The following is a 70,548-nucleotide window of genomic DNA, read 5'->3' on the forward strand; positions in this document are numbered from 1 at the left end:
ACTAAAAACAGGAATGTAGGGGAGAGATCACTCGTGGATGTTGGCATCCTGCAATCTGCAGGGAGAGATTAATAGAGCATCACCTCCTGCTGTAAGCCCTTAGAAAATGTTTTCAAGGGCTAGTTCGCGTGCTCTCACTATGTGCAGTTTGGGGAGCCTAAGTTAAAAACAGTCCAGTGACCTGGCTCTGTTTTGCATAATGGCCTCTGCCTTCTGAGTTCTCTGCTGAGATCCCCCCGACTCCCTTCCGCAACGTCATCGCAAGATGGCCTACGGTAGGTGTTCGTCTTGGGACGCGCTTTGCCATCAGGAGCAACGAGTCCCTCCATCCGGGAATATGTGGTTTCTAACCCGTCGCCAGCAAATCCACCGACGCGTGGTTCAGCCGGGGAGCACTTACGACCGGCAGTACCGAGATTCAGCCCAAACTGGCCGCTGCCGGTCACACGGGGCTGTCAGCCGTGTCCGCAGGCAGCCCCGCGTGGCATCCATTCTCCGTGGCTGTAAATAATTCTTGAGACCCAGCCCACCGGTGGGACTTCCTACCATATGGAGTTTTGTGTGTGTGTGTGATGATACTTCGTAAACACCAGGTGACGGTGCATCGTCTGGGGCCCTGCCGGGCTTCCTCTCTAAGCATGACTGTCTGTAGAGGGCCCGTGACTCAGCCGATTGCTCTGAAAGGCTCCTTTCGTTCCTAAATACTTGGTAGCAAAGGTAGCTTTGAGATACACAAAAGTGGGACTTCCGCGTGCTCGCCAAGAAGAGGCCTGGAAGTATCTCTAATTACAAAAGGCAAACGAGGCGTCGATTTGTGGGATAAGACAAGGATGCTAACACCTTCGGGGCGGGGGGGGGGGCGGTTTACAAAGAAATTACGCGAATGGCATATCCTTAGGTCTCGCGGCACAGCCTCTTCTTATGTGTAGACAACCTCTGCAGCTCCTTTTGCATTGGTCGTGGTAAGGCGGTTTGAACATCCCTCCACATTCAGGTGCGCCCTAACCACACGGTCTCGCAGGACCGCTTGAGCCCGTCCCGACCACGCTCAGAGTCCCCGCATTCAGCGAGACCTGGTCTTCGCTATGTGCCACTTTAGCACCTGAAAATAATCTCTTTATTGTTCCAAGAAGAAGAGCGCTCACTCATCTCACGAGTGCAAAGCACACGCCGGGCCACCTTCCGTGGCTGCAGCGAGAAGGACGCGGTTTTTAAATCTTCCTTGAGGAGCTCACAGGCTAACGAGGAAGGGAACCGAGACGCTGTGATCTGTTGTGACTCGTGGCGCACAGAGCGGGGCACACGGCAGGCACTTGAAACTGCCCATTGGTTCATTTTCAGATGCCCAACCAAGCCAATGACCACGCAGAACCTAAACTGCCTGCTTTCTTCTGCTCTGTGTATCTACTTCTCACTATTTCTTAAAAATGGGGTTGAGGACAGGGAGGCCCTGATGCCGTAATAACTTAAGCCAAAGCCTCCTCTGTGGTTTTAGTTCCTATTTTCATTTTATTTTATTGTATGCTATTCTATTCATTTTAAGTTTATTTATTTTGGGGAGAGAGAGAGAGTAGGGGACGAGCAGGGTGAGAGGAGACAGAGAATCCCAAGCAGACTTTAAGAGCAGGCTGACAGCACAGAGCCCGACGCGGGGCTCAAACTCACGAACCTTGAGATCACGACCTGAACCATGAGATCACGACCTGAGCCCAAACCAAGAGTTGGACGCTCAACTGACTGAGCCACCCAGGCACCCCCCCACCCCCCGCTTATTTTATTTTTTTACTGTTTACTTATTTTTGAGAGAGAGCACGAGGGAGGGAGGGGCAGAGACGGGGGGCGACAGAGGGTTCGAAGCCGGCTCTGCGTTGACAGCATGGAGCCCAACGCGGGGCTCGAAGTCATGAACTGCGAGATCATGACCTGAGCCAAAGTCGGACATTTAACCGACCGAGCCACCTGGGCGCCCCTTCGGTTGCTAATTTTAAATGTCTGAGTTCTCTTCTAGACACAGCAAGAGATTTTTCTGTTTTTAAAGAGCTTTAAACATGTCCTCAGCGCTGACTAGGTGCCAGGCACTGTGCTGACCCTTTGACCATCAATAGAATCCCTTTTACCGGACAGGAAGGGACTACTACCCACCAAGCGCCCTTCCCCAAAACTATGTGCAAAGCAACTGTCTGGGCATACGGGATGCAAAGCCATGGACGCTGAACTCAACATGGCCCACACCGCACAATTACTACTTGGTACCAGGGCAAAGCCGTGGCGTATTTAAAGTTTGTTTATTTATGTTTGACAGAGAGAGCAAGAGAGAACGAGCAGGGGAGGGGCAGAGAGAGAGAGGGGGACATGGGATCCGAAGCAGGCTCCGTGCCATCTGCGCAGAGCCTGAGGCGGGGCTTGAACTCACAGACCGCACGCATGACCCGAGGGGTCGTGACCTGAGCTGAGATCAAGCGTTGGACGCTGAACCCACTGAGCCCCCCGGGCGCCCCATAAAGCTGCGGCGTATTGAGAGACTTTTGCCCTGACTACATTGTTTCTTCTTCTCCTGGGAAAGTCCAGCGCGGAGGAGACCCCAAGCGTGGAAATGTTCTTCCTGAATCCGGTGCCGCTGAACACCCTCCTGTCTGGATAAGTAGGCATACGAGCCAAGCTACCATCACCTAATGCCAAAACAGTTTAAACTTCGCTTTCGTTTCTTCACACACATGTTCAGACTTTTTGACACAAGGAAATGTAACAGCTATTAAAGCACAACTGCAAATATGCTGTGACTCAAGTGAGGATCCCTTGAAGTTAAGGGAGTCGCTGATTTCCTCACGAGCTGTCTGAAGTGCATATTACAGAGACTGAAAGAGAACTCAAATGGTACAAGCCAAATCCAAATGTCGGGAGCAGGCCGAAATCTCATTCTTAGTTGAGAGATAGTTTGCATGATTCGTTCCTTGTATATTAGAAGATGATTCTCAACTCTGACAACGTTTTCTGGGCGTCGATATTTTCAGTGAGGTGGATGGGTATTTGGGGACCCGAGAGTTACTTAGCCCACAGCTCATGGGCTAGAAGGGATGTGCTCCTGCCAGAGATATCAGCTGGCTGGGGTCGCCAACCTGATCGCTATCAGATGGCTCTGGGAGGTCTGGGAGAGAGATGCGAAGGGGGCGACTGTGGCCCAGCACACCCACAGCTGCGTCCTAGATTTGGCCCACAGGCCTGAGATCGGGCGGAGTGCTCCCGTGCCCGCCTGGCACAAAGGCATGAGGAACTTTGGGAAGATCTTCATTTCCGTGGGCGCCTGGCTGGCTCAGTCAGTGGAGCGTGCGACTCCTGATCTTGGGCCCCCCATGGGGCGTGGAGAGCACTTGAATAAATAAAAATCAAGATAAAAAAATTTTTTTAAATCACATTTGTAGGACTGCTCCCGTAGAGCCCAGGCCCAGGACTGACTCGAGGCACCAAGAGTCAGTGTCGTGCTTCTCGGCGCCTTGTCGGGGGTGGCAGTCGAGTTGAGCTGTTGAGAATTGGGCAGCGAGCAAGGAAGGGAAACCCAACCCCCACCACGCAAGTAGCTCAAGGCCAGCCCAATGGGTCCCCTCTCCCCACCTTCTACTGCCCGTTGCCCTGGTGGCACTTTTGACACCTCCCACACATCTGTGCACTACCGAGCATCCTCTTATCATCACTTGTTGTGAGAATATGCTGGAGTGGAGGTGAAGGGGAGGGCAGAGTCTTTGTGTTGGTCCCCGTCCCCTTGGGGCAGAGGCTTTGGCTGCCCTGGGCAGTGACAGGCCACTGGATCAGGGAACTCTCGCTCTTTTATAGGAAGCAGTGCCAGCTTGGCTCTGGCTAGGTCTTTAGTGACAGAGGCTCAGTTAGGGCATCTCCAGGTGGCGACGGAATTCTCTTTGGGGATCTGAGACACAAAAGCCTTTGTTATCGGTCGGTATGATGGCAGGTGGGATAAAGGGCTGTGATCACAGATTCTCGTTGGGAGGCAATTTGATTGTATTTATTTTTAAATGTTTGTTTTTGAGACAGCACGAGCCGGGGAGGGGCACAGAGAGAGGGGGACGGAGGATCCGAAGCCGGCTTCTGCGCTGACAGCGGAGAGCCCGAAGTGGGGCTCGAACCCACGAACCGTGAGGTCATGGCCTGAGCGGAATCCCTGGAGGGGATTTTAAAAGTAGCTTTGCACAGTCCTCCTCCAAGCCCCCATAAACATGGTGAAACACGTTAACCCCTTCTAGCCCTTTTGCCTGCTTTGACCTGTTACGGAGGAAGACACTTGATGAGCCCCAAAGATAGGCACCGCCATTAACCTCCTCTCTCAGATGTGGACACTACAGTTGAGAGTTCATAAGTCACTTGTCCCAGGTGAAGAAGCTAATCAGTGGCGAGGTGGAAAGACGCCCCTTCTGCACACAGTGAGCAAAAAAACGCATGCTTTTTTTACTTTCACCTTGCCAAAGCAAAAAGGCTGTGCCCATGTGCCTGTCCGGAGCTGGGGGCCCTTAAGGCCAGGCTGGGAGCCGGCTGCGTGGGCACGGAGGCTCAGCCTGGGCGGTGCGGACACGCGCCTTGCAATTCCCTCCCAGGCGCCCCCTGGGCGCAAGCCTCCTGCAGTGTCGCCCCGGAACTGAGTGTGGGCCCTGCAGTTCACACTTGATCCCGCGCTTGGCAGACCCAACGTGGGTGTGGCCCAAGGTGAGCTGGAAACACCAGGCAGAGTAGCTGGGAGTAAGGTATTTTCCCAACAGCCCCGGTCACCTGGGGCAGCCGCTGTCAGGCGGCCAGGTGCGCCCTGTAAATCTCCCACAGACTCTGCCCCACCGCAGCGGGCTCGGGACTGTGCCCAAGTCATGCTCCAGGGGAGATCGGGGCTGCGGTCACGTTTGGTGCGGCCTACTAGATTCCAAACGCTTGGAAACGAGTCACTTCAGCCCTATGCCTCAGTTTCCTTGTATGTAAGAGGAAGGATAATAGCATCAACCTCAGAGGATTGTGGAGGGGATTTCTAGAGGTGGTTTATATCCAGCGCCTTGTATTTAACAGGTGCTAAATAAACGGTGCCTTTCTTGCTTTTCCGGAGCACTCTGAACACTATGTCTTGCAAAGTTAAGTCATTTCCTAAGTGACTGCAAAGTCCAAGGTGAGGTGGGGAAGCTGGGGGCCCGGGTGGGGGGGGACTTTGATCTGGCTGGAAGCAGATGTTAAAGGGGACAACTCGTGGGCACAGATGTAAGTCTGGGAGAATTACAAACACAAGGGACCGGTGGATGCTCTGGGCAAACAGGGCTAAGCCAGCGGATGGCTTTTTCAGGCGGAGAGACTGGCGGAGAGGAGCCAGATTGGGGGCAGTGGGAGGAAGGGCCGGGTCTCGCTGGGGCCTTTGAGGACAGTCAGGCTTCCAAGTGCAGAGCACCAAGTGTTTGCTCCAGGCTTGGATCCTCCACCCTGGAGAGGGCAAGGGACAAGTTCCTCCCACCTGCCTCTTGGGGAGGGGGGTTTGGCGGGTCGCGCACAGCACTGAGGCAGGAGAAAGTGAGAAGGGCGGAAAAGACTCTGCTAGGCAGCCACACCCCCCCGCCCCCCCGCAGTCGTGGACCAGCTGGGTAGAGCAGAGCATTAGGCGCAGGACCAGGGTCACGCCTGGTGGGGGGCTCGGCCAACCCCTGGATCCTTCGCCTCCTGCCTCCGAGGCATGTAGGGCAGAAGAGGTCCCACCCAGAAATGGTCACGGGGGGGGGGGGGGGCGAGACAGGAGCTATCTGTATCTAGTGTTCTCCACCTGTGCGGTTTCCAAGCAGTCAGCTTCTGAGCCCGCCCTGGAGAGCAAGTCAGGACCGCCTGCGCAGCTCTTGGACCCCCCGGGGCTGGGGTCAGCCCTGGCTTCTCAGCAGGAACTTGGGTCGCCTTATTTTTACGATCCCGAAACACTTAAAGCCCCAGTTTTTGGAGCAGCCGCCCAGAAGCAACGGGACTCTTCTGTTTCCCGGAGAGGGGGCACGGCAGCCCCTCTAGGTCAAAGTCCAGGGAAGGCCAGGAAGCCGCGGGGTGAGCCCATCCTGCTGCAGAGCTGGCGTCCCTGGCCATAGGGATCGCGGGGCTCAGGGACCCGGGGAGGGGGGCGGGCACTGCCCCGCCAAGCCCCCCCCCCCCCCGCCCACGCAACCTCTGGCTGGACAGGGGAGGTGATAGCAGAAGATCCAGTCCATTTAGAGGACAGATGGGTTCAAAGGAAATTTTTAGACGGGGGGGGGGGGGGGGGGCGGTAAGAGGAAGAGGCAGGAGCCCATCCATTTGCCCAGCAAACATATGGTTAGTCGCCGTCCACAGCGAGAGACCAGGCTCCGTGCAGGATGCACGAGAAGCAGCCCTCCTTCCACAGTGGGGGGAACGGAGAGGCCAGGATTGGCCCACCGGCAACTTGTAGGAGCCTCGCGGAGACTGGAAGCCAGCTTCTAATTCCGATCTGAATGATGTGTGACACTGTCCCTTCTCTCCGCGGTAGACATCACACACCCAGCCATACCCGCGTCTTCCCACCCTCCCAGTGGAGAGCTAGATGAAAAGGGCGGCGGCCGCTTGGCTTGTCCGGGCAGCAGTAAATCTTCCGAGCTGCCCGGCCTTGGTGGCCAGCCGCTCCTCCGGGTCTGGCCTAGGACGACAGCGGGCTCCCGGGCGGCGGAGGCGCAGGCGGGCTCTGCGAGCCGGGGAGAGCGCGGCGGCCGGGGGCCGGGGGGGGGGGGGGGGCGGGAAACGCTGGTGAAGGCCACTCGAGAGGGGTCCTGGGCTCGCTGTGGGCTTCCTAGCGTGGCTTTGGGTCCCTCGGCAAGGACTGCTCCAGTCCCCAAGTCATGGAGACAGCCCGGGAAGGACCTGGGGGGGAGGGGGGGAGGGGGGGAGTCAGTCGAGTCCGGCCCCGGGAGGCGGGTCAGACTCGGCGCTGGCTTTTCTTCGGGCTCCTCCGCCAAGGGTTCCCCGAGGACCCGGGCTTGCCACCCGCGTGCGCGTCAGCGCCGGGTGGCCCCGTCGCGCCTGTTGGCAAGCCGCCTGCTGCGGCCGTCGAGCTCACGCTGGAATTGCTCTGTGCCTGGAACTAGAATCCTAAACTTTCACCCCGGATTCCCGGAGCCGCGGTGAGATATAAAAGAAGGGTAATCAAGTGTTAGCTGTAGGCAACAAGGCATTCCCTGTCTCGAAAGAACCCATCATGCTCAGGATTTATTATTATTATTATTATTATTTGCACCGACGTATATGCCAAGAACTCACGTGCTCCTCGTTGCGCCCAGCATTTCAGAGATGTCCGTGTGGTCTGCTGCTCAGAGACAGACCCCACCCTGGTGTGGGAGTCACAGCAAACTCCCAGCCCCTGTCCACTTGCTAACCCCAGGCAGGTGAAACCCCTCGCTCCTGCACCCCATGGTGGACAGGCTCCTGTGGCCCCCAGCGCTGGCCCAGCCCAGGCAGTGCTGCTGGGGCGCCCCTACGTGCAGGAATCCGGGAAGGAACCCCTAAAGAAGCTGCCAACTGGCGGGGCCTGCTCTCCGCGGGGTGGGGAGGTAGGGAGAAGAAGGGATCCCCTGGGAGCCACCGAGCACCAGGCGAGACTGAGGGAGGATTCCAGGCGACTGGAGTGCCAACCACCGCGGGGGGCCCGGAAGTGGAGGCCTGGCCGTAAGGAGAAAGGGGGTTCTTCTTCTTCCCTCGTTTTAGGATCAGCCTGAGGATCTGTCCCGCACTGAAGAGACCCCTGGGAAGGGACGGGGTGGGCAGCGATTTCCCTTCCAACGAGGGAGAGCCTGGGGGTGGGGGGAGCAAAAATTCAGGGGAGCTAAGCATCCCCTCCCCCTCGCCCACGGCTCCTAGACGGACTCAGGCCCTTATCAACAAATGGTGAGTCCTTTAGGAACGCTAGAGAAACTGGCAGGTGAGGGAAAGAGGGGTGCGTGAGCTCCGCAGGAGGCAGAGGTGTGGTCGTCCCGTGGAAATTGAACATAGGCACGGAGGGAGCGTGTGATCGAGCCCAGGGGATGTATGTATTAGTGTGTAAGAGAATGAGAGAGAGAGAGACAGAGACATAAGAGACAGGGGCAGGATGAACGGATGGATCACAGTGGATGATTTATTTCAAAATGCAGAGTTTGGTCGATTCTACCAACGCATAAATCTCACACAGCTTTCGCTTATTCGTCGTCCCTTGAGACCTTAGCCAAACCGCACTGTTCTAGTTCAAGTTCGAAGTGGAACTGGAAACAAAAGCAGGCAACGAAGGATTCCGGCGCTGCCAGAAAGGAGGACCACAGAGCCTCCTCCCTCTTCTCCCTTCTCCCCTCCTCATCACCCTGGCGGGGAGCGCCCCCAGCTCTGACAGAGGCTGACTCAACGCAGAGCGTGGCGGGGGGGGGGGGGGGGGGGGGGGGGGCCCGAGGGGGTTCTGTGGGACTCTGGAGCTGGGCTGCTCCTGCCAACCTTTCCTTGTATTCAGGGAGGGGGCGGGCGTGGCCGCTTCTCCCGTGGGTTCTCAGAATGGTGTACACATTTGTACTTGGCCTTTGGGGGCTCCCGGCACCAGCCCCGCGGCTCCGTGGTCCATTAGGCCAGTAAACGCCGGACTAATTGTGGGCTCGGCCAGCCCAGGGCCACCAATTCGGTCCTACCGGTGGGCGTCTCCGGCTGGGCCTCTCTTTCGGCCACCCAGAGGGGCCACGAAAGCATGGAGGCGGCCTTTAGGAAGGCCGGGGAAGCCTTCCAGGGCCTCTGGTTACGATGGGGCACGGAGAGAACACAGGGGAGAAACCTGCTGCCTACTAGGAACAACGTGCTAGCCAGAGCCCGGGCGAGGCGACACAGAGAGACCTCTTACGTGGGGGCCGGCGGCCCTGACTCCTCCCCACCCCCACCCCCCACTCCTGGATCCCACTTGCTCTGGGGAGGAGGCGCAGCCCGAGGGCCCCCACGACTCCCCCCCCCCCCCCCCCCCCCCGTTGAGGTGCCCCGGCAGGCTGCGCAGGGGCTCGCTTTCCCAGGGCAGATGGGCCAGGAGGGGGACGACTGAGCCTCGCCGGTCCAGGCCATCCGCTGCGGGGTGGGAGCGATCGCGCGGCCACGATCCCCAGCATTGACCCGAGTTGACGTCAGGGTACCCCCGCGAAGTGACCGCCACGTGAGAAAGCCCGGGCCGCGCACAATGCGCCGGCGCCTGTGTTAGGGCCGGGCGGGTGCTCGGGGAGCCAGGCCTGCGCTGTCCGCGGCCTCATCATTCATTTCCCTGGACGTGCTGGTAAAAATGCATCAAAACAGGCTGCGGAGCGCGGTATAAAAGCACAGCGGGATGAGCTGCTTTCCAAAAAGAATCTCGGTGATTGGACCGGGCTCGGCGTGATTGACAAGAGCTTAGTTTGGTAAAGGGAAGACACGCAAGCTTTCACAGCGGGATCCCTTTTCTAAAATATATCACACTAGCCTTTGAAAAGCGCCGCACACTATAAGGAAATAGCGTTTCACGGCTCGCTTTATGGTGCGATGACATTTCTTTAAAACACAGCGAAGATCAAAAAAAGGGAGAGAGAGAAATAAAATGTGTTGCAAACACAATGTTTTAATTAGTTTATTCTGCGCGTTGCTTTTATCTGACGTATATACATTGCGGGTTCCCCTTTAATTAAGCAGGCCCTCTCGAGCGGCGGCGGCGGGCAGGAAGGGAGGCGAGGCGCTGTGCCCCTTCGTTCCCTTTAGGAAACACGCAAGGGCTGGCCGACCCCAGAGCCGAGCTCGCAGGCCCCAGTGCCCTTTGGGCCGCGAGCAGCAGGCTGGGGCTTTGGGGGGCTTCGGGAAGCGGCAGGACCCGAGCGCCCCGCGGAGGCTGAGCGCTGGGAGGAGAAGAAGGAAAGGAAGGGGAGGAGGTTTTTTCCCTCCAGGGGGACGAAGGGAACGCAGGCTGTCCTGGGAGCTTGGGCTCCGCGCCAACCTCCAGTCCCTTCCCCTCGGAGCTCATTCCCCCCCCCCCCCGCCACTGCGCCCCCGCTGCAGCCGACGTCCCTTCCTCCCCCGGCCCTCTCGGGCCCCCAGTTCGCTGGTTCGGGGAGCGACGCGCACCCGATGAGCCCTAGGGTCTCTGCCCACTCCCCGGCTTTTTGGGCTCCGACTTCCGGCCACTTCGCCCTCCCTGGGTCCCGAAGTAAGGGGGGGGCGGGGTGGAGGTCCTCCGATGCCCGACCGACAGGGAGGGGAGACCTCGCCCGCATCTGCTCTCTGAAAGCGCGGGCGTCCAGGCGCTGTCTTAAGCGGCGCCTCCAGAAAGGCGAGGGAGAAGCTGATGGTAGGACGTGTGAGCCTAAGCAAGGCCTCGTCTTACACACACACACACACACTCCACGCTTACTTTGGGGGAGGCTCTGCAGACAGCCCGCGCGCAGACAGCCCCCACGCAGCACTCGCCCACCAATATTTGCTGCTCCGGCGGCGGTGGGATCATCCCGCTGGTGAGATCAGAAAACTCAAAACACAAACCTGTGGAGTCTGGGGAGGGAGGGAGGGAGATAAGAGATGCAGATCTGGCCCAAAGACAAACCCCAGAACACAACCCTGGAAATTGGTGGGCTAGCGGTTAACGACTCCCCTCCCTTCCACATTTGTTCCTTCTACCGACACTGGAAATGGAAGTCAAGGCTTTCTTCCTGGGAACCGGGATGGGGGTGACGCCAGCCACCACGGGGCTGGGAGGCCTCCTCTCTGCCTTTTTCTCCAAGGCAAATTTCCTTGTGGCATCTTCCCACTCGAGACCGTGAGACCGAAGTCAGGGTGCACTGCAGGATACCTCTGTGGCCTGTCTGACCACGCAAAGAGGTCTGCGGTGTTACCTCTCTTTAGAGAAAGGGGAGGACCCACTACTTCTCCCACCAAATAGTTTTTAAGTTCTGGAGTTTAAAAATCAGGGTTTGTCTGAAATTTGCGGTCCTCAGTATCAAGTCCTCCTTTTGAAATCGTGTACACTCTCTCGAGGTAACAGCACACATAAGCATATGATAGGTTTGGATGGAACTTGTAAAACAACTGCAAAGATCCTTTGATAATAATCAAAATGATTCATTGAATATGGGGTTTCTATGAATAGGAAAGTTCGATATTACAGAGCATGGGCACAGTATGCGTCCTTCACTGTATTATCCTCTAAAGGTTCTTTCTCTTTCATCAAATTGTTACGGACCCACATTCTAAAATCCAATCAACAAAGAGTAAGTGACGTGTACGATGACAAAGGAGGGCCAACCCAGCTTCCAGAGCAGTAGCCTTCCAACTTATTTGACTTTATGCTCAAAATAACGATTTGAACCTACCAAGCTGTAGGATGACCACATAACTCGAAAAATGAGGCTCACTTATGGAAGTGAACGACAAAGCACTCTCCTATAGCTAGTCCTGTGTGTGTGTGTGTGTGTGTGTGTGTGTGTGTATTTTGGGGGAATTGTGGAATTGAGAAATTGAGAATAACAATAAGCCTCACATGGTTACGAAATGATCTTTAAAATTGTTTTAAAGGGGCCACAATGGAAGCAACACTAAATGGAGCCCTCAGCCTTGAAGGCAAAAATCGCAGAAGAGGACAGCAGTAGAATGTAAGGGAAAAACCGCTGCCCAAATTGGGAAAACAATGGACTCAAGCTGATTTCTTTTTTTCCTCACAAAAAGATAAACTCTTCTCTAAAAGTTCCACCTGGGTGTTCATTTCAGCAAATAAAGAAGTTCTGATAGTTACCCCCAAACTTTCCAGTGGTCAATCTAGTATTCATGAAGTACTTGTTCTGGAACGTCAGATCCTGGCACAGGTTTTCAGGGTGTTAGACCGTTTTGCGGCTCCTGAGTCCTGATGCCATTTCCTCTTGTATCCCCCACAATCCCTAAGGCAGTGTCTTGCATGTGGCAGGCAAACTGTAAGTATTTTTTTTAAGTTTATTTATTTATTTTGAGAGAGAGAGAGAGAGCACAAGCAGGGGAGGGGCAGAGAGAGAGAGAGGGAGAGAATCCCAAGCAGGCTCCGCACCGTCCGCATGGAGCCCGACACGGGGCTCGATCCCATGAACCGTGAGATCATGACCTGAGCCGAAATCAAGACTGAGCTGCCCAGGCGCCCCTAAATATTTTCTGAATGGAGTGGAAATGTAGTGATCCTGTGAAAACAAAAGGTTTTTTGAAGGATAGAAAAGGCTAAGTTTCAAATCATTCTGCAACTTGAGCTGCGACCACCTGTCCTCATCTCTCTCTGCCTTCTGCAACGCGGGGCAGATGTCCCTGGGACCTGAGACACACACACACTGCGCGTTCCCTGGACATGTCTGTTCTTCGTAATTACCTAGACCCTGAGAGGCATACGGTTCCCCTCATCAGTCCTGGGGAGTCTACCTAGATTGAGGGGCAGACGGGGACAGCAAAGGAAGTCACCCCCTATCCCCTTCTCGTATCTTTCGCCAGGAGGTCAGGACCGGGCTGAGCAGAGTGGACAGAAGTGGTTATTAGAACAGCCCTTTTCTTCAAGTAACTCCATTCTCACTGTCTTCCCGGGGCAATTTGGTTCTATGAACGGCGAAAGCGTAGCTCTTTAGTTGAGCTAACATCAATGGGACCGGTCTCAGGAACAAACCACGTCTTGACCAGACGCCCTTGATTTCTTTCACCTCAGGCCAGGGCACGGCAAGGGTTCATTGCCAGAAAGTAGAGAGAGTGGGGCTGGAGCTGAAAGGCGAGATTTGGGGAGCATGTGGCGGGCAGAGGGAACAGAAATATCAGAAATAACGGTCTGGAGTGGAGGCCTCCAGTTTACCCACCGAGCGCACCAAGTTCGCGTTATCTCAGACCTGGGTGGTGACGCCAGGGCCAAGGATGTAAGCCTGGGACGGTTGCAGGGTGGGAGCACAGAGGCTCCGGACGCCGACCCACTCGTGCCAGGTTCCCTGACTCGAATCGCCTGGGGAGCTGGCGATTCCAATGCTTCTGGAGCAGAAGGCAGGCTCCCTCTCCCCAATCTGAGGAGGCGTGAGGGTTGAAAAAGAAAACGAGAGATTGCAATTTAACTCTCTAATTCAGAACAACAAAAACAGCAGATCAGACGAGAGTTCGAGCTTTTTAGGGTGTGCGTTAGGGAAATGGGTCGTCCTCCACTCACAGGGGGTGTACTAAAAACTGGGGACGACAGGAAGTCTGTACCCACCTCTCCGTGGTGACTGGCTGCATACAAACCACCCTGAAGGCTAGTTTGCTTCAGTAGGCAATGGAAGCTTCCTTGGCTTCAGGAAGCTGCTAGTTCAGGAAGAAGGTGGGAAAGATGAGAGATAAAATTAGTGAGTTTTTCCTAAAGTGAGAAAGGGCTATTTAGGGCATGGGGGTAGAAGCGTCTTCTGGAGTGTTCTTGAGGCCCTTAGAAGTAGTGTGGAGGCATTAAAGGTGTTCTAGGCCCCCCTTCATTAAGTAGGTAGATGAGAAGAGCGTCATTCTAGAAATTTGTGACAGGTGGGGAGGCAGGAGAAGAGGAAAAGGGAGGTCTGCCGGTAAAATGCGTTTCACAAGGCCATTGGTCCTGAGGAAAACTTGACCTTTAGCCCCAGACAGCTGCAAGGGGGGTTTCTGCCCAGCTCCTGTTGGCTGCTGCCTCTGCCTTGAGGGTTGAGGTCAGGAGAAGGACAGGGCTAGGCAGAGGGGACCCCCCCCCCCACTCCCCGGGGTGTTGCTCAAATCAGGCTTTTCAATACCTGAAGGCCTGCCTTGTTACATTGAGAGAAAGGGGCGAGGAGCTAAGGCGCAGAGGCCTTTGGGAGCCAGGTTGGAGTGGAACTCCGACTCTGGGCAAGGGGGGAAGGGAAGGGGCCTGGGGGCCAGTGGGCACACAGGCTGAGAAAATTAGGTAAGGACGCCTAGGGCAGTCCTGTGAGGTACTTCCAGGCCTGCGGTGCCCGGGGTTTCAAGGTCCCCAGTGCGGGGGTGGCAGTGCCTTGGGCCTCTGGGACAACGGCCGCTGAGGGAAGCACACAGGGCAGGGGCCTCCCTTTAGGAGGCAAGGGCCCTCCTGAGGCGCCACGGGAGACAACGCAGGCGCCCTGGAAGAGAAGCCCACGGGTGCCTGAGGGAAATGCACAGGGTTTCCCTCCAGGGGTTGAGGGCCTGCTCTGAACGGAGGGGAGGGGGTTGTGGGGGGGGGTGCGGCCCAGGAAGATGCTAATCCCTGAATTCTGTTGTCCCCTCCCAACCTTCCAAGAGCTGAGGGTTTCTCAAGACAGGGCCAGGAGGGGGCTCGCTTTACATTTTCCGGCCACCACCATCTCACCAAGACGGCTCCTGCCTGGCCCCCTTGAAGAGACGCGGCACCTGGCACCTTCAGTGAGCTAGAACGGGACTGTCGCCCAGAGCCCTTCTTCCTTTCTTGGGCTGGCCTTCCTTTCTTGGCCTTCCTGGGGTCACCTGACTCCCAAGCCGATTTTCCACAAATGGCACCTGAAAGACCCCAGGTGCGGGGAGTGTCTCTTTCTCCACTGCCCTACGCATGTGACACCTGGTCAGGCCACATCTCCCTGAGGAGTCAATCTAGCCCTTCTAGGCCCATCTAAGCCAGACTCCTGAATTGTGGAGTTACCAGATAAAATACAAGACGTCCAGTTAAATTTCAATGTCAGATAAATAGCAAATAATCTTTTAGTATAAATACCTCCCATGCGGTATTTGGGACATACTTTTACTTAAAAAAAAAAAAAAAAACCCAAAACACTGTTGTTTATTTGCAATTCAGATTTACCTGAGCATTCCAGATTTATGTGCTAAACCTGGTAACGCTACTCGAGTAGCTGTTTATGGAGGGCTAGTTTGCTCTGTTTGCCGGCCTGTGTCCGGTTCAAAGGGTGATGTGTAATCTACCAAAGTTGAGTCTGAGGGCACAGGCCGAGAGCAGGGGGGACATGTAACCTTTAAAGGTAACATTTGGGGGGTGCCTGGGTGGCTCATTCAGTTCAGCGGCCGACTCCGGATTTCAGCTCATTTCATGATCTTGCGGTATGTGAGTTCGAGCCCCCCCGCATCGGGCTCTGCGCTGGCACTGCGGCACCTGCTTGGCATTCTTTCTCTCTCCCACTCTCCCTCTCTGCCCCTCCCCTGCTTTTGTGCTCTCTCTCTCTCTCTCTCTCTCAAAATAAATACATAAGCATCAAAAAAATAAAGGTAACGTTTGGTACCCTGGGTCTGGTACGGTAAGAGTTCAGGAGGAAAGAGGAGGGAGAGGGAGAGACCTATTTAAGAGGACAAGCTAAGGGGATGCCCGGCTGGCTCAGCTGGTAGAGTGTGCAACTCATGATCTCAGGGTCACGGGTTTGAGCCCCATGTGGGGCACAGAGCTTACTTTAAAAAAAAAAAATGAGAGGATAAGCTATGGCAGCAGCTGGCCAAATGGGTCGTTGGGAGCCCCTGGAATCTTTATATTAACCTACCTTTATAGTTTAAAGGAAGGGCTTTCAGAGAGGGAACTGTACTGGCCGATAAGCCCTTTTCCTCGGAAGAAAGGGACGCGGTGTTTTGGAGAGAGGGATGGGAGAGGGGTGGATTCCAGGCCCTTACTGAGGAGAGACAGTTGAATTGGCAGAGAGGTGACCTCTCTGTTCCTCAAAGCCCCTCGGGCCTGGGGACTTGGGGTCACTTCCCTTGGGCTTCCTGAAGGCAGGCTGCTCATTGGCCTTCGCCTGGACTCACATGCTTTACTTGGTTTGGGGGCTGCGGTTGCCCCTCAGGGCTCAGTCACGCAGAAAGGGTCAATAAAGTATGTATCTCAAGCCAAAGGAGAAAGACAATAAAACCACCCTCGGGGTCAGAGGTCACCTCGTCACTGATTGAGATATTCACAACTCTTTTTTCCTCTCTCCTCTCTTCTTGTCCCCTCTAGCTCCGGAGGGCTGGTCCTCCCTTGACTCTTTACTTTTCGCCTTTCTCCAAAGCCAAAGTTTATCACCGGAAATCAATGAGATGTGAGGCTGGAAAAAAAAAAAATCATGTCATGTAAAATGAAGCTTGAAAAGTAGGAGAGTGATAGTGGATGAAACCCCTCAGTTAAGAATACCTAGCCTTGGAGCGCCTGGCTGGCTCAGTTGGTGGAGCACGTGACTCTTGATCTTGGGTTGTGAGTTCAAGCCCCGCGTTGGGTATGGGGATTACTTAAAAATAAAATCTAAAACAAACAAACAAACAAACAAACAAAAACCCAGAACACTTAGCCTCTTACAGAGGCTGTGGCCCAACAATTCCAGGGTCAGCAAGCTTTTTCTGTAAAGGGTCAGATAGAAAATATTTTAGGCTCTGTGGGCCACATGCAGTCCCGGTAGCCATAATCTCCCTCACCTTTTCTTCTCCTTTTCCTTTTTCTACTTCTAACCCCTTAAAAATTAAAGCGCACACACACACACACACATACACACACGCACACACATTCTTTGCTCCTGGGGCCATACAAATACAACACAGGCTGTCTGCTAGATCTGGCTTGCAGCCCCCAAATCACATTTAGGCGAGGAGTCAAATTTACCCCTACTCTGTCTTGTTGGGGGGGGGATGAGGCGGAGAAGGACTGTAGCCTCTGCCCCCAGGGAGGAGGGAAGGGGGACCAAGAACGGTGGACGGGGGCCTGGACTAGGGCAATGGAGCTTGGTGACCCGTGGACCATGGGGGCCCGAGACCTACGCACCAAGGCTGAGATTCACTACCGGAGACCACGATGTGGCTCAGAGGTAGTGACACTTTGTGTCACTTTGGGCGCAGGATCCTGTCTCAAAGCAGAGACGTGAAGCAAATACCTCAGGACAGTCCAGGCCTTCTCTCCACTTCTTTTGGAGCTGAGATCATTTGCATTTCAGGACTAATGGAGCATTTAGCACCTAGAAGGAACTTGGGGTCCTGGGTAAATGTGTGCTCCAGAATGTCGGGCAAACCTCACACCCCTATCCCTTCTCCTTTGCCTGTCTCTTCAGGTCTCTGGGGAAGCACCTGTAAACACAAATCAAGGGCACCATTGTCTCTCTGCCTCCGCCTGGGTGTCCCTCTTGCCTTGCCTGGGCACTCCACCACCCCTACAAGGGGTTCTGATCCTGAAGGAAAGGGGAAGTCCTCTTCCAATGTGACTTGTCCCTCTGGCGCTCAGAGCCACAGCCAGTGTGTCCTAGAGCTCAGAGGCACCCCCACAGCAGTAAAGATATTCGCTGGCAACAGGACCCGGTGGGCCACAACCACGGCTGTCTAGGAGCCTTGCTCCCGGACTTGGCCCTGAGCACTGCCATGGCCTATGGCTTCACTCCATTTCCTGTATTTCTGGGGCTCTCCTCCTCATCCTAAACTGGATTCTGATAGCTCTAGTTCAATTCCCTGCCTTCCTTCTCCAAGTTCATTCCTATTTACTTTACTTTAGCCTGTGTCTCTGAAGTTCATATCTCTATCTCTATATGCATATATATATATATAATATATATATTCTGCACAGCCCTGATTGACAAGTACAATGAAAATGTCTCATTCCCGTCCGGTTTGCATTTCATTACATTGGTCAGTGATGCCTTAGACTGGAGAACAAAGGCAAAACAGATTTTTTAAAGGTGTTGATGAACCATATCTATTTGCTCATTCGCTATTGTATTTTAATTGCATTTAGGGCTTATACAATATTTGTCAAATGATGGGAGTGTGGTGAAAACTCTAATGCAGCCAATAAAACCTGGAGCCCAAATGAGCGGTGGGCGAGTGTGTCTGCAGGTCCCGGGGCTCCAGAGATCGATAGTTCAGCTCGGCCCCTGAAGCCAATTAAAAGCTTTATCTTAGCATAAAAATAAAGAGGAGTTAAAAACGCATTCCTTTCCCAGCTTTCTCCCCCTTCATTTTTTTTATGGCGTTTCGCAGTTTTTCTTTCAAAAAGGTCTGGGATTCCGAGGAGAGGGTGGGGATTTATGTAAAGAAAGTGTCGTTTACCAGGGTGAAAAAATGCGAATAATGGTGAGTTTCAAGGACAAGTTTCAACGAGAGAAACACTTTGTGCTCCGGTAGGAAGAGGCAGGGGCACCAAATTCAGCCTCTTGGAATAATTCCCTTCCTGGATTCAAAGATTCATTTATTGAAATAAATCAGGAAGCATTGGCAGAACGGAAATCCGCTTGCTGGGTTTAAAGGGTCTTTAAAATGTTGCGAGTGTTAGATTGCAAGTCTTTTCTAAATACAAAACAGAAGAAAAGACCGCAGTGTTTCCCTTGGACTTAAAGAAAATCGCTAGGTCTCCGACTTAGGATAATTTCATGTCCGCTACAGAAAATGTGTTTAGAAAGAAATCCTGCCCGATAGCACAACATGCTGTACATGTTTCGTGTTTTTAGGAGGCTGGAGTGAAGAAAAAAGTGATACAGTGCTGCAGGTCTGGACGTTCGGTTTGCCTCCTGCTTCTCTAAGATGGACCCTAAAATTCAGGCTCAAAAGCTTTGCTTGTTTGGCAGTGGCCAGTTTCACTGATTTTATTTATTGCTTCTGATTGGGGCAGGGGAATAAATCTTTTTCCTATTTACTGTTTGAACTCAGTGTGAGGGAACAGATCCCATTAGATTTCCTATCCATACAGACATGTGGATATTTAGACCAGACCACATACAACTGGGGGACGCATAAAAGAGATTTATTGGTTAATTTACGCTGCCTAATACACATGTAAACCCCAGTAAGCCAAAGCTGCCGAAGGAGCCCCGGTTATCGCGTAAAATAAGAACCACGACCCCTGGGTTCGAGTTGCCCTGCCCTGCCCAGGCCAGTGATTCCTTTCTCCACCTGAGAAACGAGGAAACGAGAACTCTCTTCTGCCTTGCCCGAGCTTGAGTGCGGGAAAAACTTTTCTGGTCTGTTCCGGCCACCACTCTACTTTCAGACGCCGGCTCCCCGAAGCCGTCTGTCCCCCGAAGTCCTTCCCTGGGTCTCCTCCGGAAAGCAAGCTGAGGGGTGGGGGCTGCAGGTCAGCAGGAAAACGTCGCCTTATTATTGTTATTATTACTATGATTGCCTAAGAGCAGTGGTCTGCTTTGGGGGAGGGGGTTTTGTTTCCATACGCGGAAAACTTGCTGTATCTGGAGATCTGTCGCCTTCTCTCGGTCCCGAGGGTGAGGGTTTCCCCCTCCCCCAAAGGAAACCTCCACCCAAAGCAGCCAAAACAGAATTCGAAGCGATCTGCCTCGGGCCTGCTGTTCGCAAAGCCCCCAGCGTCGTCCTCTGGGGGGCATCGGGGGGCCCTGCGCCTCGCTGAGCAAGGACACCCCCTCAGAGTCGCACACTCGGGCTGGGCCGCGCTGCCCCAGGAAGGGCTCCACCGCCCGGGGTTTTGGCCTGGCTGAACCGCCTCAGGTCGGCCCCTTAACAAGCATCCCTCCCCCCCCCCCCCCACTTCTCGGTTGATGATCTAATTGAATTATGCCTTTTTGTTCCAGGGACTACAGAGCACGTGCTGGAGGCAATTAATTATCGGAATGTGGCCATATCAAAACGGACACCGGGCACCGGGTAGGTCAGCAGCCGCAACATCCCCCCTGCCCTGCGCTCAGGACCCCTCCCCCAGAAGGAGCCGACCCGGCTCCCTCGGCGGCCTTCCTCCCTCGGCCCCTCGCCCCGCTGCCCGCCCCGACTCCCAAACGCGCCGGGCCCCAGGTTCTCAGGGGGTACCTGGCCGGTCTCTCCGCAAACCCTCGCCCCAGCGCCGGCCGTGCTGGGGCCCGACAGCCACCCCCCACCCCAAACCCCGAGCCTAGAGAACCGCTCTCCTCTGCACTGGCGACGGGAGGAAATCCAAACTTTTTCTACGCCACTCCGCGCCCAGGGTCCGTGGGGGTCGGTGGGAGGTGAAGAGAGGTAGAGGGAAGGAAGGATATCAAGGGCAAAGGGAAAAGAAAGGGGAAAAGAAAGGAGAGCAATCCTCCCTTTCTGTAAACCTGACTCCGGGGAATTCATTTGCATGATTTAGGCATATTTGTTCTCTGAGCCCCCTCCCCCCTGCAAAGAAACCTTCTGCTGAGCGACACTGAACCCATTCTTGGAGAGCTTATTTTCAGTAGATGTAATAATTTAAGTCAGTGGTGGACTCACCTCCCAACCTGGGGAGAGAGCTGTGGATGGAGAGGGAGATTGGGGTGAGTTTGGGGGGGAGCGGGTGTCTACGGTAAGTGTGCTACAGGCAGGGCTACCCCCCCCCCCCCCAGCAAAATGGCAAAGAAAGAAGGTGAAGTCTTGGCCAGGCCTGGCAGATTGGGGGGCAGGAAGTAAAGGGCTGCCGTTATAAAGCGCTGCTTGAGGCTGTCTCTCCCAGCGCCTCTGAACTTGATCAGATGTTCTGTTTCCTACAGAGAGATGGCGGCCAGGCTGTGAGGCTGCCTCAAGGCTCAGACTTTGGGGACTCGGCCCGTTGGAGATGTGACAATCCCAGCCGTGTTTCTGTGGGCCTTTTCTTTCCACTCCCACTCGCCTGCATTCTTTGCAAACGCACTGCCGGACAAAAAAATAAAATGAGTGGATTTATAGCCCTGTCTGAACCTGGCCATTAAGTCCAGAGAGACCTTGCACCAGGCGGGGTGGGGGTGAAGTGGGAGGGGGTGTGATTGCGCGCACAACAACTCTGGGAAGCAAATCCTTAAGGGGTAAGGATTCCCGAGGTCACTTGGTGCTTCTCCGGGTAGGAGGGGACGAGAGCAAAGCCTTGGCTGTTCAGAGGGAAGAAAATCCCACCTCACCGTCCCCATTCCCGCCCCCCGCTTTTGCATTTGAAAATGTTGAGAATTTGAAGCTGATTACCCTTTGGGTTGGAAACCATGCTGATCCTGTGTGTGTGTGTAGTGAGTTTGCTAGGCTATGCAGCGTGTTGAGTGCGTCGTGTGCGTGTTTCGTGTGCACAGGCTAAGTATATTCTGTGCGTGTGTAGTACTTTGTGCTTGTGTATGTGTCTTCTGGGCTGTGTGCGTGTATTTGGTCTGTTGTGTGTTTGCCAAAGCGTGCGCCTACGTCTACTGTTTTGTGTGTAGCTTGTTGTGTTACTGGGTTGTGTGTGTTTACTGTTGTGTGTTTGCTGTGCTGCGTGCGTGTTCCCAGCTACGTGCTTGCGTTTTATATATTTGCTATGTTGTAGCTAGTGTGTCACATATGGAGAGGGGGGGCAGGGGCAGCGGCGACTATAGCCACCACTCACAAACCGAAGAGTCAACGCTTGGCTCAGACGGAAGTAAGGGAGATCGGCTCTAATTGTAATCGTTTCCCGTCGTTTGGGCCTCGGACGGCCAGCGGCAGCTCGGGGCCCGGACGGCGAGCTGGCCGGGCTGGGTCGGTGCTCTCGGGGCCATCGGGGCCCACAGTGGCGTGTGGGGAGGACGCGGCTAACGGGCCGCGAACGTGGAACTGCTACGCCCGCCGCGGGATCGGCGCCCTGCGGGCGCCAAGAGGGCACTTTCTCAGGGTGGTGAGGCGGCGGGGGGCCAGCGCCGCGCCGACGGTGGGAACGATCCTTGCGGGGCCAGGAGTGCATTTGGCCAAAGCGGGTAACGCGCGTGAGGGGTGCTGGTCCGCTTCGGGCCGGAGGCGAGCCAGGGAGAGGCCCAGCTCCGCCCCGCCGGCCGCCGATCGAGCCCGGCTCCGCTTCCCCACAGCCGCGCAAGCCCCGCGGAGCCCACTCGCGGGCGCCGGGCCGCCGCCGCCGCCTCACCTGCCAGGCGCCGGGCCACGGCCCAATCAGCGGCGGTCGCTCAGCCGCGGCTGCCATGTTCCCCGCTCCGCGCTGCCAATCAGCGCGGCGGCGGCCAATGGGCTTCAGGGCCGGGGGTCAGGTGACCGCGGGCCAGCTGGCTCCCGATTGGCGCGCGCCGCGCGGCCTCCCGCTCGGTTTATGTGAGAGGAGTGAGTGATTGACTTTATCAGTCCAAGGACATTACTCTGGAGGCGAGGAGGCTGGGACTCGCGCGGCGAGCGGCGAGGACCGAGCCTGCCTCCAGCCCGCTGCCCGCCGGCCGGCCACGAGCCGCCTCTGCTACTAAGCGCAGCCCAGCCGGGAGGCCCGCGCCGAGGGAGCCTTCTGGCCCCGCGGTGCTGCGCTCTCGGGGAGAGGAGGGGTGCCCGGGACCGGATTGGCCAACTCCGCCCTCCACTTATTATTTTGCTTATTTTTCTTTGTGCGCGCCTGTTAGTTTGTTACACCAGATCTAGTCCCAGAGTCTTTTCTCCTCCCTTCTCCCCGCTCCTTCTTCCCCCCTCCTCCCCCCCCCTCCTCCTCTACTTCCCCTCCTCCCTCCTATCCTTCTGCAGGAGACTCTACCAGCGACGGAAAGTTGCGGCCCCTGGCACCGCCTCGGGGGTCTCCCGGCAGTGTCCAACCGCCGCCACCCGTCTCCGACGACGGCACTTCGAAGATCTCCTCCTTCGCCCGCACCCTCGCTCATTTCAGCGCTCTCGCCGGTGCCCAGAACGCCCCACCCATGACGATGCTCCTGGACGGAGGCCCGCAGTTCCCCGGGCTGGGAGTGGGCAGCTTCGGCGCGCCGCGCCACCACGAGATGCCCAACCGCGAGCCGGCGGGCATGGGGCTGAATCCCTTCGGGGACTCGTCCCACGCCGCCGCCGCCGCCGCCGCCGCCGCCTTCAAGCTGAGCCCCGCCGCGGCTCACGATCTGTCTTCGGGCCAGAGCTCCGCGTTCACGCCGCAGGGCTCGGGTTACGCCAACGCCCTGGGCCATCACCACCACCACCATCACCACCATCACCACGCCGGCCAGGTGCCCAGCTACGGCGGTGCAGCCTCCGCCGCCTTCAACTCCACGCGCGACTTTCTGTTCCGCCAGCGCGGCTCCGGGCTCGGCGAGGCGGCCTCGGGTGGCGGGCAGCACGGGCTCTTCGCCGGCTCGGCGAGCAGCCTGCACGCTCCAGCTGGCATCCCCGAGCCTCCTGGGTACCTGCTCTTCCCCGGGCTGCATGAGCAGGGCGCCGGGCACCCGTCGCCCACAGGGCACGTGGACAACAACCAGGTCCACCTGGGGCTGCGCGGGGAGCTGTTCGGCCGCGCCGACCCGTACCGCCCGGTGGCCAGTCCGCGCACGGACCCCTACACGGCCGGCGCGCAGTTCCCTAACTACAGCCCCATGAACATGAACATGGGCGTGAACGTGGCGGCCCACCACGGGCCCGGCGCCTTCTTCCGTTATATGCGGCAGCCCATCAAGCAGGAGCTGTCGTGCAAGTGGATCGACGAGGCTCAGCTGAGCCGGCCCAAGAAGAGCTGCGACCGGACCTTCAGCACCATGCACGAGCTGGTGACACATGTCACCATGGAGCATGTGGGGGGCCCGGAGCAGAACAACCACGTCTGCTACTGGGAGGAGTGCCCTCGCGAGGGCAAGTCCTTCAAGGCGAAGTACAAACTGGTCAACCACATTCGAGTGCACACGGGCGAGAAGCCCTTCCCGTGCCCCTTCCCGGGCTGCGGGAAGATCTTTGCCCGCTCCGAGAACCTCAAGATCCACAAGAGGACCCACACAGGTAAGGGGGAAGGCAGGCGGGCGCGGGATTGACCGCGGCCCCGCGCCACCCAGCCGACTTGCAGCGCGAGGGAGAGGGGTGGCGACCGGAGAAGAGGGGCGGCGCCCCGCGGGGGCCGTTCGGAAAAGAAGCGCTGTCAGTGCCCCTCCACCTCTCGCCCTCCCCGCCCTGCGGCGCTTTTGCCCGGTTCTAACTTCCCGGGCTGACGGCCCCGCGGTCTCGGGAACTAATTGGAACCTTCTCGCGCCCAAGAACCAACTGGCGCCGCCTCTTTTTGTCTCTCTTTCTGGGTTACTAGGAAGGGACTCCGAACGTGTTGAGAGCGGATGGCTTACCAGCGACTCCGCTCTCGGCACACATTCGGGGAGGGCAACCATAGAAATGCTAATGAAAACTAACTTTCGGTTACTTCCGCTCTTTTCTCCCCCCTTGATTGGCACATCTCCTCATTAAATGACTGATACTTTTGTCAAACTATTTTTATTTGGAGTTCCAGGTTCAATTCAGTCCTCCGGGAGGAAAGCTAAAGTAGAAAAGGCACCACAGTTTCGTGGCTTGTTCAGAACATCTTGTAAAACTGTCCGGAGCCCCTGGATTGATATAGTTTTCTCTTTTCCAACGTTAAGTACGCCGACCCGTGCTTTTTAATACTGGGTTTAGCCAAACCGCTGCCTTTGAAAGAGGCGAATTAAAAGGTACAAAGAAGGACCCGAACGGGATTGTCCCGTCCCCGGCCCATTGTCCCGCCCGGGCTGGGTTACATCTCCGAGGTGGCGGCGGAGCGTTGGCCACGCGTTGGGAGCCCCGGGCCGAGGGGGGCGGGGGGGGGGGATGGAAGCACAAGTTAGGGGAAACTTTGGAGGAGCCTGAGGCTTCCCCATCCTGCGCGAGAACAAAGGGACGCGCAGGTTCCGGGCCGGCCGTGCCCCACCCCCGCCCGGACCAGCACTCCCCAGCCCTGCAGGCTCAACCCGCGCTCTCCATTTTTCTCCAGGGAAACGAGATGCCACGGCCGCCCCCAGTCGGCGCTCCCTCTCCGGCCAGACCGCAGGGCGCTCCGTCTCCCGCTGCTGGGCCCTGGGAAGCTCCGGGCCCTGACCGCATTTTCCCCCCTTTGCGTTTTTGCCTTTTGCAGGTGAAAAACCTTTCAAATGTGAATTTGAAGGCTGTGACAGACGCTTTGCCAACAGCAGCGACCGCAAGAAGCACATGCATGTGCACACCTCGGACAAGCCCTATATCTGCAAAGTGTGCGACAAGTCCTACACGCACCCGAGCTCTCTGCGCAAGCACATGAAGGTAATTACCTCTTTATTAGCGGTCGGCGGTTTATAAACACTCGGCCCGACACCGGGCCGCGGAACGGAAGCGCCCGCGCTGCCAACCCTGTATCCTCCACGTTAAATCCGATTTGCTCCAGCGGTGACACCTTGAACCCATTTTGGGGACCCGCGGGGGGGGGGGGGAGGGCGGGGGGAGAGCACGGTGGGGAGGAGGAGGGAGCAGAGGGAACAATTGCTTGTTTACTGGGAAGCTCTAACCGAGCTCGCGGGGGCTTGGGGTTGCGGTGGCCGCGTCTTCCCGGCACTGCCCGCGGTGGGAACCGAGAGAGTGCCCGCGCCGAACCCGGGGGTGGGTGCTTCCTTCGCTCTACGGCTGCCCTGCGGCTGCCGACCAAACAATAGGGCCGAGGAGCGTGGTCTGATTCCCACCCATTTGTCTGAGACCTCGAAGTGCCCTGGGCGCCTGTGCCACCTTTCTCTGTACCTGCTTTCCCAAGCCGCAGCGGGCTTGGTGAAACCTGGGCCGGGAGTGAGTGTTCCATAGGGCCCCCAAGACTAAGTGCTCATCCCACTCCATCGGCGGAGAAAGGGCAGGAGTGAAACCCAGTGTTGTATTCCTTTTCCATGATGCCAGTCTTAGGGCTGAAGCTGTTCTCTTGGCGACCATCTCCGGGTTTTGTAGACCTCGGTAATCCGGAAATTCAAAACAACCCCCCCCCCCCCAAATCAGCGGCATTTCTCGTCTAAGTGGGTCACTGGGCGGTCTTGTTCCTACAGTGCTCGAATTCTGCTCTTGTTTTTGCTTGCACGATGCCAGTTGGAATTATATTCATTATAATATATACATGTTAATTTTAGGTTCATGAATCTCAAGGGTCAGATTCCTCCCCTGCTGCCAGTTCAGGCTATGAATCTTCCACTCCACCCGCTATAGCTTCTGCAAACAGTAAAGATACCACTAAAACCCCTTCTGCAGTTCAAACTAGCACCAGCCACAACCCTGGACTTCCTCCCAATTTTAACGAATGGTACGTCTGAGGACAAACACAAACCCTGTTAACCATAGAATGGACCAAATGCATTTTAAAAAGAAAACTGAGACCAATCAGACGGAAATGGAGTTTTAAGGCGAGAGGCCACATATAGGGTTACATCTTGTCAATTGCAATTGTCCAGGAAGGTTTTGGGGGCAAGATCCAAAAGTAGTCATGCCCTATTCTCAGGAGTAGAAAATACGTTTTGGCGTTTGAAGGATTTTTCAAAACAAATCTTCTCACTGCTTTTTCCTCCCTTTTCTCTTGCTCTCTGCACACCCCATTCCTAAGCTCCTTCAGTGCATTTTAACACTTGTCCTGTTTCTTGAGGAAGTTATAGAAGGCTTGTTGGTGGTGGTGATGTTAAACGATGGAAATTCTTCGCCTTAGTGGTGATTGTTTAAACTCTCACAGTCTTAAACCGTGCCAAAGTCCTGTTATGTCTTGAACTTTTCCTCAAAGCATTACACTTGTGAATGTATTTTTGTCTAATGGGGTCGAAACTGTTGTTCGGTATTTTTTTCAGGCTGAGGATGTGATGTTACTCTACGGATTGTGACGTTTAGTATACAGTTGCCTTTTGTAATAACTTTTTTTTTTTGTAAATACATATCCACTGATGCCATATTTATCGTTTGTAATTTAATTATTGCTACAAGTGCCGGGAACTGAACAATATTTATGGAAAAATGTTTTCTAACAAATGCTGTACAGCTTTTGATTATAACTGCTTTAGCATTAAATTTTATTGTTTTGAAAGAAGAACACAATTTACAGTTTTTGAACCACTGACTCCTTTCTCTTGTTTTGTAACAGCCTCCTTCTACAAAGAGGAGACGTAAGCAAATGAAATCTTGTTTGTTGGTATTTATAACTCACGCAGATCCCTTTTTTAATTGTTAAATTATTTTTCTATTGCAGTATAGATTCCTTATAGTGTCAGCTTCCATCTGGGGAGACCCTCCTTTCTTTATCTCTAGCTCAGATGGTTGTTTAACTGCGAGTTTAAATGTGTTTGTCCTGGATTTTCAGCATGCAAATCAAATATTACTGATCAGTTCAGTTAGTGGCCATGACATCTCAATCTTGTATTTCAAAGACTGAGAAGCTGGATTTAATCATCCCTGCCCTCCATATATAAACATAAGGTAACCTAATGAGTTTTATGTCCCTTAGTTTTTTATTACCTTACATAAAAATGAACATTGTGGCAGGATGCATGTCTGTGTAATCTATCGAGAGTCACCCATATACATATATACGTTTGTATCTATGACTTATCTAATCTGCCTATCAAATCTATCTAGCTATCTATATATTTTCAAAAGTAAGCGTATGTCTGAAACAGTGGTGATGAGTAAGGCCAGTCCAGCCGTGCTTACTTACGGTTAAAGTGCTTCTTAAAAAGACCCATAGTCCATTGACAATTTTGGAAGGCAAAGGCTGATTTGTTTTGCTGTATATAGTTCAATTCACAATTATCACAATTCTTCATAACATTTTTATAGCGGTGTGATAACTGCAGCGGTTCTGAAATGATATTATGGAAAGAAAAAACATTTGCAAAATATGTATTTTTAAAGTTCATGGTTTATAGGCACAGATGTTAAGAGCATTGTTTCCATTAAAATCAATAACAATGAAAAATGGTTGTTTGCTTTGTGATAAAATATTAACAATCCATTTAATCTTCAGCGAAGCAACTCATTTGGATAAACAGTTCTTTTACAGTTATGTGAAAAAAAAAAACCTGATTACTATATTGGGGGGTTGGAGTGGGTTAGAGTATCGAGAGACTTTAACTAATTTAGGGCGCCGTTTAATATTGAGACCCCAGTCTCTGCATGAGTAACCAGCTTGCAAATCAGCAAATATAATGGTGGAGATAAGGAATTGTAAAGAATTAGAAATGTAATGAATAGGTTTAAGTACCTCCTTCTCTTGAAGGGAGCAATGCTCTAGGTTTTTTGGTGGCCACCAATTTGGTATTATACATAATCATTTTGAATTATAGAATCTTGTTTATTGTTCTTTTTGAAGAAATAAAGTCTTGGCACATCTTATTTATGTTATAACATTTTTGTATTTAGTGCCCGCTTTTTTTTTTTTTCCATGTTCAAATAAATCAACCTTAAATCGAAATGCTGAGAGAAATGATGATGATTAAAAGAAACTTTGATTTCCTGGATACAGTTGAAGCAGCCTATTTTCAGTTATCTACTGATCTTTGTCAACAATTATTGACAGTTTCTAATTGCAAACTGCTCTGATGCAATTTTTTGTCTGTGGAGAATGGGGTTTTTTGCACTTTTCCTCCACCAATAGACAAGGCAAGGGCCTGAATGCCATGAACAGAGATTGGGATGACTTCACAAGCGATGAGCAGGTAACCTGGTCAGTATACCACTTCTACCCCAGACATTCCAATCTTGACCTTGACATTGAGGGTGCTGGACCAAATTCCTATTTCAGGATTTTTCCTTCACTTCAAACCCGAGGCCGTTTTAAATGCTCAGCAAGTTTTCAGAAAGTCTATATTCATAATACTGGCTCTAGATGTGTTCCAATTGAAGTCTAAATCGTGTTTTTCTTCTGAAATAGGCACTGAACTTCCACAATTTATTGTTTTCTCCATAAATTTCCTCTCCCAACTTAACCTAATCTTACATGGGAGTTGAGTGATGGGTTGGTTGCAAGTTTCTCTCAGAAACTTGCCCCCCGCCCCCGGCCATTAAATATACCAAATATCTCTTTCGGAGACATAAATCAGAGTTTGATTTTTCCTTAGTAGACTTGGTATTATTCTACCATAAAATTTTGCCATAAAGCATTGTGTCCTAGGAGGGGAAGACAGCAATTAACAATGATGATGAGCAACATTTTGATAATGAAATGGCTTTGCCCCTCTTCATGATCTGCTGTAATTGTGGCGTAGCGTCATATTTCTCAAATAGTCTGTGTCCTCTGCCCTTGTCATTTGTTGGCAAAGAAAAGTTTATTTTAGTAGAAAACTTTTCACAGATATTTTTTTCCTGTAATCTGGGAGTGCACATTTATATTCTTGAATTTTCAGTCAATACCTTAAAGAATAAGCACCTCCCCCCCCCAAACAAAAAACCTTTGCAACCAACCCTAAAGATGGATCAGCTGGAAACCATGAGTGTCAACTGGGCTCTTAGTGATCTACCTGTTATTTTCCTTCTTGCACCTGGTAAGACCTTTGTTAAAAGTCCATTATCTTTTCCAAAATGGGTGGTTAAGCTTAAGATTTCCACTGTTGGGTGGGGAAAAGGGAGGTGTCTATTTCCAAGCAGACAGAAGTCTGGCCTTCATCCAGTTTGGAAGGTTAAAGATCAGGGTCCAGGCTAAGCGGGACGGTCGGTCTTAGCTACTGGGAAGGTTGGAGAGCGAGCAGGGACCGCCTCCGCTCACAAAGCCTCCCAGGAAAGTTGTGCGCAGGACCTCCTCGCCCCTCCCCCATCCTCGCCTCCAGCTGTCCCCTTGCCTCTTTGCCCCTGGCACCCTCTCCTCCCCCTAAAACCCCTCCCCCGCCAAGCCGAAGAGGAAAGTCGAACGGCCTCTTGCCACTTAAGTTTTTCTGTAAGAATAGCCCCCGGTGTGCCATGCCCTGAAGGGCGGCTTCTCGGCCCGGCAGCCTGGCTGCTTTTCTCTGGCTGGCTGGCTGACCCTCGAGGCTCAAGCCTTTGCCAGGGCTTTGCCCCAGGGACCAGGCCGGGCGTTTCGGAAGTCAGGGCTCCGGCTCGGCGTTCCTCGGGCCCCTCGTCGGGGCGCCCAGAGTCCCTGTGCACACACCAAGCTCTTGCAAGTCCCGGTCGAAGCTCGGGCGGGGGGCGGGGGAGGGGACCTCGTTTCCTAGGGTCAATTCTCTCGCGGTCTCGGCCCGCTGACCCTTTGACCTCCACCTACAGGGCCCTTGGCGGCCGTAAGCCGGCGGTCGCCCGGGTTCCGCGGACGCTTCGCGCCCCATCGCCTCCCGGCCTCATTAGGCCGGCGGGGCTGTAAAGCAGGAATCAGCCGCTGCCTAATCCGGACCTGGGGTCAATACGAGCCCAAACAATGGTGAGCTCCGAAGGCCGCAGCGTAGCACTGGCCGCAAACTTTGTGTTCATTCATTTTCTCCGGGCGGTGGGGGAGGGAGGAGAGGGGAGGGAGACACTCGGACGCCCGGAGGCTGCTCCCGGCCGCCGGGGCTCCTAAGCCGGCGTCCTCCGGCCCGGCCCGGCCCTCCCGGTCTCTCCGCAGGGCCCGGACTGGAGGTGGGGGGGGTGGGGGGGTGAGGCCCGGGGCCTGGTCGGCGGCCCGCGCGGGGGGTGCGAGGGTCCGAGGGCCGGCCCGGAGGGGGCTGCCCCCGCGCCGGGAGCGGACTTTGAAGTGGGTTTTTAGCGCGCACGTGCGAGAGCCGGGCCGGGGCTCGAGCGGGGACCCGCTGCGAGGAAAGAGTAGGCTCGGCCCGGGCCCCAACCCCTCCCCCGCTCCCCGTCGCTCCGGCCTTTTCAAGCCCGCCGCACCCCCCCCCCCCCCGCCACCCCCACTCCCGCGCAGGCGCACACCCCGCAGCCGTCGAGCCGCTCTGGCGGCCGGGGGGTGGGGGGGTTGGGGGGAGAGTTGAAAGCGGCTTTGCAGCGCCGCGGCCTCGGCGGAGCGGGGAGGGGAGGGGAGGGGAGGGGTGTGGGGAAGGGGGCTGGTTTTGGGGGCGGCTCTCGAGTGGTGAACATGGCGGCCGGATGCGAACCCCCGCGGAGCGCAGCAAAGCGCTGACTGCGGGCTGCCGAACTGTTGTGTGCTTTAAACTCCCTCGTTATTCCCCTGCTCCGAGCGCCTCGCGGCAGAATGTAGATCGCGGCGGCCGAACGCAAAATTGTGAAAAAAAAAAAACGGAAGCGAAGAAGTTCTTCCAGGGCATTCTGGGCGTGGGAAGTTGGCGAGCCTTCTGGGGGTTGGGGCTCCCAGGGGACTTGGACTTGAAACCCGCCGGAGGCCGCCCCACCCTCCCGTCCCGCTCGAAACCCTCTCCTCCCGGGTCGGGGGGGGGGGGGATGCCATTTTGAGTTCTTGTGCCGGGTCGGGAGGCCACAGCACCTCCGAGCCCCTAAAACTGCCAATGTGCGGACACTTTCTCTGCCAAGGACAATGGCGGGGCCCCGGGAGGGGAGCACGCAGGTACCATTTCCGAATGAAACGCCCCTGCTTCTCGCCCGAGAGGTGCCATCGCGAGTTCGAACCTTACGCGTTGCTCGGGCCCCGTTTCCTGCATATCTCATTTAACCGTGGGCCTTTGAAAAATGGCACTGTCGCAGCTTTTGTGTGTGCTGGGAACAGCTGGCGATCTTACGCCAAGTGGGGGGGAAAAAAGGTCACAGTCCCGAAAACTTTCATTCAGCTTTTGCTTAAGTGCCTAAATGCCGGCGGGTGAAAGAGCCCGCGGTAGCTCTGGGATCTGAGGCTCGTGTTTTTTTCTGCAGAAAAATGTTGCACATTCACCTTCGGCCGTGTGTTTCGTGAGGACGGGGGAAAAAAAAAGTGAGATAAAAGGAGGTAGTTGTGGACCCCCGCCTCCTCTAGGAAAATAAGCGGACGAATTCTTTCAGGTTGCGTCTTCGTGGAGGCCGAGAGCTAAAGGAAAAGGCAGCCTTCTTGGGGCCGCCCACTGTCAAGTATTTGGGCACCTGAAGGTGTGGGGCAGTTCCCGGGGGGCCACCTTGGGAAGGGTCCCAGGTGGGTGGGCAGGTCATTAGCAAAGCTGGCCCAGATCTGGGGGGGGAAATCTGCAAAACAGTGCCTTTATCTGCAGAGAACAATTGATGGGGTTGTCTTTCCTCCCTTTCAGTGCAGAAAGAAGACGGCTTTGGAGCAAGAATTTGGAATATGCATTTAAGTTGTCGGGCTTTGCATTGGAAACCCCTGGGCAATTAAAATCATAGGCATGCCTTGTAGTATTTTCTGTCCTTTTCTTATGTGTAATTCCTGCAAGTCAAAGGGGCCGGAGCCCCTTCTGCAGTTTGGAAACTTGTTTTGAAATTGCCACCAAACAGATCTTTTTTTCAACCCCCCTTCGGTTGAAGTTTCCTTCCCGGGCTCAGCCACTCCTCCCCCCCCCCCCCCAATGGAGTATTGACATCTTTGAGAGATCAAAGGAAGTAGGTGATCCTTGGTCTATACTTTATTTTTCCAGTGCTGTAGTTGGAACCCTGAGGTTTGGCTTTCCCCTGGGTAAACCTCTTGGTGCTGAAAGTGTGAAAGATGAAAAGTTCATTAACTTGAAAAAGCTTTAGCTGATGGTTAGGCACTTTGTCTCTCTCAGAACCACAGAGCCCAGATTGCCTCTTAAATGGACGTTAAAATCAAGCTAAAGATGCGCTGGTGAACTGCCTCCCCTGGATACCTGCGGTGTTCTTTGGGTCATTTGATATGGTAAAGCTGGCTGATTTGCATAGGGGTTATGTGAATGGAATTTCTGCAAATCTGGATGAGTGATAAACCGGTAGAACTCTCATATTTGTTGGATGACTCCGAAGGGCACTGCTTTTTCCCACTAAGGCTTGGTTTCTATCATAAGCGTCGAAATTTGCAGCTTGAAACCCACTAAGTTTTCAGGAAACATTAAAAGGGGGGGGGGAGTGGTTCAGGGTACTTGGGCTAATAGCACAGGAGCAAAACTTCTTTGAATGAGATTCAAGAAACTCCTGTTTACAAAAACAAAAACAAAACCTACATCTCTTAACAAAAGAAAACATCCTTCTTTAAAAATCATGTAATAAAGCAGACAATTTTGCATGGTGTTAATGTGATGACACGTCAACCTGTTGACCAATGTGATGAACAGAGAGAAAGGTTGAGCTTACAGTAAGTGTTAAAATAGCCATCAGCAGAAGGCAAGTTTATTATGTTTGATCTCGGATAGGCTGTATATGTTGTCTAACGTGTTGTATTTAAACACAACGTCTGTAAAGATCATTTGCACGTACGGTGTTGAAAAGATTCCATTGTGTTCTATTATAAACTAGCATTTGAAACAATTATTGCCAATGAACATTTTAAGAATTTTTTCTAAGCATAAATACAGCCTGTTTTGACCTGTCTGCAGTTCACTTTTTGTTTTTTTGCCAGTGTTGTCCTGCTTGGTATCCGGGACAGTCTCTAATTCCTGACGAAGAACTTGATACTGACGTTGGTATGCAGCAGCCAGCCCTCCATAACACTACCTATCCTAAATGCAGGGTTCACGCCCAACCTACTGTGCAAGAAATGATTTACTGATGAGGTTTCAAAGAAAACCACATCAATTTGGATGTCTGTTACCTTGAAGCGATCATTGTAAGAGTAGTAGCTTCCGGAGGTATAAAAAAGACTATTTTCTTCCTTTGGTGTATTTCAGTCTGTGTTGAGCAATCATTTGTGAAAATGGAAAAGCGAAACCCCTCTCCCCCCTCCCCCGGCCTTCACACCCTGCCACTTCAGGATTATCCGTGGGAAGACGGAGGTGAAGACTGGCCTGATTCATAACCCAGTGTGTATTATCTCATGCATCGTGTTGACCTTGTTGAAAATCTCTTTCAAATACCTGCATCGCACATGTGGGGCTAACGTGTTGAAAACTAGAAACACGCGCGCTTGTTCTGTTAATTTTGTATGTTTGTGTTCAAAAAGCAGTATCCAAGATCCCTACAATTGTTGTTTGACCTGAATAAAACCATTAAAACGTTTTGTGATTATTGTTTTATTACAGTGACAACTATAACTCCTAAATAATGTCGACCGACCTGTTGAATTGGGACAGTTTATATTCTAATCACATGTAGTTGGGCTTCCCCTGAGCGATGAACCTGGGGGAAAAAAAACCCAACCCGCTGAACAAACCTCAACCAACTGTTCTGAGCTCACAGTGTTTTCCCAGAGGGACTCAGGGCCAGGTGCTGGGGAAGTCAGGGGAAAAATTCCAAGTCAAGGATTGATGGGGTGATTAGAAGGAAGGACTGGAGGCAGGAGTTGGGAGGAACAACAGCATTGGAACACCACTCGTTGGGTGAGAAAGGGAAAGACACAGCTAAAAATAGCCTCAAAGAAGAAAGGAGGGCCTCCAGACATTGCAGCATAGAACATTACATGCCTGTTATTCAGGAGCCCCAAAGTGGTTCTTGGGGTAGACAAGTTGGCAACTATTGATGAGGACACTTACAGAATCATGGAATATAGGTGTTATTAAAACACAAGTTGTCGTTAATTAACTGTGGTGTCAGAGAAGATGAAGACACTTCAGAGCAATTCTTCGAACTCCAGACACTGGATTTCTCATTTTCAATTTAACACCGGTAATCTAATGTAATCTGTGAGTGGCCATCATTCTATTTATTTGACGTGATTATGCCGTGATGAGGTATTGTAAAATCGCAGCCTGATAGAGTATATGGCTATTGGGTTTTCTTAGATCCAGTTTTATTAAAATTTCTAAGTAGACTGATGATACTGTAATTTTTAACGAGAGGGAAAACGGCCCGTCTCCCTCTGATTTTTGTTGTTCATTTGCATCGAGAGTAGGAGTACAGGCCGGTCAAGAAAGACTATGATTCTTTGATTCTTAGCTCCCTAAGATTTGACATTTTTATAGCCCCTAGAACAGTGTCGGTAGAATTTTGTTTTGTTTTGTTTTTGTTTTTCAGAACAAGAACTGTGTTCTTTCCGACAGGCAGTGGAGTATTATAATGGGATTATTTAAAAAGCCCTTGGAAAGGTGGGCTACAAAGTTGTGCGAGAGGCAGCTGCACTGTGATAATAATACCTCCTAGGGTTATTCCAGGGATTAACAACAACAACAACAAAATTTCTTAGGGTATCTAAGAAATACTGCATTTCATAAGCATAATGGCTAGATCAGGCACGTGGGTTCATGAACATAGCCATGAATATTTAAACACGTAAAATTAAAATGTTATTAAATGCCTGTTGTTCGTTATCTTCCAACGAAGGCACTTATTCTTGGATCAAAATAAGTTGTGTACTTAAAATCTGTAAGCATGCTAATTTAATGGTTTGCTGGTAATTCGATACAATTTTACTTTAGTCAACAGCTTGATTCTTACTATATTTAAGTTAAGTGACAATTTTACAGTGTGAAAATTGGCATTCACATTTAACAAAAGATGAAATCGGATGACGTCTTAAATTATTCAGTTCCCCCCACTAAATTTATGTTGGTATTACGTGAGTGTGACTATAGAATAATGAGGCCCATTTTCTTATGGGGCTTAGAAGCTAGCTTTGAAAGCCATTCTCAAAGAAGAGTCCCCAAAATGTTTTGACTGATGTCAGCATCCTTAGAATAAGTTTACAGACTCCCTAGGTGATGGCCTCGCTTAAGATAAAAACAAAAACCAAAAAACAAACAATGGCCACCAGTCTAATTACTTTACAGCCATACTTTTGGTTTTATTACGTCTGAAAGTGAAGAAATGCTCCATTACAGCATTATGAGATGCATTTTTTTCCCCTCAGGGCTAAGTCTATTCCTGGAGCAAAACAAAACAAAAACGCCAAACGCACTAAGCTCCTCCCAAATGAACTGTCTGGGTGGGAAGTGTTTCTTTCCTTCCCACTGACTTTGGGGGCTTGGAGCTTCCCAGACAGGCGGTACTGCTGAATGGTAATGGCTTTTGTACGGAGGCCTGGGAGACTTTTCAGGATTCCTTCTTCAACTGCTGTATCACTTTTGTCTATTTCCTTCTGACTTTGCCCGATTAGATGCGGGGGTCGCCCGTGTTCTGAGCGTTGGTTGTTAATTACTTAGCAAGAGCAAGGTTGTCTTAAACGACCGATTTCAAAACTGACGTCTAGGGCAGTGCTGTAGTGCCTCCCGTGGCCGGATCCTCCTGGAGGTGACATTACTCTAGAGTCCCAAGGATCAAATCAGTCAGCACAGTCTTTTCCGGTAAAATAGGAAGGTAGGGGTGGGGGTGCGGGGGCAGGCAGAAGAACACCCTCTTTGATTCTTAGAGAAGTGTTCCTGCTTCTGTTGCCTTTCCTTGGGGGGGGGGGGAGAAAAAAGACCTCTTTGTGTTTATATCAGGTCATCAGAAACTTCATGGGTGAAATGAGAAAAATGTTATTGCCAACAATTCCCTCTGTAAACGTCCCAGAGTCGACAAGGTAATGGGAGGCAATCTGTGGTACAGATAAATACATGCGTTTTAACATCTCGATACCAATCCAATGCATGGGAATTGCATACAAATGATTCACGAACGTCACCCAGCCAGAACTGACACGGAGAAAGCTCACTCGTGTTGTGTTTTTGCAGCTAATCACCAGCAGAGTATGTAATTGGTTGGCCAGCTGGTAACATTTCTTGGGGGGACTTCGCCATTCTTTATAAAAAAAAAAAACAAAAAAAACATTTAGCCCGGGTATTCACTGAGATGTGACATCTTCCTGGTTGCGGTGATAACCCCAAACCAAAGGTGTTTCCTCACGTCCTGACCATTGACGTATTAAATGAAGACGTTCAGTCGAGCAACACCAGTGACTTCAATTGATTCATCAGTCGCCAGTATCTTGCAGCCATCATGTTTCACTTTGCTAACAAGCTGGTACCCCCCATCTGATGCCAACAACCCCGGTCTTTCAAACAAATGACATGTTCGATAAAGAAATCTTTTCAGAATCATTATGCACTTCGGCATTTGTCTTTTCTTCCAGCGCAGCGTCTGTGCCTCGGTTCCAACAGGCCATCTATTCCTCGATCATTTATTTCTGAGCCTTCCATGGTTTTTGAGCCTGATTTGCGGGTGTATCAAGGAGGTGAAATGAAGCTTCTTCCGCTGAATGTTATGTCGCTGAACACCACAACACCATGTTTCTGTCCCAGGCTCTAGATTTAATCTTGTGAATGAGACTGCAGGGAAGCGTTCTCACCAGACTTTCCGCGAAGACCTTGTTGTGCAGGCAACTGAGTGGGGGGAGGGGAGAGAAACCCTTATTTAGGAAAAACATGGAGGACAACTTTTTTGGATGGTCTTGGCTGTGGGTACTTGAAGGTTCATACTACTTTTCGAAGTGTTGAAAGTTTCAGAGCTCTGAACCAGTGAAATGAAAATTCATATGGTCCCACCGGCCAAAAATGGATGCAATTCATCAGTGAGCCCTGTTTAACGGCATAATTTGCTTTTGCGTGCATAAAACTTAATCTCTACTTTGCATGTGTCCAGACTGCATGCATCTGGCCCCATTAGATTCCCTGTAATTGCATACTGACTGATTGTATCACACAACTATTTGAACGCCGAACTGAAGCCCAGATGCTTCTGGTTGGCCTTAGACTGTAATCACTTTGGATAAGTGAATAGTTGGAATGTACGACTTGAAAATCAGGACCCAGGATGAGAACGCCTCCCTACTGAAACAGCAACAGAGAGAAAAATCTAGGAACAACGTTGAATTTATAAACGAACCAGTATGGTTTTCTACTGGGCAGATACTAAATCAGAACACGAATCGGTAATCGCTAAGCACAAAATCCTGATTCGTGTTCCTCTCTTCTACACTTGCTCCTTGTGAGTGTTTGAAACCGAGCTTCCACATACAGTATAAATGTGTTAAAATCAAATCATTTTGAAAAGGTAATTGCGCAATTGTTTTCAAATTGCATTCATTTCTTTAAATGTGCGGCCTCGGGTATTTGGGGTTGGGGTTGGGGGGGGGGGATCGATTCTGTAGCCCGCACTAATTGAAACTTATTTTGTGCATATATGGTGTTCAATAAAGGAAGCGTGGTTTGCATGTGCACGCATATGCGTTGATTTAGATCAAAAGTATGTGTTCACGTGGGGGCGCCTGGGTGGCTCAGGCAAGTTTAGCTTCTGACTTGGGCCCGGGTCACGGTGTCGCGGTTCCGTTCGTGAGCCCGAGCCCCCGGGGGTCAGGCTCTGCGCTGCCAGCTCGGCTCCCGGAGCCCGCTTCGGATTCCGCGTCTCCCTCTCTCTCCGCCCCTCCCCTGCACTGGCTCTGGCTCTCTCTCCAAAATAAGTAAACGTTTACAAAATTAAAAAAAAAAAAATTGAGTTCCCAGCAGTCTGGTGTTCGAAACTAGCGTTCCTGGTAGAATCAGGAGAGAACATTCTTTAGCTACAAGAGAGGGTGAGACCCATTTCTCCAGCGCTAGAAAAATATTGCAATTGCCGCACGTGGCTGGAACGAGTTTTACGTGTATCGTCCGGCATGAAAGCAGGGGAGACCTCACTGATCCTCATGTTGAGCATTGGCCTCAGGCGCGAGTGGCGCGTCCCGGGCTTTTCCGCTCTGAAATGGTTAAACTCGGGGCACGATCTGACCACCACTGTACCAGTCCGGAAACTTCTCCGCTTGAAGCCTCGAGGAATGGTCTCAGGCAAGACTTGCACTGCATGCCTCCTTGATTTCTTTAGGCGCTCTACAAGCCGGAGGAGAGAGAGCTATATCGAATCCAGCCAACACTTTGCTTGCATGGAATACCCCATGTAATTTAACCGACATTCTAGTTTTGCTTCTTTAGATATTTTCACAGAATTATGAAGGTCACAGGGCCACCTGATGTGTGTCTTGTGGATCACCTGTATCAAAATTTCTTGGGGGTGGTGGTGGGGGGGAGGCAGCTGGTGGACCCAGTCAGTAGAGCATGCAACTCTTGATCTCAGGCTCCGTGAGTTCGAGCCCCGCGTTGGGCATGGAGCTTACTTTAAAAAAAAACAAAACAAAACAAAACACAACAACATGGGGCACCTGGATGGCTCAGTCGGTTAAGGGTCTGACCCTTGATTTTGGCTCAGTTCATGATCTCACGGACCTGATCTCACGGTTCTCAAGGTCGAGCCCCGCGTCAGGCTCTGCCCTGACAGCATGGATTCTCTCTCTCCCTCCGCTGCTCGCACGCCCTCTCTCTCTCGAAAGAAATAAATAAAACTTAAAAAATTATTTTTTCAAACAAATTTTAAAAACCCCACTGCAACATTTCTTGGACCCAGGATAGATAAAGGAAGTCAAACTTCACCTGGGGAGATGCCTTTTCAACAAGTGTCCCAGGTGAATCTGATCTCTATGAAAGTTTTAGAACTATTTCCTAGAGAATGGCGGAAATCGAAATTCTTGGAACGCTTTGCCCCCAATTTATCTACTCGTTCACCAGTGGTCTTTTAAGGGTCAGCATCTCAAAATGGCCTGCTCCACTAATCAATCAGCTGCAAAATGACTTTTGTCCACGGCAGATTTATTTCTCCACTGTGGACAGTTGTCTCAATTTCCTCTACTTCCATTCGCCAACCCTCCAGGGACACATAGATGTAGCTCTGAGGACAAATTGGCATCTACACGCAGGAGGTAGATTCCTCAGCGTGTGTTTGTTTGATTTAACATTTAACTTCAATGCAAAACCCAAGTCTTTTCGTATTTCTGATCATTTCCCATTCATTATGCCAAAAGTCCTCCTCCACGTTTCTGCAGCTTTCTGTGTCAATGATCATGACATATTAAAGATGGTAACATTATAAATACCGTGCTGTCTTAAGATTTCTGGCATTTCCTGAATCGGAAAATAATGCTCTCGCTTTTTCTGTAGTGGGAACAATAATCCTTTCACCTACCCTGTATTGCTTTTCGATAGACATTCCAACAGGTTTATTTGGAACAAAAAGCCAAGTCTAAACTTAACTTTTAGCATTACGGGTGCTAAAGGATTGCCTTTCCGTGATATTAAAGATGATACCTTTTGAATGCAGCAAGTAGAGATAAATTAGTTCATCTGCATTTTGGGAGCGGTAGAGCATTCTCTGTCGAGTCTTTTCAATACAAGGAGCTCCCAACAAATAATGTTAGGTTCCACCACAATTTCCTTTGAGGTTTTGGGTCATTACTTTTTAAAAATCAATCCACTCATTTATTTTCAAAGCGAACTCTACCCCCGACACGGGGCTCAAACTCACAACCACGAGATCAAGAGTCACATGCTCTCCCAACTGAGCCAGCCATGAGGTTTTAGGTTATTTTTAAACCCACAATTTATTTCTGTCTGGAATCGGTGCTAGTTGGAGTCGCTGGATTACCTCACAGGAAAATTTTTTGCCAATTCTCTTTCAACTTTAACTCACTAGGTAGCCAGATGATGGAACCATGATAGATAGTGTTTGTTGACCCAGCTACGGATGCCAAAGGCACACCGTGGCTCTCTTTCCCCAGCTCCCCGGACAAAGTGGGGGTGGTAATGGGAGAGGCAGGAAAAGAGAAGACCATGCCCTCTTCTGTGTCACTGTCTTTTCCCATCCCCTTTAGGGTTTGGGTCGGGCTGAGGAGAAGTCTAGAATTGGAGTGTGCTTTGAAGTGGGCTTCTGATGTAGGAGCCAGCTTCTTTTCATTGTTGTGTTTTGTTTGTGTGTGTTTTTAAGTTTATTTATTTATTGAGAGAAAGAGAGGGAGAGGGAGAGAGAGAGAAAGAACGAGCAGGGGAGGGGAGGGGCAGAGAGAGAGGGAGACAGAGGATCCTAAATGGGTTCTGCACTGACCGCAGAGTGCCCTACGTGGGGCTCGAACTCACCGGCTTCGAGATCGTGACCTGAGCTGGTCTGACACTTAACCAACTGAGCCACCCAGGCGCCCCTGATCCAGCATTTAACTGCAGGTGGGGAGCAGAGAAAGGGAACCAATTAGCATGTGGCTTGGAATTTGTAAGGCAGGAATTTTGTTTTCCAAGCCCCCTCCTCTTTTCCCTATTCTGCTTTGAGAAGCTCTCAATCTATCTCAGTTTAAAGCTTTGGTTTCCAAGTCAGACACAAAGTAAACCAGCTGAATCTCCCCCAAATTAGAGAATAAATAACGAAAGAGTGAAGGAAAAGTATTTTAGCAGTAATTATTTTTCACTCCCAGAAAAGAAACACTGCATGTTCGACTTTGTGTGTGTGTGTTTGTTTTTTCACCCATGCGCTTTCAAAACACGCACGTTTCCTCAAGACAGCACGTTAATTCATATCAAGCCTCTTCTATCTTGAGGACAAACTACAATAACGTTGACATAAACAGTGTTTGCAGAAAAGGATTGTACAAACTCAGAGAGCCCTATTTTTGTCTGTGGCTTCTGGCTTTTTTAGCTCTCTTTCTTTCTTTCTCTTAAGTCACCATTTCCTGAGAACATGTTGAGTGCATTATTTACTTAGATGTCAAGTTTGCTAAATCTGGCTCATCTAATAAAAGTAGCTCAAGCCGTCACATTTGTAGTTGTGTGGGGCTTAATTTCCGGCTGATTCTGTAAATCTTCCAATTCCTTTTCCTAATTTCGGGACCGATCTTTGTGTTTTTTCAGCGTCAGATTTCCTCCTAAAGGTGTCAGAACAGTATTTAGTGAGGCTTTCTTAGCCTTTGGATTGTGGAGGGGATTAAGGAGGTAGCTGATTGCTAATATCATCGCGTCCTCAGTAAACGGCCATCTTTCTAGTGGTGGTGCCTCCAAGTAGATTTCATTGGCCGTTTGCGAACTTCCCCGGATTTTTAAAGACTCTCCTTATTGTTCCATAAAATGCAATTTCCTTTGTCTTTTCAGTTCCCTTTCTGCTGTTTGCAGAATGGGGCTTAAAAGTAAGATAAAAGGCCTGATACTTTCCATCATAAAAAGTTGTAGTGACAGGTCGCACTAATTAAAGTGTAACAATGGGAAGATTAGTCTTTCGGTTAGCTTTGTGCTGAATCTATACAGTATTTTCCAGAGCCCTAATTCAGAACATATTGGAGCCCCAACATCTTTAAAATATAAACATTCACACATGGGTTTTATTACAATCTGCACACTAAATAGAGGCGCAGTAACAGTAAAGCTTTCGGAGTGCCGTACATGGGACAACTTCCCCTTTCGGTGCGATCCTTTTGGGGACTAACCGTTCCACTCGTGAAATCAGAAAGACTGGGCACACTGTGGTGCCAGGCGCCGGGGTTCATTCTGTCTGATGAGGTTTACGCTGGATTCTTTGGTATCAGAGAAGGAGAGCATATGTGCGTTTTACTGCGTGTTTCCCTCCCTCGATGAAAGAGCACATCTTCAACCCTGTATTAATAAAGTAATATTCCTTTCTTGTGGCTTCAATACCACCACAAGTGCCTAATGCATTATTGGAGCATTCGTAATCCCAAATATTTGAAGCTATTGAAAGGCATTTGATGTGTAAATCATGGGACCCAGTGGGTCTTTGTCATCTGGGGTCATAGGATCACATTTGTCTGAGTAGCATCTAGCCATGCGCTTTTCTGGAGATACAGAAATAGAAATGACCAGGGGCGCCTGGGCGGCTCAGTCGGTTAAGCACCTGACTTCGGCTCAGGTCACGCATGACCTCATGGTTTGTGAGTTCGAGCCCCGCATCGGGCTCTGTGCTGACAGCTCGGGGCCTGGAGGCTGCTTCAGATTCTGTGCCTCCCTCTCTCTCTGCCCCAACCCACTCGCATTCTGTCTCTCTCTCTCTCTCTCTCTCTAAAAAATAAATAAACATTAAAAAAAATTTTTTTAAAAGAAAGAGAAATAATCAAAAGAGATCTGGAAAAATCCAGCTGGAGGAGGGCTGATAGGAAAGGTCAGAGAATTGAGCAGGAGACAAAATACTCATGTTTGCATCAGGTTTTAAAAAAAAAGGTTAAGTGTTTCAATATTTTTAAAATTAGTGATTATGTCCTCATCAAGAAAAAAAAGTACATGCAATTCCTTGTTTTTGTTTAGACTTCTAGATGTGGTCCAAATCCCTGACTTGAATACAAGTTAAACATCTCTTATTTTCTTTCCTTTTTTTTTTTTGAAGATTTTACTTTTTTTTTTAAAGTAATGCCTACACCCCACCTAGGACTCGAACTCACAACCCCAAGATTGAGGGTCGCATGCTCCACCCGTGGAGCCAGCCAGGTGCTCCTCCCTTATTTTCTTTAACACACCATTTTCAGAAGAGGTGCCTGATTCACGCTTTGTCATCTTCAATTTCAACAGCTTTCTCTGAGGCGTTATTCGAGCCGAGGTGTTCGAACCAGGCAGAAAAACATCGGCAGGTCTGACTGTAGTTCAGCGCTGAAGATACAATACTGTGGCTGTGTCCCCAGTCGGGATGGTTGCAATGCTAACTTGTACATGTTTGTGTTCCTTAGAAACAAATTCAACACCTAACAGAAGAGTCCCATGTAAGGTGACTGTAGTTCAGTCGCAAGGGGAGAGAGGAGACCAGAATCAGAAGAGACGCAAGAAAAGGAACGCCAAGTGAAAAGTATGTTCATTTTGTATACCAAGGACAGCTTACCTTTTCTTAACCTCTTTGGCTCTAGAAATGGACTTGGGAGGGTTGTGCTGACGGTTCTTCTTAGTGTTTTCATGATCAGTTCACTCTACTATCTTATACATCTTCCTCCTTCCTTCAAGTTCGAACTGTTGCCTCACCTGGACTATGGTCTCTCCAGCCTTCAGGCTCTCACTGGTTTTTTTGTTGTTGTTGTTTTTTTTTTTTTTTTTTTTACCCCCAACTGTCAGATTGATCTTCCTAACACCTCACACCGTTCCTGTCACTTCTGTGCTCAAGAGCCTTCCATGGTGCCCCACTGCTTATCAGATTAAGTACCGATTTCACAGGCTTGACACACAAGGCCCTCCTCCCTTAGGCCGGCGCTGAATTTGCGGTATACCTTTCCATGCATCTCAGGGGCCAGTCAATACACTCCTTGGGAGGGAGTTAGAAATAACAGCTAGGAGAACATTCTCTGGGGAGCCAGATCAGACTTGCTTCTGCGTGACCCAGCTGTGTGGCCTCAGAACATCGGCTCACCCTTCTGAACCTGTTTTCGAAGCCTGAGAGATGTTGGTGCTCTTTAAGTAGCTCATGAGCCAGTGGGGGTGGGGGCAGTGGTAACGGATATTTGGGTCTAGATTTAAATGATAAAAGAGGGGCATCTGGGTGCCCCCCCCCCCCCCCCCCGTTGGTTTAAGCGGCTGACTCTGGATTTCAGCTCAGGTCATGATCCCACGGTTCGTGAGGGCGAGCCCCGCCTCGGGCTCCGTGCCGCCAGCCCAGAGCCTGCGTGGGATTCTCTCCCCCTCTCCCTGCCCCTCCCCTGATCGCTCCCTGTGTCTCAAAACTAAATAGATTTTTTAAAAAAACAAACCCACAAATGATAAAATCACTCTCAACAGTTTAGGGCAATAATACAAGAAGAGTTCCAAGTCTTAAGTCCATGGATGAGCCATTGCCAGGCGAACAGGATAGGCCACAGCTCTTGTGATTCGTTGGAAGAAGACACACTGGTGGCCCGGGATGGTCAGGGAAGGCTTCCAGGAAGAAGAGGGATTTGAGCTGGGTAGATTTTAGGTAGGAAGAAAAGCGTGAGGGGGCTGGAAGGGACACCCTCCAAGGGTAGCAGGTCCTGGCTTTGTTTGGGGGAACTCTGCCTCAATGAGCAACTTTTGTCATAAGAAGCCTTTGTTCAGGAGGAAACTTACTTCAGAGTGAGATGCTAATCAATCTGTTTGGTGATGTAAATTGGGTTTAAACAAACTACTCTCCAATAGAGTTAAAGAATGTCCCTTTTTCTAAAGATGGATTAAGCTCGGATCCCCCCACCCCGAGATGGGTATGGCTTTTTGCCCTGGGATTTCTCTCTCAGTAGATTTGGAATTGAGATTAGTCTGTGGCAAGAGAGGTTTGAGCTTTCCTGGAACTGAGTTGGACCTGTGACAGCGCTGGCTAGGCCAGCTGAACGATGGCCCCCTTGGTATTATTTGAGACTAAACATACCAGCCTTTGGGCAATGGACTGTGGACTCCTGATTATCTTTCGGGGTCATGGTATGGGGACATGAGGAGTGAGTGGGATTTCCCCAGGAGGAAATTAAGAATCTCAGTGCCAACCACTCTGGGGTGGGGAAGTGGGCCGGCCATCTTAGCGGGCGGGACGGGAGGGGTGGCTCCTTTGGTGGGAGCCGAGGGGAGCTGCATCTGGAAATCCCTGGCATGAGACTTCCTGAAGATTCCTGTCGGTGTGGATTTTGAAGCCAGCACCTGCTAGAAGGATCCTGCCAGGAGGTGGGCTGGGAACGGAGTGTGGACTTTCCGTCATAAGCTGGTCGTCGAAAGCTACTACCTCAGTTGTCTCTCTGCCCCCCCTCCAGGTGTTCTGTAAAGTTCCGTTTAAATGTCCAGAACTGGGGGTGCCTGGGTGGCTTCGTCGGCTGAGCGTCTGACTCCAGCTCAGGTCGTGATCTCGTGGTTCGTGGGTTCAAGCTCCGCGTCGAGCTCTGTGTTGTAGGCGCAGAGCCTGCTTCGGATCCTGTCTCCCTCTCTCTCTTCCCCTCCCCCACTTGCCCACACTCTCTCTCTCTCTCAAAAATAAATAAACATTAAAAAAATAAAGTTCCAGAACTGGAGTGAAGGAGTTAGGAGGAGCAGAGTCCTCTCCTTGAGGTAGGAGTAGGGGTGCTCTCTGAAATAGGTTCTTCCAGAGTTTCTTAGTGCCAGAGATTCTGATTATGTACGTCTGGGGCGAGATTCTGGAACTCAAACTCAAGTGATTCAGACACACGGTCAGGCTTGGGATCCACTTCTCTAGGCTGAAAAGATCACCCCCACTCCTTAGCGGGGGGGGTTCTATGAAACGTTAGGTTACCTCTAACTCGATGGAGCGCAGTTGTGAAAGCGGCACAGGATGGAGAGTCTTTTCCTATGTTTGGCTCTCAATCACTTTGATACTTTACAACAAGGAAATGTGCGTGGCGGTGTAAAACAGAACCACACACGGTAAAGATGAAACAAAATGGAGGGGGGAAATTGTGCCCTGGCCACCCCCCTCACGGGGCCCCCAGAACCAAATGTTTCTCATCCAAAAAGAGTCTATGAAAGTGGGATTCAAGGTCGCGAGTTCGAGCACCATTTTGGATTTTGAAGCCAGCCGGGCGTAGAGCTTACTGAAAAAGAAAACCTTAAAAAAATAAAACAAAATAATGGCAAATGTTATGAGAAAACATACTTGTGTAAATTAAATCTCCTATGACAGGGGCGCCTGGGTGGCTCAATCGGTTGGGCAGCCGACTTCGGGTCAGGTCATGATCTCGCGGTCCGTGAGTTCGAGCCCCGCGTCGGGCTCTGTGCTGACAGCTCGGAGCCTGGAGCCTGTTTCGGATTCTGTGTCTCCCTCTCTCTGACCTTCCCCCATTCATGCTCTGTCTCTCTCTGTCTCAAAACTAAATAAACGTTAAAAAAAAATCTCCTATGACAGTTGAGCCTTGCACAACGTGAGCTTGAACAGTGTGGGTCCACTTACACGTGGATTGGTTTTGATAAATACAGTACTGTGCATGTATTTTCTCTGTCTTAGGATTTTCTGAATAACATTTTCTTTCTGCTTGCTTACATTACTGTAAGAATATGGTATACAATACACATAACATACAAACTGTGTGTTGATCGACTCTTCACGTTATCCATAAGGCTTCCGGTCAACAGTAGGTATAAGTTTTTGAGGAGTCGGAAGTCATATGGGGGTTTTCAACTGTGTGGGGTGGGGGGGGTGTCAGGGCGCCCAACCCCCTTTGTTTAAGGGTCAACTGTACTCTGTAGGGGATGAGGATCCTTTTGGTAGGTAAATAGTCACTCCCTGTTAGGCCTTTGTATAGACAAAGAAAAATTACTTATGATTTTTTTCCTCGAGTGAGACCTCTGTCACAGAAAATGTCCTAGAAATTCCCAAAATGTCGTATGAAAGTAGTGGGTGAAACTTTGACACCCACTGAAGAAAGTTCGGAAACCTTTCTTTCAAAGTTTTTTTAACGTTCACCTACTTGAGAGAGGGACAGAGACAGAGACAGAGTGCGAGTGGAGGAGGGGCAGAGAAAGAGGGGGACACAGAATCCGGAGCAGGCTCCAGTCTTTGAGCTGTCCGCACAGAGCCCGATGCGGGGCTCGAACCCACGAACGGTGAGATCATGACCTGAGCCGAAGTCGGGCACTCAACCGACTGAGCCATCCAGGCGCCCCGGGGTTTGGAAAATTCTAGTGCTGGATCTGCCACTAACATCCCATGCATTGCAGACCGTCAGCTTTCCTTTGTTACATGTGTCACAGGAAGTTACTAACCTAATTTATATGATTCGAAAGCTTCTTTTTTTTTTTTTTTCTTCTAACCAGGACTACTAAGGAAGCAGCAGTTTCTGCTTTTTTATAAGGGTAGGGTATTCGCATATCCTCCCCGGATTTAAAAAGAGAGCCCAGATGGGTTTCCTGCCATTTGAGCCTCTGCTGGGAGCCTTTCGCACCACCGGGTTTACTTGACCTTGGGTCTGGGGGACTGAAACCCCCAAGTGTGAACCCTTCTCTTTCCCAGGGGCTTTAACTTCAAAGCCTCCGGGAGCCAGTCTGAATGGTCATATGGTTAAGCACCAAGAAACAAACACCCATAAACCGTCTTCTGCCCGTCCCTTCCACTACATACACTCTCGCCCGCTGCGCGTTTGTCCCTCCATCGCTAAGTGCGCTGCACTCCTCGTGGAGAAAGTGTTTAGGTGGACTGTCGGACTTCCCCCGTTGTCCCCCGATGAGAACTGCACTAGGGAACCCTCTGGCCCACCAGATGGGCACAAAGAAACTCTGTCTGAGGTGTGAGCTGACCTCCTCCTGAAACGTGAGATCAACTCCCACTCGGATTTGAACTCTGAAGGCCCGGAGAGCAGAAGTTTCCGGGCGAGGATCAAAACACGTCGGAGGGGGACCCGTCGATTTGGGCTGGAGACCCCCGGCCGGTAGGATTACTTGGCTCCGCAGCTCAGGACGGTGTAGCCTGAGCCCTGAAAAGCCACCTCACGAGGTCTGCCGACGGGTCCCAGTGGTGACTGGAGAGAGCGTGAGAAGATATCGGGGCAACCTATCTCCGCGACCGGAAAAGCAAATCAAAGCATGTCCTAGTGAATATCATCCTTCATTCAACGGCTAATGTCTGTGAGAGACTGTTAGGTTCACAGCAGTGTGGCAAGCACAAAGAAATATAATTGTCGTGTGGCTGCAGGAGGCGGGTGCCTAGCGAACACGGTGGTATCCAATGCAAGCCGCAGTGGTGCCCAGTGGGGGGCATTGGAGTCTGGCCGGGATCGAGAGCAGGAAATGAAGAAAGCGACGGCGTGTGCCACAGGGTAGCAGGCCTGGACAGCTGACAGGGACTCAATCATGAGCCAGAACGAGATGCTGCCCGGAGGCTCCCGGAAATACTGGAAGGGCGCTTTGCGGGAGGGCGGCCTCCCCCGTAAGCAGATAGGGACAAAAGTCAGGGAGGCATCAATTCTCGCGACGTGATTGTCCCCACGCGCTGGCGAAGGCGGAGGCACTGCACGTTACATGATCAGCCAGTCAGTGCGAGGGCCATGGTTTCCACTGTTAAGAGCTTCCCCACGGCGCTCGGGGACGTTCCTCTAGGGCAGTGACAGACATTAGGAAAGGTGACCTGTGAGGGGTTGGACGAGTAAGGCATTGCTGGGGCCCAGGAAGAATGGTGGCACGGGAGGATACCGAAGAATTGCTAGTATTCAGCGAGCTGGAAAGGCAGGAAGGGCCTTCCAGACGGGGACCCCCGGGGCCAGGGGTCAGCCCGGCACCATGTGGGGTCCTGAGAAGTCACCGCGTGGGGCCCTGGGAGTTATATCTGGACGGGGCCGAACCGTGGGAGGGTGCCCGACTGCCCAGCCTCCTCGGGAGTTGGAACACGTACTGATGGGAGGCACGGAGGGCTTCGGGCCGGCGCCCGGCCGGGGATCAGGAGAACCCTGTACAGGACAGAGGGAGGGTAGGTGGCCTGGGAAGAGAAACCGCGGGCTGGGAGACCCACTGGAAGGCAACTGCAAGAACTGGGAGCGGTGGGGGGGGGGGGGTGCTGAAGGCCTGGGCTAGCAGAAAGAAAAAGGGGGAAAGGAAAAAGCAAAAACAAGAAGAGAAAACCAAGAGAGGTCGGAGACAGAATGGATTGGGCTAGCCAGAACTGACAGACTGGGGATGGGCCCTGGGCTGTCTCCCAAGAAAGTCAGTCAGAGACAATGGAGATTGGAGCCCGAGCAGTGGGGAGACAGACTGACGGAAAAACAGAGGAGCTCCTTGACATCAGATTGCATGTAGCTTTTCCTCCAACTTCTTATTCTTTTTGTAACGTTTCTTTTTGAGAGGGAGACAGAGAGAGGGAGAGAGAATGAGAATGAGCGGGGGAGAGGCCGAGAGAAAGGGAGACAGAGGATCCCAAGCAGGCTCCGTGCTGTCAGCACGGAGCCCAACGCGGGGCTCAAACCCACGAACTATGGGATCATGACCTGGGCCAAAGTCAGACGCTTAACCGACTGAGCCACCCAGGCAGCCCTCCTCGATCTTTTTCACACCTATGTAGCAGTCCACCGGGTGGTTGTACCATCGTTTCTTTTGCCGCTGCTCCATTGATAACACGTTTATGTTGTTGCCAAATGTGTATATTCTTCTATCCAACGCTTCAGTTAATATCATGTGCATATACTAGGGCAAGTGGTGAGGGCAGATTCTTCGAAGTTACTGGATCAAAGGATATGCATTTGGTATTTTTTGCAAAATTGCCCTCCAGAATGTTTATCTGATTTAATTCTTCCACTAACAGGTTAATCAAGACCTCTTTGTGGCAATTTGTCAACCTGTTCTTCCTACGACTGCAGTAAATACCAGTTTGCCCCATTGGAAGGGATTATATCAGGCAACAGAATCCTAATGAATGAAGGGTTTCTTAATTAAAATAACCAGAAAGTCATTACTTGTAAATACATAAACAAGTTGATTATAGCAAGAGGCTGAATACTTCTAATAAGCATGTGTGGATATTAAATTAACCATGGTTCACAAACCATCCATGGATGCATGGTTGATTGGAAATAACCACTTCGCAGTGGTTCCCCGATTCCTCTTTGCCAACTGCCAAATGGTATTCCTGTTTGTTTGATTATTATGCTTGGACATAACTCATGATACTCCCAAATGCATATATGCGTCACGTACAAGGGTGGGCCTTATTTTCTTAGTGGACAGTTAAGAAATTGAAATACTTGCTGGAAGACTAAGGAACTAGGTTTTGTATCCTTTTTGATTCAACAGATACTTGTTCGGCGTGCACAATAGACTGGGAAGGTTCCTTATTAATTGCTTTAGGGACCGCACGGATGAGTTCTTGCCCTCAAAGTGTGCACAGGGAAGAGAGAGGAACATAGGATGAATAAACATCTCTGTGCTGCCAGCTCAGAGCCCGGAGCCTGCTTTGGATTCTGTGTCTCCGTCTCTCTCTGCCCCCCCCCCCCCCCCCGCTCACGCTCTCTCTCTCTCTCTCTCTTTCTCTCTCAAAAATCTAGAAAACGTAAAAAAATTTAAAAAAAAGAAAGAAAGACAAAGGGGGAGGCACAAAGAAACGACTACGATAATTCAAAAGAGAGTGAACACATCTGCTTCCAGGGGAAAGGGGCTTCGCGTGGGGGGTGTGCATCTGAGAGAGGCTTTCGGGAACGGGTAGGACTCTTTGCTGAGACTCTCACTTTTGGAACCACCAGGCTGTGGGGAGCCGGGGTTCCCATGGGGAGTCCATCTATAGGTGCTTCTGTCAACAGCTTGGCGGAGCAGAATCTTCCAGTCACCCCGGCCCGGGCGCCAGATGTGAGTGAAACTTCCCGTGGCGTAAGTTCCAGCGAGGGAAGACGCCTCTGGACATTTACAGCTCGTGGCCGTTGAGTCACCCGAGCCGTGCAAGTCTTCCCAGCTGAAGTGCACTGGCACCGTGGAGAAGAGATAAGCCGTGCCTGCTGTTCCGTGCGTTTCTGACTCAGAATTCACGGGCGTTAAAGAATTGCTGTTCTTCACACACGCACACACACACACGGAGAGGATTCCACAGGTAAGCTGGAAATAGGGAGATCATCGCCAGCACAGGAAACCACGTGAGCAGAGTCCCGGCGTGGGGGACGGGGGAATGTGACTGTGTCATCAGAACCAAGAACTGTTCAGAGCAGTCCAGGTGGGCTGGCAGCAAGGATGGAAAGAGGGGAGTGGGAGGAGCTCAGACTAGGTCTGAGGATGGAAAGAATTGAATGGCAAGCGAATGCCAATTGGGCAGAAGCTGAGTATCAGGCTGCTGTTTCCGAGGCCGTGTAAAATGACTAAGTATAAAGTACCTTCTGAGTTTAAACAAGCCATTGGTTTCTTAGCTCTTGCCTGACTTTGTGTGATGCCTGCCACAAAACTGATTTTCTGTCTTCCACTTAACTTTGTGGAGGACAAAAAAGGTCCTACCGCTGGGATGGTGGGTGGGTTCTGTCCAGGACACAAGTGCAGCTCTTGTTAGCACAAATACTAGTGTATGAAAATGAAAGATTGCTTTCAGTCCAGTCTTTAAGTGGAGACGGATTTTCCACTATTGGGACTACAACGTGCAATTTAACTCAATTGCAAAAGGCGATGAGGAAGTGCTTTGGAAATTAGAAAAGCAATATTCAAACGCAAGTTATTATTCCTGTTACTGAGTTGTATTCCCGAGCACAGAGTTCAACATCATATTGCCCACGTTTCTTCTTTACATCGCTCTGGAAGGGGTGCCTGGCTGGCTCGGTCAGTAGAGCATGGAACTCTTGATCTCAAGGTTGTGAGTTTGAGCCCCATGTTTGTCATAAGAGGTTACTTAAAATAATAGTAATAGTAATAATAATAATAATAATAAATCACTTTGGAATTTGTGCCTCGTTAAAAAAATATTGCCTCCAACTTAAAAAGATACATATACACATGAATAAATCCTAATGAATATACACATAACCAGATACATTCAGTGTAATCATGCTAATAAACGTGTGTGATAATACCATGAACAAGAACAACAATAAGGTGTGTATAAGTATAATTTGGCTGTTTAAAGCCATGTTAGAACTTTGGTGCTAAAGTTCAAAAGCACACGACATGTAAAACAGCCTCCTTGCTTGATAATAATACAAAGATTTTGAACCGGAAATTTGTCCTAGAACAGCATTTTTTCCCCCTTAAATTACAAAAGTAACAGTTCCTGTTTTATTTTTATTTACTTATTTATTATTTATTTAGCTCCTGTTTTACTAAGTGTTTACTCTTTCTATGTGTCAGGTACGCTAAATACTTTATATGCAATATCTCATTTAAAACTCACAGTAACCCCAGGAGGAAAATACTATTAAGAGGAAAGGGAGGGGGGGGAAAAAAGAGGAAAGTAAGGGAGAGGTAGTTTAAGTAATCTTTCTAAGGTCGCCCGATTAGTAAGTAGGATTCACGTAAAAATGGGGTCTAGGGGCACCTGGGTGGTTCAATCCGCGAAGCGCCTGACTCTTGATCGCAGCTCAGGTCTTGATCTCAGAGTCGTGAGTTCAAGCCCCACGTTGGGTTCCACGCCCAGCGTGGAGCCTACTTAAAAAGAAAAAAAAAGAAACCGCATGAAAAATGGGGTCCAAACAAAGGTACCCTGAACCCCAGGTAGTGTGCTATTACCAATATTTAAATTATTTAATAAAAAAATTTTAATGTAAAAGAAGAGCCTTTCTGTGTCGGAACGGACTTTTCGAGATCGCCTAAAACAACTAAACGCAGAAAGACACCTGTTGGTAAAATGGTAGCAGAATGCCAAAGACAGATTTGCCTGTTGCGAAAATGGCCCCGGATCTGCGAACATGGAGGCACTATGGCCTCGAGGGCGTGGAGTACATGAACGTTATTTGTACCTCTCTGCTGTCCGACCCCTTGGCCCCCGATGGCGTTCGGGTTATGCTGCCTCCAAATCTGGCACCTTGGCTTATTGAATATTTCAAGATGAAGGCATTTGAGAAGTGGCGAGTGTAGGAAGGACTTTCTCAGGTCACAGACCCTCACGTGTGAAGTGTCCTCCCTCCACCCAGGGGCAAGGAGCGTCCTTATCTCCGAAGACAGAGGACTGCCGAAAGGAATCCGAATGACCAGACCTGGCTATTTCCACCCCCGGTCTACTACACTTAGCTCATATTCCTTTTCTTGTGCTTTCACATTTTCCCGTGACCCTCCAGTCTTCATCAAACCTAACATAAAAACTGACATGAGATAAATGTGTATGTTTTCCTCCTGTGAATCTCCTCCTTGTTACAGGGGCCCCAGCCTATAACTCAGAAGGGCAGAGGAAGAGAGTTTTCCTCCCCTCAACACCATCTGCAGAAGAGGGAAAGTGTTGCATCAGAACAGGAAAATGAACAGCTCAGCTTGCTGGCCAGAGGACGGCGAAGGAGGGCCCCTGAGAGGCAGTAACTTCTCAGAGAGAGAGAGAGAGAGAGAGAGAGAGAGACACCATGACGCCGTGTGTGAACTCCTGGGCACGCTTCTGACTCGCATACTAGACCACTGCCTGCTCAGAGTGGCCACTGAGTGGTGTGGCTGAAGACAGATCCGAGTGAGGCTCAGAACACCCCGAAAACCGAACGGGCACCGGCCCCCCGGCCCACAGAAGCTGGGCTGGAACGTGCAGCCCAAACCCGAGCAGTTTCTATTACATTCTAAAGCAAAAATAAAACAGCGTCAAAAAAGCAAACAAACACAAAACCACAGCGTTTTGCTTACAAATCAAACAAGACCCAGAGTATTCAATACTAGAGTATTCAAAATGTGCAGGATGCAATCCCAAATTACGCAGCATGTGAAAACTTAGGAACCTCAATTTGCAAGGGAAAAAACAAAATGTTCTTCAGATTCCAACTCCAAGATGACACAGATGTTGGAATTATGACAAATACTTTGAAGCATCTATTATAACCATGGTTCAATAAATAAGGGCAAATATGCCATCTTCTCTTTCTCTGCCTTCCCTGGTTTTAATTAAGCATTTTATGTGATTCCATTTTTTTCTCCTGTTCCCAATTGTTCCCTCCCATCTCTTACACCATTGCTGTCCTTCATTTCACGTATCCATAGGCTCTCATCACCAAATATGTTGCTGCTATTATTTTAGGAAACTGTTACATAAATTAAGAATAAGAAAAATAAAAGATTTTATTTTACTTTCCTTTAACGCTCTTCCTTTCTTTAGGTAGATCTGTTACTGACTTACAATTTTCCCTGTCTCCGAAAAACTTCTTTCATAATTTGCAATAAAAGCTATTGGTGACACACTCCCTCAATATTTGTCGGAGAAAGTCAAATACTCTTGGAACAAGTGGAAAAATAGAAACTTTCAGCAAATAAATAAAAAATATACAGACCTACGGGCACCTGGGTGGCTCAGCCAGTTGGAACGTCTGACTCTTCATTTTGGCTCAGGTCACGATCTCAAGGTCATGGGATCGAGCCACACTGACCATGGAGCTTGCTTAATTAAGATTCTCTCTCTCCCTCTCTCTCTCTCTCTCTCTCTGCCCCTCTCTCCCGCTTTTGTGCTCTCTCTCGCAAATAAAAAAAAAAAGAAATTATTATTCTCAGGTTCTTTAGAATGTTATGAAGGTCAACAATAAGAATTATAACATTGATTGATGGCATTTTAAATGTACGTAAATGAAATGTATAAGACAAGTACACCATAAAGTGAGGAGGGTAAAAGGACCTATATGATGAGAAAGATTCTACATCTCACTTGAAGTGGTAAAATATTGATTCTAAATAGACTGTGCTCAGTTGAGTATGTATATGGTAATCCCTAGAATAACCACTTAAATAGATATGTAAAGAGATATAGTAAAAAACTCGATGGATAAATTAAAACGGAATACTAAACAATATTACTGTAATTAATATAGGGGCAACTGGCTGGCTCAGTTGGTAGAGCATGCGACTCTTGATTGCAGGGTCGAGAGTTCAAGCCCTCTGTTCGGTGTGGAGCCTACTTAAAAAAAATCTATATCTATATACATATACATATATATATACACATATATATATATATTTACATAAGATGATTAATATATTTGTATTAATATAATCCTAAAGAAGATAGAGGAAACAGAGGAATGAGAAACAGAGGGAACACAAAGAAAACAATCTAGGTGCCTGGGTGACTCGGTTAAGCGTCTGACTCTTGATTTCTGCTCAGGTCATGATCTCGCAGTTTTGTGAGTTTGAGCCCTGCGTTCGGATCCTCCCTCTCTCTCTCTGCCCCTCCCCTGCTCTCTCTCTCTCAAAAATGAATAAACATTGAAATAATCCGTGTGATCAAGAGGAAGTGTCAGGGGCAAATGAGAAAATTTGGTAGTGAAAGCGAGACAGAGAGAGAGGTAAAGAGAGGAGACAGTGATGTAAAGTGAAAACATTGAGAGGGGTGCGTCCTTGTTTAATGGCAGAACGGAAACAATATGGAGGAAGGAAGAGACTGGAGGGGTTGTAGAGAAGAGAGGCTCCTTGGGGAGGGTGAGCTGTATAGTCAAAAGCACAGGTCCATTAAGTTAGGCTTGTACCAACTGCATGGCAGATGTTAAGTACTCTTGTTTTTTCTTTGAAACTGTGGGCATTAGTAGAGTAAGCCAAGGTCTGCCTTTTTCTCTTTTCCACATCCAGTGCAATGCAGCGGCTCTCAAATGTTTTGGTGTCAGGAACACTTGACACTCTGAAAAATGATCAAACGCCCAAGGGGGCTTTGGTTCATGTGGGTTATATCAGTGGTTATTTATCACATTGGAAATTAAAACCGAAAAAATTCTAAAGCGTTGATTAAGTGTGTGCATGGCAAGTATGATCATTGTAAGCCCATTACATGTCAACAAAATAACATTTTTAATTAAAAAAATGTTTAAATTTCTCAAAGCAAAAAATAATTTACTGTTCCGAGTGGCATTGGTTTTTATCGTGGCAAATTTCTTTCCCGTTTGGCCTCATCGAAGACAGCTGATTCTCATGACTGTTTCTACAGTCTGTTGCAGTGAATGATTGGGTTGCAGAACATGGAAATAAATTCAGGCTCACACAGAAATGAAGCTGGAAAGGGAGGCTATTGTATTAGCCTTTTTAGGTAATGATGGCTAGTTTTCTTTGATAATACACCAAAACTTGACAAGGGTTAATCTAAAAAAATTTTTTTTTAATATTTTATTTTTGAGAGAGAGAGAGAGAGAGAGAGAGAGAGAGACAGAGTATGAGCAGGGAAGGGGCAGAGAGAGAGAGAGGGAGACACAGAATCCACAAAGCAGGCACCAGGCTCTGAGATGTCAGCACAGAGCCCAATGCGGGGCTCGAAGTGGTGAACTGGAAGACCATGACCCGAGCTGAAGTAGACGCTCAACCAACTGAGCCACCCAGGCTCCCCGACAAGGGTTAATTTCTTAAAGCTAAGCTGTAATGTGGAATCTGAAATCAGTATCAATGAAATTTATGTTTCTGTTACATTAAAACCCTTGGTAACATTCGCCGGTTTAAAAAATTATTTTTTTTATGTTTATTTATTTCAAGAGAGAGGGAGTGAGAGCGCTGCGTGTGCGCACAAGTGGGGGAGGGGCAGAGAGCGAGGGAGAGGGAGAATCGCAAGCAAGCTCTGAGTTGTCGGCACAGAGCCCCCTGTGGGGCTCAGTCTCACAAACTGTGAGATCATGACCTGAGCCGAGATCAAGAGTCGGATGCTTACCTGACTGAGCCACCCAGGGGCCCCTAATTAATTAATTTTTAGGATAAGCTCTACACCCAATGTGGGGCTTGAACTCACAACCCTAAGGTCTATAAATATTTCTTGATCTATCAATATCTGTCGATAGAGATCTATCAATATCTATCAATATCTCTATTAAGGTAACTCAAGTTGACGCTCATGTCTCTAACTCTAATCCGTTACCACGTGGATTAACCACCCTTCTTGCTTATCTGTAACTTCTCTCCCCACCCGACTCCCACCACCCACTATCTGTGAATGTGTGAGTGTGTGAGAGTGTTTGGGGGGGGCGGGGAATCTCCGAGTTTGTAAATAACAACTTCTGGGCTATAATCTCAGCTTTCTTTATATTTTCTGTGCCTCCCTTGTCTCAAGTCTCAAGTGACCCCGATCCTCAAGAAACCTCCTTACACCTCTACCCCAGGAATTTCTCTTCCTCCTGGGTTTTTGTTTCTTGGGTTTTTTTTGAGAGAGAGATAGAAGGCTCGAGCGAGCGAGGGGCAGAGAGAGAGAGAGAGAGAGAGAGAGAGAGAGAGAGATGCGGGGCTCATCTGGAGAGGGGCTCGTGTTCACCCAAAGCGGGGCTCAAGCTCACCTGACGTAAGACGCGAACTCATGAACCGTGAGATCATGACCTGAGCCGAAGTCAGATGCTTAACCCCCTGAGCCACCCAGGCGCCCTCTTTTCCGTGGGTTTTAAACAACTAACCCATGAGATGGCTGTGGTCATCTGCTCTTGATGACAGCTGCACTTGAGGGCTCCGCAGATGTTACCCAGCATCCTCCGCTACTGCCCCTTCTGTTTCCTATCCTGCCATGGTGCCAGGATCAAGGAAGATCTTCCCAGCAAAATGTGGGTGAGACTGAAAAGTGTAACTGGAAAGCTACCTTCAGCCATCCCCCTCTCTGAGAGGGGTGGCACTTAGTCTCAACCACCCCCACCCCCAACAATGGGATCCAACTACCTTTTCTGTCCCTAGGAATCTCTTGCAATGTTCATTTTCTCTTCCTTCCTTCCTTCCTTCCTTCCTTCCTTCCTTCCTTCCTTCCCTCCACCTTTCTTTCTTTCTTTTTCTTTCTTTCTTTCTTTCTTTCTTTCTTTCTTTCTTTCTCTCTTTCCTTCCTTCCATCTTTCTTTCTTTCTTTCTTTCTTTCTTTCTTTCTTTCTTTCTCTCTTTCCTTCCTTCCTTCCATCTTTCTTTCTTTCTTTCCTTCTTTCTTTCTCTCTCTCTCTCTCTTTCCAACAACCCCACTCCCAACAATGGGATCCAACTACCTTTTATATCCCTAGGAATCTCTTGCAATGTTCATTTTTTCTTCCTTCCTTCCTTCCTTCCTTCCATCTTTCTTTCTTTCTTTCTTTCTTTCTTTCTTTCTTTCTTTCTTTCCTTCTTTTTTTCTCTCTCTCTCTTTCCAACAACCCCCACCCCCAACAATGGGATCCAACTACCTTTTCTGTCCCTAGGAATCTCTTGCAATGTTCATTTTCTCTTTCTTTCTTTCTTTCTTTCTTTCTTTCTTTCTTTCTTTCTTTCTCTCTTTCTCTTTCTTTCTTTCTTTCTTTCTTTCTTTCTTTCTCTCTTTCCTTCCATCTTTCTTTCCTTCATTCCTTCCTTCCATCTTTCTTTCTTTCTCTCTTTCCTTCCTTCCATCTTTCTTTCTTTCTTTCTTTCTTTCTTTCTTTCTTTCCTTCTTTCTCTCTCTCTCTCTCTTTCCAACAACCCCACCCCCAACAATGGGATCCAACTACCTTTTATGTCCCTAGGAATCTCTTGAAATGTTCATTTTCTCTTTCTTTCTTTCTTTCTTTCTTTCTTTCTTTCTTTCTTTCTTTCTTTCTTCTTTCTCTCTTTCTCTTTCCTTCCTTCCTTCTTTCTTTCTTTCTTTCTCTCTTTCTTTCTTTCTCTCTTTCCTTCCATCTTTCTTTCTTTCCTTCCTTCCTTCCATCTTTCTTTCTTTCTCTCTTTCCTTCCTTCCATCTTTCTTTCTTTCCTTCTTTCTCTCTCTCTCTCTCTTTCCAACAACCCCACCCCCAACAATGGGATCCAACTACCTTTTATGTCCCTAGGAATCTCTTGAAATGTTCATTTTCTTTCTTTCTTTCTTTCTTTCTTTCTTTCTTTCTTTCTTTCTTTCTTTTTTTCTTTCTTTCTTTCTTTCTCTTTCCTTCCTTCTTTCCTTCCTTCTTTCCTTCCTTCCTTCTTTCCTTCCTTCCTTCCTTCCTTCCTTCCTTCCTTCCTTCCTTCTTTCCTTCCTTCCCACCCAGTGCAAAGCTTGAACTCACCACCATGAGAGCAAGACCTGAGCTGAGATGAAAAATGGGACACCTAACCAACTGAGCCACCCTGGTGCCCCCAATTTTCCTTTTCTATTCTAGAATCTCACAACCTTCCTTCCCTCAGTACATACACCCTTCTCAGGGCACCTGGGTGGTTTAGTCATTTAAGCGTCCGACTCTTGATTTCCGCTCAGGTCATGATCTCACAGTTTGTGAGTTTGAGCCCAACATTGGGCTCTGCCTGCGCTCGTGGGGCAGACAGAACCTGCTTAGGATTTTCTCTCTCCCCCTCTCTCTCTGCCTGCTCTCTCTCTTCTCTCAAAATAAATAAATAAACTTAAATAAAACACACCCACCCTTCTGGGTCATTTTCAGGGTTGGGCTCAGGAGAGAGAGCCAGCAACCCACACGAATTCTCCATCATGTCAGGAACTGGAAGGCCGACTTAAATATCATTGTTATAAGTAGTTATTGAGAAAGAAAACAGGGATGCCTGGGTGGCTCAGTCAGTTGGGCGTCTGACGTCCGTTCAGGTCATGATCTCACGGTTCGTGAGTTTGAGCCCCACATGGGGCTCTCTGCTGTCAGTGCAGCGCTGGCTTTGGATCCTGTGTCCCCTCCTCTTTCTGTCCCTGCCCCACTTGTGCACTCTCTCTCAAAAATAAATAAAACATTAAAAAAAAAGAAAAAGAAAAGAAACTTCAAAATTGGCTTAGGGGCGCCTGGGTGGCGCAGTCGGTTAAGCGTCCGACTTCAGCCAGGTCACGATCTCGCGGTCCGTGAGTTCGAGCCCCGCGTCAGGCTCTGGGCTGATGGCTCGGAGCCTGGAGCCTGTTTCCAATTCTGTGTCTCCCTCTGTCTCTGCCCCTCCCCCGTTCATGCTCTGTCTCTCTCTGTCCCAAAAATAAATAAAAAACGTTGAAAAAAAAATTAAAAAAAAACAAAAACAAAAACAAAAACAAAATTGGCTTATGAGAAAATCCTAGGTACAAAATCAGAACCAGTGATCTACTCGTTTATTGTGTTTCTTTGGAAAATACTTTGAGTTGTGCTATAGGTGACTCACATTGTTTATCATTTCTTTAAAAAATGTTGCATATACAAATCCGTAATTTTAAGACATAAATTTTTAAAACTCTGATTTGATGTTTCAAATTTTTCTAACAATTAAAATTGCTGCTAGGCAACAGGTTCTAAGTTTATATTATTTTGTAGTGAGGAATAAAAATCCAATCAACAAATACTAGTAAAAACTGGAATAGTTAAAAAAAGAACTTTAATTTTTAGGGCTCTGTAGTCTAAAATTATAAGTAGTAATTTTAAAGAAATTTAACACTCACATATACACAAAAATCTCTCCAAGCTTAGATTTTATATGAAAAGTTTCAGAGTATATATCCAAATTTTAACCCTGGAAACCAGGCTGTATAGAATTTCTTGAGTTTAAGGAACACCACTATAATTAAGTTTGGGCAGCTGCTATATATTTGCAGTGTTCTCTCTCTCTCTTTTTTTTTTTTTTTTTTTGAGATTTTTATTTTTAAGTAATCCCTGCACTCAACGTGGGGATCGAACTTACAACCCCGAGATCAAGAGTCCTGTGCTTCATGGGCTGAACCAGCCAGGCTATTTGCAGTGTTATTAAAGCAGCAAAATTCTTTTTTTTTTAAATGTTTAATTTACTTATTTGAGAGAGAGAGAGAGAGAGAGAGAGAGAGAAACGGGCAGAGGGAGAGAGAGACAGCATCCTAAGCAGGCTCCATGCTTAGCATGGAGCCTGAAGTGGGACTCGATCCCACTACCCTGGGGTCATGTGAGCCCAAATCAAGAGTCAGACGCTTGGGGCGCCTGGGTGGCGCAGTCGGTTAAGCGTCCGACTTCAGCCAGGTCACGATCTCGCAGTCCGTGAGTTCGAGCCCCGCGTCAGGCTCTGGGCTGATGGCTCGGAGCCTGGAGCCTGTTTCTGATTCTGTGTCTCCCTCTCTCTCTGCCCCTCCCCCGTTCATGCTCTGTCTCTCTCTGTCCCAAAAAAAATAAATAAAAAATGTTGAAAAAAAAAAATTAAAAAAAAAAAAAAAAAGAGTCAGACGCTTAACTGACTGACCCACCCAGGCGCCCCTTAAAGGAGCAAAATTCTAACATAGTTCAGACACATGCAAGTAAAGATGTCCTTATATTACTGAAAACCTTGCAGGTGACAAACATGGTGAGAAATAGGTCAACTTGAAATATTTGGGCATGTATCACTTTTAGTTTTGCTATTAAATCCCATTACCAAAAAAAAAAAATATCCCTTTCCAACGAAACTGTTCATAAAATGATACTTTCAAAAACAATATCGAAGTTCCAACCAAAGATCGATCCATTTATTTCCAGAAATATTGGGTGCAGCAAAGTTCTGGTCTAGGTCACACACTTGGCTCGTTCGCTTGTACCAAAGGGTTTTCACATCCCACTCTCAAAATTCTAGTGTCGTTGCAAGGGACCTACCGTCCCTATTTCCTTCGTGCGTCCCCATTGTGCAGTGCTTGAATGTCCAGTTGGGACGTTAGGTGTCCAGTTGGGACTAGCCATCTAATCATTCTCTGGAGGTATGTATGTCAGGAAGGTGTAAGCTCTGCTCCCAGTAGGCCTTGAATTTGATCATGTGTCCGTGGAATGCATACACAGGGGCTTCTGGGTGGCTCCACTGGCTGAGCATCCCATTCTTGATTCGGCTCATGCCATGATCCCAGGGTCATGGCATCGAGCCCTGCATCAGGCTCCACACTGAGCGTGGAGCCTGCTTAAGATTCTCTCTCTCTCTCTCTCTCTCTCTCTCTCTCTCCCCCTTCCCTGCTCGTGCACACGTGTGTGTGTGTGGGGGGGGGGTGTTTGTGCACGCACGCTCTCTCTCAAAATAAATAAACATTGAAAAAATAAAATGGCTTATGTTATGTTTCCAGGGGAATTTCTATAGTTTGTTCAGAAATAGAGTCTGGTCCCCCATTCTACAATTAAGAAAGCTTCAAGGTTTTTTAATGAATTGCCGGTAGCTGTCCAAATCGGCCTTTGATTTGCTTTTGCTTTGCTTAAGGAGTTTCAGAATCGTAACATTCTGGAAGAGATTTCTTCATGTCGTCATGGCCCAGCCCCCACCCCCAACTTTCATGGAGGAATTAACCAAAACCTTGTTGATACTTAAACTAGACCCTAGACATGGATAGCTCTTAAATACACCCCCAGAGGAAATTCCCTAGCTTCGTAACGTTTCTTGAACTTCTTTTGTCCCTCACGGTTCAGTTACAGCTCATTTCTTTAAAAACGTAGTGGCTGGTGGTTAGATGATTTTTCAGTCATGCTGATTCTTTTGGACCAAGTACCTTTATCATGATGTTTAGACTCTGGCCGCAGTCTTTACCCCCACCATCTTGTGAATACCCTAAAACTGGAGACTTTGGTTTTTCACCCTCCGTCTCTAGAACTTAGCACACTACCCGCAGGTAGTTAGAGTTCAGTACGCGTTGACGATAAGAATGAATGCACGTCCGGCTCGGTAAGTAGGGCAATGCCAGGAACAGTGTTGGGAAGGTTAACCGGGCCTCGAGAAACATCGTAGATGGCAGGAGATACCTGTCAGAAGACTATTTCAGTAGTAGGACAAGCTGGAGTGGAAGGGCTTGGACAAAGCTGGGGATCGTGGAGAGAGTTGAAAGGAGAGGAAAGTGTACGGGAACCAGTTTTGAAGATGACGAGGTAGGACGCGCACAGGGGAAGAGAAGAAGTTACACTAATTTCGCTTAGCGAGAAGCCAAGTTCTGATGACAAAATTGAACCACGTGCCGCATCGCCAAGCACTGGCGTACTCTGTGGCCGGGTGGGCTCATAAATGGCACCCGAAGAGCGGCTAGATTCCAGTTATGCCAATAGAAGAAAGACACGGCGTTAGCTTGGTTGGGCTCGTGCCTACTCACCCGCACGGGGTTAGGGAGCGCACTTGTGACAGCGGGTTCTTGACTTCACTTCCGCTGATTGAGCGATTCCTACTTGCCAGACGCTGTGCTTCATGTGCATTATGTTCTCACCGCAGCTGTGTGACAGGTACTGTAACGATCTCATTTATAGATGGCACATTTGAGGCGACGAGAGTTACGATAATTTGTTGAAGGTGGAAAGAAGCAAATCTAGGATTCCAGCCCAGCTCAGTTTGACACTGAACTCCCTTTCCTTTGCTTTTTTTAAAAAAAAATATTTATGTATCGGGTCGGTTAAGCGACCGACTTCGGCTCAGGTCATGATCTCGCAGCTCGTGAGTTCGAGCCCCCACGGGGCTCTCTGCTGGTGACGTAGAGCCGGCTTTGGATCCTCTGTCTCCCTCTCTCTTTACGTGCTCTCTCTCTCTCTCTCTCTCTCTCAAAAACAGATAAACATTAAAAAAATTTTTTTAAACTATTGATGTGTTTACCTTTTAAATTCCGGTGTAGTTAACATACACTTCAGGTGTACAATATAGTGACACGACAATTCTATACATTTCTCAGTGGTCATCATGGTAAGTATATTCTTAGCCCCCGTCACCTATTTCACCCGTCCTGCCTCCTCCTTCCTTTCTGGCAACCACCAGCTTGTTCGTATACTTAAAAAAATTTTTTTATGTTTACTTATTTTTGAAAGACAGCGAGAGAGCACAAGCGGGGGGGGGGGCGGAGAGAGAGGGGGACACAGAATCCAAAGCAGGCTCCAGGCTCCGAGCTGTCAGCCCAGAGCCCGACGCGGGGCTCGAACCCACGAACCACGAGATCATGGCCTGAGTCGAAGTCGGACGCCCCACCGACTAAACCCCCCAGGGGCCCCTGTTCTTATCCTTGAGAGTCTCTTTTTTTTTGCCTCTTTTTTCCTTTGTTCATTTGTTTTGGTTGTTAAACTCCACATATGAGTGAAATCTTATGGTATTTGTCTTTCTCTGACTTAATTCACAACATTATACCCTCTAGCTCCGTCCATATTGTTGCAAATGGCAAGATTTCATTTTTCATGGCTGAATAATATCCCATCGTATATCTATGCGACCTCTTCTCTATCCATTCATCTGTGGATGGACGCTTGGGTTGCTTCCATATCTTGGCTATCGTAAACAATGCTGCAATAAACATGGGGGTGCATATATCGTTTCGAATTAGTGTTTTCATTTTCTTTGGGTAAATACCCACGATGGAGGTTCCTTAAAAAATGAAAAACAGAATTACCATATGAAGTTCCTTTTCTTAATCCCTACACATGTAGTCTCTCCAGGTGTTTATTAACGTGGCTAGGAGTGGGTCCCAATTAGTAGAGAATGCGGGTATCGAACTCGTAACCACTAGATGTTGGAGTTCATCAAGGCTCGGTCCTAGGTCACCTTCTTATTTTTACCCTTTCTCTGAGCAATCTTATCTAGCCTCTGGGGTTCAGTTTCCATCTTTATACCCCTGACTCTTAAATTGTATCTATAATCCAGACCTCTCCTCAGAGGTCCAGACCCGAAGAGTCAGTTGCTTATCTACCAGCCTTCTGTGCGTCCATCTGTACATTGTCAACGGCCGCCTATCCTTCAGATCACAGCTTCATCACCACTTCCTAAGGGAAGCCTTCTCTGGCACATTTCTACCCTTTCCCTGTCCCTGCCCTAGGTCAGGCTCCTTTGCCATATATTTTCAAATATTTTACTCCTTTCCTTCAAAGCTCTCATGTCCGTTTGGTGACTGTTCAGTGTCTGTTTCCCCGACGAGGGCAGTAGGTTCCTTGAGGACAGTAACTTTGCCTGTTCTGCCCATCATTGGATCTTCAGTGCCTCACACATAGTAGGTACTCGGTTAATACTAATTTAATAGACAGAGGGATGATGGATGGGTAGATGGGTATAAGCAGAAAATAGAAAAATAAGGATAGCCTTTCTTTCCTGTCCCTTCCTCCCTTCTCTCTAGTTAGAGATAAACTATATCACTGAGGGGGCATTTGGGGAGACGCTCTGCCATAAGCACCATGGTCTTGGATTTCGACATTGGACCACTCTAAGTGGGCTAATCATGAGAGACTTTGGAATGTGATCGAAGGTGCTTTTGACATGAAACACAGAAGCTCGGGCTATAAGTGCAATTGAAACAATAATGATGGGGAGGATTGTGACAAATATACTATAATAATAATGGTGATTTTGAGGGGCGCCTGGGTGGCGCAGTCGGTTAAGCGTCCGACTTCAGCCAGGTCACGATCTCGCGGTCCGTGAGTTCGAGCCCTGCGTCAGGCTCTGGGCTGATGGCTCGGAGCCTGGAGCCTGTTTCCGATTCTGTGTCTTCCTCTCTCTCTGCCCCTCCCCCGTTCATGCTATGTCTCTCTCTGTCCCCAAAATAAATAAAAACGTTGAAAAAAATTAAAAAAAAAATAATGGTGATTTTGATTTACAGTAGAGGAATGTGAAAGTCAGAGAGATTAAGCGACTAGCCGTACGGTCATATAGTTATAATCAGTGGTGCGCGGGAGCTAGCTTGCACTAGGTTGTGGGAGCCCGTTGTTGTGTTCTCAGGAAGCTCGTGTGATTGGCCACGTCTGTTGGAAACTTGAGATCGTCATGGTGGGTGTATTCACGTCCTGGAAATTGGCGAATTGTACATATCAGGGCTCCCGGCCCAACCCCCGGCCTTTAGCAGCCCAACACTGGCTCTAACTTAACCACTATGTGTTATTACCTCCACATCAACCACTAGGCTTTATTAGCTCCTCATTTGTTCTATCTTCTCAAAAGGTTTTCTGACTCAAGTCATCTATAAAAAAGATCGCTAAATGCCAAGAAGACCGAGGCACTACCAGATGACGCTTTTTCTCTGGCTATCCCTTCTCATTTCCAGGAACAGCGATCTACTTGTATTTTTTTTTTTTTTTAATCTTGCAGGTAACGATTTGTCATAAATGAAATGAGTGAATATTGGGAGAGGGGAACTGCATCTTGCAAAAGATTCGTCTATTATCCAAGTCTAGGGATGAGTGGTGAACAGAAGTGTGCGTGCCTGTGTACGCGCACTCACACACACGCACACGTACACACACACGCACGTGTGTGTGCTTGCACATGTATATTGCAGGGTAAGGGAAGGACGGCCTTTGGTAAGTATGCCCATGCGAGAAACTTACTATGCTCGTTCTTGCTTCTCCTTCTCCTCTCTTGTGGCTACATCTGGCCTTTCCATTGCTCGTTTTTGGCCCTTCTCTTCAGCAGTGTCATTGTGAGGGTCACGTGCGGGACCTGAACAAATGTCACTGATGCTGGTACCATTCTCTTTGTCCCCGCGAATTCTGTTTTAGTCCCCTCCACGATCAGAATCAGCTCCTGTTGCTATGGCACATGATCTATGATTCTTGATTAAAGAGCATGGGCCGATAAACGGGAATATTGATATTTTGCCTCTGATACAAAGGGAGTTCTGTGTGAAACAACTCACCAGGCCACAGAGATTTATTTGTTGTAGGGCGATTCCTAAGTTCCATAGAAGTGCCACTTCAACAAAAATCCATTGTCTTGGGGCACCTGGGTGGCTCAGTCGGTTGAGCGTCCGACTTCGGCTCAGGTCGTGATCTCACGGTCCGTGAGTTCGAGCTCCGCGTCGGGCTCGGTGCTGACAGCTCGCAGCCTGGAGCCTGCTTCGGATTCTGTGTCTCCCTCTCTCTCTCTGCCCTTTCCGCGCTCGCACTCTTGTCTCTCTCTCTCAAAAATAAACATTAAAAAGCTACATTTAAAAAGGGGGATGGTTATTTAGATTGAAAAAAAAAAAGTCATCTTTATTCCGCTGAAACATATGGAATAATTTGGATCGGTTTATTCACATATGAAAGAAGCTGATTTTAATATGTGGGAAGAAGCCCTATCTCCTTGCAGTCCGTATACTAATACAGCAGCCCCTCATCAGCATTTTTATTATTCACGAACATAGGAGCAGAAAGAAAAACCTAACATTTATCGCGTATCCTCTGGGCCACGCACTGGGCTCGGTGTCCGAGTCCTCCCAGTAACTCAGTGAAGTGTTTACCGTATGTCTCATTTTAGAGATGAGCTAACTGAGTCCCAGAGTTTGAGGAGCTTGCCCAGGTCGTGGCTGGAGGAGACGTGGTTTGAATGTGGCAATCGGCTTCTGGAATCCTGCTTTCTTACTACTGCATTCTCCTGCCCTTTGTTTCTACCATTCATCTCTTTTCAAGGCTTAAGCCTTTCATTGATATTATTTCCTTTATTCCCATCTTTTCCACGGAGACGTTTCTTCATTCCCATTTCATGCTTAGGGAAAGTTTGCCAAAAGTTTGTAAAACGAATGGCCTGCGTGGTTAATTGATAACATGCCTGACACAGCCTTCCGCTGCTGTCTGCTAAAAGCCCAATTCTGAACTCCCTTAAGAGTTGACTAGATGGGGGCGCCTGGGTGGCTCAGTCGGTGAAGCGGCCGACTTCGGCTCAGGTCATGATCTCGCGGTCCGTGAGTTCGAGCCCCGCGTCGGGCTCTGTGCTGACAGCTCGGAGCCTGGAGCCTGTTTCAGATTCTGTGTCTCCCTTTCTCTGACCCTCCCCTGTTCATGCTCTGTCTTTCCCTGTCTCAAAAATAAATAAAACGTTAAAAAGAGTTGACTAGATGGGTTATGACCACAAAGTCTCAAGATGCCATCTATAAATGTGGCTTAAAGGAGGTAGTCTTGTTGCTTTCTCATCAGGTCACATTTGCTGTCATTTTCCGTATTTGTCCAGAGTGCCACGACCTCTTCCACGCTGCTACTTTCCGAATGAAAGCATTCTTATCTACACATCGTTATCAGGAATCTTGTTTGTGTTTAATGTCAATTTCGGGGAAATGCACAATTCCCTAGCAGTTTCCAAAGAAAAATATTTCATCACTTAATCTTTTGAGAGCTCACGCAGCTGCATATACATGTTCAATTACTTGGCTCTTTCTTAGACAATGGCCCTGGGGACTTTGGAGGGGCCGGGACTTTCTCTCCTGGGTAATTGATATATTTTAGTCAAATTACTTGAAAGTTCTATCTTCTTGTGCACCTGCCCTGCTGAAATTCCCTGAATCGCTTTTCCTGTCCACTCTCTTGTCCTGGAAAGGTACAGAGGCATAACATAAATGTTTGTCTGAACCGTCTTGTGTGTGTGTGTGTGTGTGTGTGTGTGTGTGTGTATTTTCTGTGAAGGAGCTGTTGACGATTAGTCAGTCAACCCGAGCATTGCTTACAGTTGGTTGGAAAAAGCCTTTCAACATCCAAAACTAGCTTTCTGAAGTACATGCTTTTCGATTACTCTTTTTGGAAGAGGGACAAAAAACGCTGACTCAACTCTAGATTGTCTCCCACCTCCGTTGTACGGTCTCACATCTGCCCCGAAACTGGGCGTATTTTTCAGAGCTCAAAATGATGGCAAAATAATATTACGTGTCAGCAGGGGCCATGATGTTCATACTAGGGATAGCATGAGTATTATGTTCTCTGCTTTCACAATTTGTTAATCACTCACTCATTTACTCGTCCATCAGATATTGATACAGTATTTATCAGTGCAAAGGCCTGGGTAAGACTCAAGGAAGATGCAAAAACAAGACGAAAACCGAACAATCTGCGTTTTTACAAACGAGAATGTACTGCAGCACATCAACGGAATCTATCTTATGAATCAACTTACATTCTTGGGCGTATCAAATCATAATTGTCAAACTTACAGCAGGAGTCTTCTCCTTATTTATCGGTCGCTTGTGTTTTCCACACATGAGAAATAAAATGATTGTCTAAAACAATACGTTTCTGGCGCAGGCACTCTTAATAGCGCAGCATAATTAAACCGTAACTGATTCTATTTCGTACGTTGTGGGTGTTTATCGTAGATACCAGTATGGGCTTCTGTGATCTGTGTTGTGTGCATATAGTACGAGAAATTCTACCGAATGATATCATCGCGACTGTATTCACCCATTTTCTCTTCATGTTCCAGATCCCAGGGTCCAATCAACTGAGCTTCTCGAGGTTGAAGTGTTCGACACTGACCCAGTATCAACAGCAGCAGCATCATCATCATCATCATCATCATCTGCTGCTGCTGCAGGTAAAGCCACTCCTGACTCCCTCAGCCCCTTTCTCCTTGTTGGTGGATGCCCTGTGTTGTTTTGGTGTTCTCTTTCCCCAGTGTTCAGGAAGAGTGACGCGTTTCTCGGCGACAGGGGGGTGGCTCATGACCAGTCCTAATCTGTCCCCACCACCCCATGGGTTGGTCTAGGTGTGTGCGTGAGGCTGATACATCATCACAGATGCTGAGTGACTCTTACTTCCAAGGCGCCATATTGCGACGCTGTGGCCCAAAAGCATCACTGCTCACTCAAGGGGTTTGTTACGTACCTGGTAGACGACACAGGAGTACGTGAAAACGTGATCGAATATAAGTCAGCAATAATGCTAAATGCCACATAAGCTGTAGGGACAAGAAGTTCCACAGAAATGCAAAGGAGGGAGAGACCCCTAATCCCTACCTTGGGGGTCCTCCGTGAAAATGTGTTGATGACGGAAATGATTCTTTTTAGCTCTATGGATAGAATGAATTTCTAGCCTCCAGATTGTTGTAAGCGAGGAGTTACAGTTATGGAATAAATAGGCTCTGAGTCTGAAGAGACTTGAAACCCTAACTCACTACTACCTGTCGGCAAAACCAGAGGGTGTCCACGGAGGCACCCGTGACGATTGTTTGTGAAAACAAAATGACCTGGCTATAAATACAAAGCTGTTTTCTCTACGATGAAAGAAATAATCTTTTTAGGATTTAATTTTCCATTTCGAGAAAATGCATACTCCTGAGAGAAAATTAGAAAGGGAACATTGAGAGGCGCGTGGGTGGCTCAGTCGGTTAAGCGTCTGACTCTTGATCTCGGCTCAGGTCTTGATCTCAGGGTCGTGAGTTCAAGCCCCGCATTGGGCTCCGTGCTGGGCACGGAGCCTACTTAAAAAATTTAAATTAAAAAAAAAAACAAACAAAACCCAGGAAAGGAAGGTTGAAACAGAGGAAGAAGGTATCTTCCATAGTCCCAACTTGAGCACTGCGATATCGATTTCTCGTTTCTTGTATGTGTGTGTGGTGTATTTGCTGTCTTGTTCTGCGGAATGTGCTTTGTGTGACCAATGTGTAGGTTTTGATTTTTTATTTCTAAACTATATTCGTTTTGAGAGCGTGCAAGAGGGGGAGGGGCAGAGAGGGAGGGAGGGAGGGAGGGAGGGAGAGAGAATCGCAAGCAGGTTCCATCTTAACCCGCTGAGCCATCCCGGCGCCCCCCCCCCCCCCCCCCCCCCCCATGCATGGCCTTTTAAATCACATTTTGTAGCAAGCTAACTGTCCGGTGCCGTTTCATAAGACACAAGTCTCATTACGTCACCCGTTGGATCTTCTCTGAACATCTGGCCTTCTCCTGAGTCTCCAGTGGAGATGAGAACGAGGCCACCTAACGAGATTTCGAAAGACTGGAATATGACATCTGGTTACCAGAGAGGGTTTTAGCAGACGCAAATGCCCTGAAGGAAATGGATATGTGAGTTAGGTCCTTGAAACTGCAAAGTGCTGAAAACAATCATTGATTAGCGATTTTTATGTCTGACCAACTTAAGTGGATTTCTTGTTGCGGGCCCTAGGTGGGTTGGCTACATCAAGGAAGTGGGTTTCCTCTGCCTTAAACACACGCGCTTACTCAGTACTTAGTCACTCCTCTCTCGAGGGGAGCTTGCTCTTGCTTGGG

At 49.4% G+C, this 70,548-nt stretch overlaps 1 protein-coding gene and 1 long non-coding RNA gene across 3 annotated transcripts; both read left to right on the plus strand.

The window, feature by feature from the left end:
• The first annotated feature begins 19,225 nt into the window (after window positions 1–19,225).
• Window positions 19,226–20,532, plus strand: LOC131502704 (uncharacterized). The gene is made up of 3 exons (XR_009257127.1): window positions 19,226–19,398; window positions 19,482–19,554; window positions 20,391–20,532. It is a non-coding gene; the product is annotated as an uncharacterized LOC131502704 (long non-coding RNA).
• A 1,335-nt stretch (window positions 20,533–21,867) lies between these two features.
• Window positions 21,868–33,601, plus strand: ZIC3 (Zic family member 3). Of its 2 annotated transcripts, none has more exons than XM_058713195.1 (3): window positions 21,868–23,559; window positions 24,695–24,858; window positions 33,005–33,601. In XM_058713195.1, the coding sequence occupies exons 1-3, from the start codon at window positions 22,503–22,505 to the stop codon at window positions 33,152–33,154; spliced, it is 1,371 nt and encodes a 456-aa protein (XP_058569178.1). In that variant the 5' UTR covers window positions 21,868–22,502; the 3' UTR covers window positions 33,155–33,601. The 2 variants fall into 2 exon arrangements, with proteins under 2 accessions (XP_058569178.1, XP_058569177.1); XM_058713194.1 differs by lacking the exon at window positions 33,005–33,601 and adding an exon at window positions 25,701–27,939 and having other exon boundaries at window positions 21,888–23,559.
• Window positions 33,602–70,548: the final 36,947 nt, after the last annotated feature.

The sequence above is a fragment of the Neofelis nebulosa genome, chromosome X (genome assembly GCF_028018385.1).
Source record: "Neofelis nebulosa isolate mNeoNeb1 chromosome X, mNeoNeb1.pri, whole genome shotgun sequence".
NCBI classification, from domain to species: Eukaryota; Metazoa; Chordata; class Mammalia; order Carnivora; family Felidae; genus Neofelis; species Neofelis nebulosa.

Bases quoted from the DNA above. Each gene is read 5' to 3' on its own strand.
- ZIC3 (XM_058713194.1), top strand. From the start codon at position 22,503: ATGACGATGCTCCTGGACGGAGGCCCGCAGTTCCCCGGGCTGGGAGTG. The intron at 23,560-24,694 runs GTAAGGGGGAAG...TGCCTTTTGCAG, and splicing joins CCACAAGAGGACCCACACAG to GTGAAAAACCTTTCAAATGT. The intron at 24,859-25,700 runs GTAATTACCTCT...TGTTAATTTTAG, and splicing joins CTCTGCGCAAGCACATGAAG to GTTCATGAATCTCAAGGGTC.